Raw genomic sequence first — 56,374 nt, forward strand, 5'->3', positions numbered from 1 at the left:
AATTGTGTTGATTTCCCCTCGATGAAGGCTTGGAATAGTAAGGAAAAAAATGGTTTCCCCTTGGCAATGCAATCCAATTTTACCTCTGCCTCCGACACACTGCTGTATGCCTACTAAGAAATGGATGGCCATTAAGAAATGGAGGTCTTTCAGTTTATGAATATACATATTCCAAGACACCACTCATCATTTAAGTGAATTTCATAATGCAATCAATACTTTACGGTCACACCAACTGCATCAACACAATAGGAGCCCAGCCTCAAAAAATGCATTATAATTAAGGGTCTATAAATTGTGACCAGTGTGTTTCAGATGACTCCACAACTTAGGACTTTTTAATATATTGAGCTCATCCCCTGCTCTGAGGGAGGCCTGTTCTCAAAGGGCGGGTGCAACACAAAAGTGTAACAATGCCATCTAGTGGCAATATCCTACACAGTATACGGTAATGCTGTGCGGTGCATCTCAAGGAATCACGACAAGCCTGAACAGTGACATCTTTATTGGAAGTAACAGAAATGCATCATCTTTAAATGAGTCTGTTTCAGCAGGTAATACACAATGTTGTTTCATAATGCTGACAAGGCCCTTCATGTCCTGTCCTCATTTTAACACAGAGTAGAAATATGATCTATGTGGTTTTCACTGCAGCTCAGCACTGACGATCAGTTTTCCAGTAACTATTTTAAACCCTGCTGGCCACACACACAGGGCACAGACACCAGAACATGCCTCTGGCTTACGTCTGGTGCTGATAGATTGTAACTCTGCATGTTCAAGTGGCTGGGTTTGTTCTTGATCAAAGCAGTAATCCACTTTCTCAACATGAAGTGTAATATTTTTTGCTTCCATGAAATATCCATGGATAAATACTAACATATGAAACTCCATGTCTTTCTATCACTTCAGCAGCTTTGATCTCAGTTTATTTATGTACGTACATGATGGATGAGGCCACACGGGGACAAATGTTTCCCAGATGTAAGTCACAAGAGGTCATTTACAACCCACCAGGATGTGGTCACCCACATTCACAGCCATATCATTTCCATTGTTGGTGAGAAACTCAAGTTCAAAAACACTTTTCTAGTTAATCAGCAATGTTATGTACAATACATGAACATCCAATGACAGTACCACTACTTAATTGCTCCAGCCTATCATACAAATTAAAGAATAATATTTTTTCCTTGGAAAATATTTCTTTTTGTTTTTTATGGTTTTCCAGCTAACTGTCTATCTGTCTGTCTTGTCTACCTAATTAAGTCTACAAGGAAAAGAGAGCAGAACAAAGTGTGACATGTTCCGTAGCCATGGAGACTGAAAAGATTTAAAGAGAAGGACGTAATATAATAATCTTATTTCAGGGGTGAAATTCTGACTGTAAGCGTATATTGTCAAAGTCAAACACAGCAATCAAGTGTTGGTCACAAGAGAAATGAAGAGTACACTGTTTTTTGACTATGCAAATGCAAATATATTCACATAAACTATATATATGTATATATATATTCGCTATATATATAATTGAAGAGTTACTGGCTGTAGAGATGAAAAATAAGGATTTTGTGGACATAATCATCACAATAATGCTGGGTTTACAAATATTATTGATTTAAAAACAACTCTTAACAACAGCAGACAGCATTAATTACAGCTTTAGCTTTAGCTAGTTTTGTATTCTCATTGCTTGTGCCTGAAAACACATGGACTGTTTTGTTTACTGTTCAAAGAATAGCATGATGAGAAACACATAAATGCTATCTGAACATTTATAAGCAGGTCAGGCCTTCAGGCCTTTTCAAATTAATTGTAATTCAAATATTACATAAACAAACAACTGATAACTGATCTTTGCTGTCGTGTTTCACACAGCACTTCCAAGAGAAAATAATCACTATGAGGCCAGAACTGTTATTTCTTTCTCCATTGATTTTCTGTTGATGAATTTTCATAGGTGGTGCCTTTTTATTTGTCTTTTCATCTAAACTGGATATGTGTTGAGAAGCTAATGTTAAAACTTTCATGACCTGAATAGATTGCATATCTACTTTGTAATCTCATCCAGCAGAATGTGCATTTATTTAAAGAAAAATGTTGAGGATGATCATTTTAACTCAGAGGCATTCTGGACACACTGTCACAGCATCTTATAGAAATACCGGAGCTACAGAAAAATGGAGGCTGTTTATGTGAGAAAGTGCCGGTGGCTCAAATGTCAAAAGGCGCCTCTGTTTACTGTTGCAAAGGAGTCAGATTGAAACGGGTCAGACGCTTTGGACCAGCATATCATCCATCATCTGCCGGGCAAGCTGGGACAGGGGGAAACTGGTGACAGTTCAGCTATTTCAGCTGATGATAAAAAATCATCAAGATGCCAAAAGATTAATCAATCCATAACTGATTGTTTAAAAATTGCAGGTCATTGCAGGGAATATGAAGAATTTAACGATACTCATAGTATGTGGGCTAATTAGTTCCAGCAAGAGCTGAAAAAGTGCTTTCAAAGGTGCTACTATTCCTGCAACAGTCAGTAGCCAGCAGTCTGCCAGGTTTGACAGTCCTTCCTGGCAGGCTGAGTTTACTCTTCCAGCAATGTAAGAAATGGTTAAGTTAACATATAAGGTTAGACGTGTTGACCTAATTCAATTTTGTATGGCTTTTTGGGGAAGGAAAGTCCTTCACACATGAATGTATCTGGAGGGGAGTTGGCATATGTTCAGTTTTATTTGATAACAGCAGGTCAAAGATGGTTCATTTTATGTGGAAGGAGGTGGGATATATTTCGCAAGCATTCCTCTGTGTTCTTTTTTGGGAAATCTTACAATTGTGTAAAATTGTAATCTCTAGCAAATAATGAAAGATGGATGAAGGTCTAATGGCACTATGATAAAGTATCTAGATTTGTTTGATGTTTGTGTGTAAAGGTTTCATGTCATAACAAACAGGCCAATTGACAGAATGTACTGTATTAGGGATGATAATCTCTTTTCACGCCACCAAAATGTTAAAAGGAAGCCCTTATAGGTGTTAATTTGTCTAGTTATATGACCAGGGAGTAACTTGATTCTTCTGAACATCTTTTAGTAGCAGCCATAAGCCACTGGGAGCAAATGATATCACAGCTGTGTGATGAATTACCAAAGAGCGTTTGGGCATTATTAAACAGTAGGCTCTTAGCTTTTTCAGAGGAAAAGCTTGTATGACTAGCTTTTATGTGTCAGTGGATTTCAGATATATAATTACAACCAAATGTCCTGCAATTATCACTGAGGCTGGGCAACAGAGCTTACAATCAAGGCTGGGTTCAAGACTTAAGTTTAAGATTTCATGCGTAATTACCCTTTAGTATTTCATGACAAGTGCACTTTGTAAGCCTGCCCAATGTGACAGAAACAGAACAAGGGGGCAAATTGTAAGAGTCATTTCAGATCCTTCTTGATTTGTAAACATATTTTCTACTTAGGAAATTACTTGAGATAATTATAATAACTTCACAACAGCTGTGAAATAAAAATTCAACTCCTAACACACTTTTAAAAATATATTTCCCCTCTTTACAAAGACAAATAGCTTGTGCAAACTAAATTAGCAGAAACTATCCATGTTAAGTTCAGTTTACCTGCTGAGCATTAAAAACATTACACCACTAAATTACAACAGCATCATCTGTACAGCCTGTAAGACGGAGCTGTTATATGAGATACATTATGAAGACTGAGCTGAATAAATGGGCAAGTCAGACACAACAGGGAAGCACATACTGTGTGTGTGTATGTGTGTTTGTGTGTGTGATTGCCTGTGTGTGGTGTGTGTGTGTTAAACGGACAAGCACAAAAACAAGTGTTACAATTACATTTATCAGTTTAAGTTGACAACCTCTATTAATCACTTCTTTGGCCCTTTTTTTTTAAAAAAAAAAAAAATATTATTAAAGGTGTGTAGATGATTATATCATGTATTTAGTGATATCCATGTTTTCTACCATGAAAGAATATGTACTGTTTATCTCAGGTGTCAATAAGAAAACATTAGTTGGTATGGTGGACATATTTTGCACGTTTTCTCATCACTTGTGTATATAACATGCTTTTAAAATTTGAAGTTGATTGTCAGCATGGAGTACAACAAGTTGACCAAAATAAACAGCTATTTACATTGTTTATCACTGTGTTCCAAAATGACGCATATAAACGTTTTCTGATCTGATGTCCCTATGAGCAGAACAACGTTGTGTGTCCTTTAACAATTGCTACACGACTGACATAAAAATTAATAATTACATTACCATACAAAAATTAACTGCTAACTTTGAGCTTAAGGTTTGGTTTGTTTGGGCACAAAAACTACTTGGTTCAGGTTTGACCATCATTTAAAGAAACAAATTCTGATTGTTGGTTGAAAACAACAAACTAAAAGTGGTCTGTGTTCAGCATTTGTTTAAAAAGAAATGTATTTGCCCTGCCTATTTAAATAAAGTCTTATTGAAGCAGAAAAAATGGACATACGTGTCAGTGTTAAGGCATAGCACCTATCAACATAAAACTCAAAAAGTACATTTTGGATGGATGTCATGGAGCAATATTATCAGGGAGATTTTGTGGATACAAAACCAAAACTACAACGACAAAGAAAAAAGTGGAAGAGTCAGGGATCATCTAGAATTTCTGGGTGATATCGAATTTTTGAAAAAACAACATATTTTCTATACTGTTTGACATTTGACAGCCTATTTTCAAAGTGGGATGCATTAGGAAAGCCATGTTGTTGTTGTTGTTGTTGTTGTTGTTGTTGTTGTCTATTTTAAGCTTTGAATGCAATCTACAGCATAGCTCTGAGCTTAAACAACATGATGGTGCTGACCCACCACTTTCCTGTTTTTCAGAATTGTACTTACCTGTTAACAGTGGATTGAGAAGGATTAATTGACATGTGTCACCAGTAAATGGATACTGGGGTGGGGGGGGGTGGGGGGTTGGGGGCAGGGGAGTAAGTGACTGAGTGGTGCCAAGTTTGCAGTATTCCAAGTAAAGCGTCCTGGCATGCACCAGCAACAGGTGGCACCTTTATGAGTGTCCTGAGTGTTGCATGACAGCGACAGCTATTGGTTTATCACCACGGTCAAGGGGAGAGACGGGTGAGGGGAAAGGGAACAGGAGTTGAATGTCAGTGGATGAGACAGTAAAAGTGTGACAAGCCATGGTGTGAGAAATATGGAGAGGGAAATGGTATCTGAGAAAAAAAACCCCAGATGATGATGAGAGAGAGTTTGAGACAGTACTTTCTCTTTTTTTCACTATGGTGTGAGGAAATGAGGCAGATCGTTCCTTGGCTGGAAATTGAGACATCTCAGTTATCTTGAACCCTCCCTCAGCAGACGAAGCACATGATGAACAGAGAATTCCAGGGAAGCCACGCTAACCTCGACCTCTGACTCTGTTGCAGCTAAAAGAACCTCAGATCGTGACTCAAGCCGATCGGACGACCCTAAAGAATCTCAGCCAATCACGATTCTAAAACCTTGTGACCTGCAATTTCCTAAATCTTGTCAAAGCACGTCAACGACACATACGCCTGTGCCAGCAAATATTATATAAAGAAGCACTGAGTGTAAAATTCATTTCAAATAGCTGAAACGTACCGTTATTCTAACAGCTCAACAGCTCTGATCCTGTTTGTAATGGATGAGACTGTAGGGACAGTGGGAGTGTTTCCCAAATGTAGGACACAACCGTAACATGTCAGAAGAGGTCAAATTTAATTACCAGTGACTCAGTAGGAAGAGCTGAACCATATCCACAATTTCATCCATTTCAATCCATATCCAGTTGTTCCTAAGTGACTCACGTGCCAAACACTTAATCAACGCTGTCATGATGAAAAATATATAAACATCCACTGATATCGCATGTATACAAAGCCTGGGAGGGGGCCACGGAGAAAAAAATATAATTAATAATTTGTGCTCTCAATTTATTTATTTTTCCTGTTCCCCCCTTGTAGAGGGCACCAAATGCATTCAGTCAGCCGGAAGTTTGAAGAAAGCGAAGACATTTCCCCTGTAACGTCAGTTACTTTTTAATGTGGTGATGCCTGGTGAATGAAGAGCAGGTAAAACTTGTTTGATTTACTTCAGCTTTGCGAGCAATCCTGAACCCTGAAGCAGAGTTTTTATGATGACTTTGACAGGAGCATGACAGTTTTTATGGCAAAAAAGTCTGTTATCCTATAGAATATGATTAAGGGATCTCAGAGACAGCACAGTGTTGTGCTTACAAGCCAAAACCTGAAGTATATCCACACATCTTAGTCCAAGAAAAAAATAAAACTTTATTAAATCCAAGCCACCCATAGTGAGGGTGTACGCAAGGCAAGGGAATGACACGAGGGTGAATTCTGTTGAATCAAAAGCACACATTTTTAAACTGAGAGCACAACTTACTAAATGAAGAGTACAAAATCATAAATTCTAAACAGATGATCTTTCTAAATAGTTAAAAGTGTTTAAGAATTGATGTATGGTGGGGGATAGTCTTATTAGCCATCTGATGCACGCTGATGAGTTAGTTATCCTGTCTCCTTATAGTGTGGGCTTACAGCAACTGCTCAGAGTCTGCTCAAGCTACGGTGGCCAGTATGACATTAAATTTAAGTCTAAAAAGAGTGTTGTCATGATTGCTAAAACCAAGGAAGATCAGAAGCAAAATTCCTTCATTCCATATGGCAGAACAAGCGCTAAATGTGGTGAACAAAGTAAGATATTTGGTTCACGTCATCAGGAATGATGATGTGATGATGTGATGATGACAATGTACAGCCCCGGTGTTGCAAACTGTATGCACGAGCCAATATGCTGGCACACAAATATCATATGTGATGTTAAAACAGCCCTGTTTTGGGCCTGCTGTACTCCACTCTATACAGCCCATTGTGGTGCAGTTATAGTAAAGCAAAAATGAAAAAGCTTCAGGTTGCATTTAATGATGCATACAGAATCTTGCTCAAGCTCTCAAGATGGACAAGTGAAAGTTATATGTTTGTGACTAGTAATGTTTTCATTACATTCATGCTGTGTTGAGAAATTTTATGTACAAATTTATGTGTCGATTAATTGATTCAAAAAATGTATGGCTCCTCTTGGGCTATATATACAGTACTGTGCAAAAGTTTTAGGCACCATCAGGGAGGAGTCTGATCGGTCCCAAATTTATTCATGACATAACAATGACCCCAAGCATACAGCTAGAGTCATAAAGAACTATTTTCAGCAACAAGAAGAATGATGGTCCTGCAACAGATGGTATGGTACGGCCCCCACAGAGCCTTGATCTCAACATCATGGAGTCAATCTGGGATTACATAAAGAAGTACCTGAGACGGCCTAAATAATAAATCCACAGAAGAACATTCTTTCTCCAGGATGGTTACAACAACCTACCTGCAAGTTACCATGAAAAACTGTGTTAAAGTGTACCGAGGAGATCTGCTGCTGTTTTAAAGGCAAAGCTGCTCACAGCAAATATTGATTTGATTTGTGTAAGACGTTAATTGATAAATTAAAACAATTTATTGCATATATTTAAGTAAGCATTCTCACTTTAGTTTTAGTGACCAAAACTTTTGCATAGTACTGTGTATATATATATACATATATATATATATATATATATATATATGTGTGTGTGTGTGTGTGTGTGTGTGTGTGTATATATATTAACTCTGATTCTGATTCAAAGTCTACAGGCATAACACAGTCAACATAATGATTGCTATTTTAAGGAATATCTAATTACCATAACCTTCCTTACACCCATCTAATTACTACCTAATTTTGACTATGTTAAAATTCATCTTTGAGGCACGTGGAAAGCAATTTAACTCAATGTGCTGTGTTGACAGGTTGACACCAGCTCCCACTCTTGTAATGGCAACTTGCCAAGATGTGACCATTTCACATTCCTGCTAAATTGTCAATTAACATGTATGAAGACGGTATCATGTATCATATCAAGTACTACACACGTCTGTTCAACCATCTGTTAACTGCATCGTGCAGAGCATGTTCCTCACTGCATGAACAGCATGTTCCTCACTGCACCACTGATCACAGTGATAATACAATTTAAGGCTGACTGCTCTTAGAGTTATGATATTAAGATGGAGACTGAAATCTGCCCCACTAACTTGCTGAGTTTATTTGTCTTACTGACACAGTCACATGGAGAAAATACCACCTGCACTGCGCATTTGTCCCCTCTTGATTCACATAAGATGACTGGTTTCCTGGGTGTGATAAGCATTTTCCTATGAGGGCGACTCTGGTCAATGTCTCTTACAACATGTTCAGTAAAGTATTCCTTTTGAAAGTATAATTCAGGCAAAATTGAGTTTTCCATGCTGTTGAGTCCATGACGGGAACATGATGAACGCCACTTTAGAGTCAGACAAGTGTGAAAAGCAAGCATTCAATTACTCTGGAGGTAAAGTAAGAAGTTTAGCTGCATCTTCTTCCTCATTGGGTGAATATGTGAGCTTTAAAGTAGCTGGAAAGTGTGAAAAGCTTTTATTTACGCAAGCTTCCTGGATTAGAGGTCAGATAGAGGCCAAATCTCCACAGCAGCCGAAGATGAAACCATTTTTATTCTTATGTGACTGTTGCCATTAGACTTGAAAATAACACATCACTTCTGCGTATGCACCAAAAATAGAGGAGGTAATGTTTGGTGAGGACAATCCCTGACAGGTCTGTGCAAAGTTATGAAGTCAGTACTCAGTATGAACTCAGTAAAAAGACAGCAAACCTGAAACACCCTTTCATTTATACAACTACTTTTCTAACCGAAGGTATCAAAAATGTCTCCTGATTTATATATGCTGCTGGGGGCTGAGTTCTGACCAGGGTGTATCAGCATAGCAAAGCTAGCAGAGCAGTAAATCAGACACATGGTGTGACCTCATCAGCTACTCGTCTCTCAGAGGGATTGGGGGCATTACCTCTCCCCCGATCACATGGTGCACTCCCTAAAGTTCCAAAACATTATCCACGGTTGATAAAAACATCTTTCTGATTCTGACACTATTAAAATGATCCAGATAAAAATAGTGCAGATGCGGACACCTGAGGAGGAGAGTCGGTGGCCTGCACTGTTGCCTAGGAAAATGTAACCTTTGAAGTCTAGCTCAGAAGATTTTACGCAGTCATTTCTAAAAATGCTGGAATTACATTTGGCAACTTTTAAAGCAATTTTCATGTCAACATTATGCAAATTAGCAAGCCAATGAATGGTACACAGACAAATATCAAACACAACTAACCATCTGTGGCTGGCAGTAATGTGGCGGCAAAATACTATATTGACCGAGACGGATCAAAATGAAAGAATGAGATAAGACATTGCTTGAGGGAGCAGACTCAAAGGAAGATATGGAATATCAAAGAATAGGTAGATATGTACGGCAAATGAAGTGGAAGGGAGGCAACGGGGAACCAGAGGAGGTGGAGTGTGAATTATGAGACAGACCATTAGAAACATATGCAGACAGTTGTAAGGAGCCAGTTGACAGGCAGGTCAAGGAATTTCGAGAATACTAAGCCATGACTGTGTATGTGCTACACCTGAAAGCAAACAGCAATATGAAGATGCAAGGAACAGCGTATGAGGGAGAACTTGGACAAGCATGTAATCTCTCATTATTCAATTGTATGTGTTTTACGCAATGTAGAATCAAAACTGGAGCTTGACCTCTGATTCTGTGGCCAGAGTATGATGAGAGCATCCATCATCGGGGATGAAATGGACTTGACACAAGATTTGCTGATACTGAGTGTCAAAGGCCGGGAAAACAGGTAGAAACCACAAGGTAAGATAAACTTCCAGATTTTAAGAGTTACATCAATTTATGTAAGAGTTTAAGTGAAAAATGTACTAAATCTACCTCTGTATGTATCATTTTATGCTTTCAAGTCTTTTTTCAACCTTTTCTATAACCAAAACACATTAATGATGTTTCTTTCAGATTCTCAAAGTGTAAAAAATTCGGCCACTTTAGATTTGATGACACGTACATTCTGTCATTCTTGCTTTAATATAAAATCAGTAGTAGTAGTTGAAAATAAAAGTCAATAATAAAATACAAACAGTTTATCTATTCATTTATGTATCTGTGTATACTGTATACTCTACCTGTGTGTATGAATTAATAAATGAAGATTTTATTATTGTGTCATAACTATGCTAAGTTCATATTAAGCTGATCCAGACGGTTGTGTATACATTTAATACAATACAACAAAAAGTCCAAAGATAAAGAAAAAAAATATTTGAATTGTATTTTTAGATCTGCATGTCTACAAAAATCATAAATCACTGACAAACTGTGTCCTTTTTTAACACTTAATGAATACAAATAAATACTAATTAAATACCCTATCTTTTGAGACAAAATTGAACAACCAGTGCAATTTTTGATCATCTGTAAACCAGAATATTTCAGGATTTTCTTCAAGCTTTTCTACTGAAATTTGAAGAATTCTTCATTCATCATAGTATGTTCAATATAAAAGAAAATGGGACTTACACTAAACTTCTCCCAAATCAGACAGCTCACTTTTTTTTTCTGAATATTTTTGAAGAGGATGTGCAACTAGATATCTTTGGCTTCTAGAAAAGTGACATGTAACATGTGGTCATAAATTGGTTTAAAATGCATGTATGTCCTTACTGTGGTATGTATGTGCATGTATGTATCAGTTAATAAAGTTGTTTGAAATTAACAAAGTGCAGACAGGAAGACAGGACTGAGACTGTAGTTTTACAAAAATTAAAAAAGAAATAATGCAAATAAATCAAATAAGTTATCAAGTTTCATATTTGCATTAAATTATTATACAATATAATGATACAATATAATAATTCACTCTTTAACAGATAAGTCAGGCATCGCAGTAAAAATAAAGCGTGGAACAGTTTTTACGTTCTCCATCAACGCTCCCCAGACCCTGACCTAACTAGATGACATGGCTAAACCTCCAGCCATTAAACCAGTACGTGCCTTTGGTGTCATCTTTCCATGTGAGTGACCCAGTAAGCCAGATAAGTAGCTGGCGAAAATGTATGTAATCTTACGCATTAAGTGCTTATGCTTTTATGACATCAAGAAACATGTACGCTACTGTATACTACTGCATTAGACACTGAAACCCCATATAATCCCCATAGTTTTGATATTTAAAAATCTGAATCAGTACAAACCACTTTCATTTTTATTTCGTCGTCTCAAAATAAAACTTGAAAGCAGAAATTTGTAATAACTTACACATTGACAATGCATGTGAGTTAAATAGTCCCAGACCTAAGACCACCTCTGACCTAAGACCAGAAAATTATACCTGGAGGCATATTTCTTAAAGTGCGACAGATTTATGGTTGTTGTTGTTTGCTAAAGGCAAAGTTCACTGGTTTTACTGTCAGGGCAAGAAAAGTCTCAGCAGTTGGGAGGACTGACATGTAGTTAAAAAAAAAAAAAAAACAGGAGAGGGAGGTCTGTCATGCCTGTCCCTTTAAGATGTAAATTTGTTGTGCATAAATTTGGGTTGTTCTGCTATCACAGATAAAAAAAACATGTCAAATTTAGAGGCCAAACGCTAATCCAAGCCAAAACTGATTTTCAAACAAGGGGAAAATGAAGAACAACACATTCTGTATGTATACTTCACACAGTACAGTACTACTTCAGTAAATTTAAGTTTATCATCATATTTAATACATGAAAACATTTGTATCTATCAGTTTGCATTTTGATATGATCATCTACTGTATGTGTACTTCTGGTTAGGATGTTTTGTTTTGTTGGAGATATAAACACTTGTTGATACTCTTGATCATGTTTCAGATGTTCATAGGAACATAAACTCTCAACAGCTGCCCCATGTTTGGCTTGACATCCAGCCAGGAGGGGACAATGTAGCACGCCTACACATCACTTCTTAATATAAGCCTCTATGGACAGTGGCTGGCAAAGTTTACCGTGTCTTAAAATAATACAACTCTGAACATGACATGCAATTGGAATACCAGAGTGTGTAATGAAAGACGAGAGACAAAAGATTTCAAGGGCTTATGTTGAAGCCTTGAACTTTCATTTAGATGTAGCTGTGGCCAATACAGAGTGATCAGAGCCAGCCTATTGTTATAACTCTAAATCCATCCTAGTGTTTCTGATATGAACGTTTTCATAGATTGCCTTGAAGAGGACACTGTGCTCTGGATATTAAATGATTCATAAAATAAACCCCATCATTTTTCCACTTAAGTTTGTCAAGTCAATATTGACCATTTATAAATTTCTTATTTTGTTAATTAAGCTTGGCAGGAGTTTTTGGATGTACAAAAGCACTGCACACAGCGTTCTGATATTATCTGAGCACACAGAGAACTATTGATTTAAATAAAAAATATCCACCAAACTGTTTTGATGTGTTTGATGTTAATGCACTTCCCTTTTTTCAGATTTAATTTCAGGTATGTGGTTTGTAATAAAAGTGTCAACTACTGTCTTATATGTTGCACTTCATGTGTATGTATTATGAACATCCTTTAAAAATGTAAAAAAAAAAAAAACAACAACAACAACAACATGTGTTTGGTTCTTCTAAGAGTCTTGCCTCCTTTATTTTCATAAAGAACTGTTCAAATAACAATCTATAAATCAGGACATTAAATTTTAAGAGTTACAGGGTCATATTACCATTTCATAGCACACATAGTATACATAGTATACCCAATCTACTCCTTAACACGTGAACTCAGATATTTTTAGAATTCATGCTAGTGAGCAAACAAATTTCATCTTCATTTGTGTGGAAGCATCTGGTTCATGAGTACAAATGATTCTTTAAAAAGTATTTAACCTGCTCTTTGACCCACCCTTCATGGTGCCCCTCTGTTTCACCGCCCACTCAACCTCCAATGTCTTTGGAGTGACCACAAATACTAAAAAGCCTAAACAGCTTTTGGCAGTCACTGAGTCTAGGCAGTAGAGGAGCATCAAGCACAGACTCGGACGCTGCTGGAAGGATCTATTACATTGAAAAATTGGGAGAAGGCACAGTGTGACTAGACTGCTGCCTGAAAGGGAACAGAGCTGAGAGCACTGAGGACTGTGAAGAGGTAGGTGGCCCTCAAAACAAAGGCTGGATGAGTAAATGTACTGAGCAGAGAGAAGAAAGGGATTACAGTCAATGTCATTGTTTGCATCAGAAAGAACATCAGCATTTTGTGAGCAGGTGCAGCAAATTATACAAACACGTGTACTGTAATGCTTCTGTTTACTTCTACATAGAGCTGAACTTGCTGTGCTTAAAGAGCAATAAAGTGACTTACGGTAAATTTAAGTGTTTTATGTGCTATCTAGTTTCAGTTACTCAAGTTACAGATTATGTTGCCATATTAATAATTTAGATATTCGTTAAACATTATGCAGGATTTAGTTACACACAGATTTGATGTTGGTGCATGAAATCACTTTAGTGAGGCATGCAGGCTTCTCAGTTTGAATTTCATGTTTTTAAAATTGGGAGGCTGAATCATAGCAGTGAGGTCAGAGCTGTGAGTTTGTTGGTTGATGACTAACTTTAGATGGAGGCATCAAATCGATACGTAGCCTGAGATTCAGAGTGCTGCATGGAAGATGTGGGTTGTATTTTGGCAGAAAATAGGATATGTTTTTCACATTAAAAAGACCTGCAGAAGATTGTGGCTGATACTGTTCACTCTGTAGTCTCCCCTCCTCTCATAATTCTGTCTCAAATTGTGCACATGCAAGCATGTCTTGTTCTGTTGATAAAAATAAGAAAAGCTATTACGGTCAATGCAATTACACTTCACAGACCTGTAAGGAGACAATCAATTTGTAAGATAAGACATAAAAATAAAGGATAATAAAGACAGCCTGCAGTACATGACATACTATAGGTTAAGCATTTGTTTTGTATGGTGTATATGTATCAACTGTCAGCTCTCCTACAGCGATTGAACAAATGAGGAGATCCACTGGGAAGTTCAAATAACACCATTAGCGCTCATTTGACACCGAAAGGCCTTGTCATCAGGCTCAGTTTTGTTTGAGTTACACAGCTGAAGCCACTTTCTGCCTTGTACACTCAGCAGCAGTCAATGACGTGTAGTGAAATGCAGTGAGGGATATTTGAGAGGCTACCAGATGCCATTTTGAGAGTATGTGGTCAGTGGTGCAGTCATCTGCGGTGGGTGGCTGAATCACTGAGACGTGTCACGTATTACTGAGACATTAGGAGTAATTCCTTTGTCTGCCATTGAGCATCTTGAAGCGTTGTTTCCACAAACTTCAAAGAACTTCAAAGACCGTTCATGATGTTTAATATGAGGTGAGGTCAACTTTAAGTAATGTCAAAGGAGGCAGTGTTCTGCATATGTCACAAACAGCTAAGGAATCACAAAATCACTGACTGTAATGATAATTCTGGTACAGTCAGTGATGAATGAAGCAGAATTAATTATGAGATAGACATTGAAAATACAATGGCAGCAAATAATTGTCACACAAATCTTTTCAATTTCAGTATTTTCATCACATAAAGAAAATAAACTCATCATATTTACATCAATGCTATTTTCTCCTTCAGGGCTGTGTGTACACAAAATAATAGTGTGAGTCATATAAACAGAAATCAATAGTAAAGCACAAAGGAAAAACATGGGACAGCAAGTACTGCAGTGACAGCCAGCCAGGCTACATACATTACATGTAATGATGTTTTGAAGCATAGCTCTTATTTATAAAGCAACAGTAATATTGACTGAAATGCGGCCTCCAGCACAAATCTTTGAGATCTCAGGAATAATGACTGGCACAGGATCTCAGGATGTATTGACAGCTATTTTGCCTGCAATGTCTCCTCCCACTTAAGTCAGAATTCATTAAAAGAGATGAGAGCCTCAGCCAAATATTTAACTATAAATGTAATGAGCTAAAATGGCGAAACTATTCAGTGGGAGGGAAGAGGAGTGGGTTTCCTTTAATGCAAAGGGCTTTCTGCCAAGATGTCTCCTGTTGCAGGCAGTTTTGCTTTTACCATATGTGTTGTGTAGTTCATTTTCGAGACCCACCAAGAGCCAAGATCACTGCTGAAGCCCAAAACCTTTCTGAACATATGCTGGAGCACGTCTGCAACTAAAAATAAAATGCTACTACTTTCCAAGATGGCGGGTTGTATTTGCAGTGGGACATCAGGACAGACTGTTAAAATTTTAAAAATGAGGTGAAATATTGAAGTTTCGGTATTAAGTAAAATTGTGGCGCAAGTCAAAAAGAGTCAGACTTGTGTCGAATAGAGTTGTTAGACAATTTCATATTTGTTTAAAGGTCCTGAAAACCTATTTTCTCAATCATCTTACTATGAGCAATGGGATCTTACATGATCTGCAGAGTATTTGATTAGCAGAGTATTTGAGTCTTAATCTCTTTATAAATAATAAACAATCAGATTTCAAGGAGTTGGAGTACACATGCTGTTTGAACACCTTAAAACCTTTTGGTAAAGCGGGTTGCATAATAATGTGTGTACTACAGTAGAAAGTATTAAGATGCAATCTAGGGCTGCAACTAACGATTATTTTCATTATTGATTAATCTGTCAATTAATGAAATAGTTGTTTGTTGTATAAAATGTCAGAAAATGGTGAAAAATGTTGATCACTCACATCCTCAAATGTCTTGTTTTGTCACTGTTCACAACCCAAAGATATTTGGTTTACTATCATAGAAGACTAAAAAAAACAGAAAATATTCACATTTAAGAAGGAATTTTAGTATTTTATCTTAAAAAAAAGACTTCAAACGATGAGTTGATTATCAAAATAGTTGGCAATTAATTTTCTGTTGATTGACTAGAGCTGCAACCGCAGCTTTAATGCAATCAATAGTGACTGGTGTCTATAAAAGCAAGCATTTTGGTTATGGCTGTTCTTTGCATTATTAAGTTCATAAAGATAGGGCAGGATGAAATCACCCAAGATCTTAATAGTAATCAGAAAATCCTAAGTATTTTAAGGTAACGGGCAAAACAGAAAAGAAGACATTGTCAAAATAAATTTAAAAAAATAAAACAAAATCATGTTATGTCATCCAAGTAAACACAAAAACACCAACAGCAGAACTCAAACAGGACTCACCTCTTCATGCCAACTACATTTTCTGAAAATCTATGTTCAGCTACAAAGTAATAATGACAATAATATAAATTGCCCATATATAACCACACCTACTTTAAGCCCCTATCCAATGAGAAGATTACGGCCTCTCAACTTGAGGTCGAATTTTACATGAACAAAAAATAGTATCAGCATAAAGTAATGCATGTGACCTTTCATAACAGAGAGGACATGACCTAACAGTTAAAATGAGTCACATGAGATACTCGTGATCCTCGTGTCATATTACACATGATGTTTTTTATATAAAACACTTGTGGCATCTTCAATGAAAATTCAAACCAAGTAAAGCCTGTGACTATACATGCCTGACAGTCACATGCTGAAAATATTTTCATAAATAATGTATATCTCAGGGTGATATAATTTATTCAACTTTATCAATTCAATGATAATATATACATGTTATATTATCTTAATGCTTAAATGTGTGTTTCTAAATTGTACCATAATTTTTTTTCAAGCCCGTCTTAAAATAACAGTTAGGTGCCCGAATGAACATTGATGTTTTTCTTGCTGTAATCATTCCTGCTGTTCATACTGACAATTAGTAGATCCTCTCCAAATGCACTTACAATGTAAGTGAAGGGGGACATAATCCACAGTCCTCATTTTGAACAAAGATGTATTTAAAAGTTTAGCTGAAGATAATATGCGGCTCCAGCCATCTGAGTTAGTCACATAAAGTGGATATTTTCCACAATTATAGTCTTTTCAGTAAAAATGTCCCTCTTTGCGTCTCAACAGACACAAGTGTTTTCCTGTTCAGCTCCAGTGGATGAAAGAGGGATTTTGGCACTAAAAAGACTGTTGAAAGTTGAAAGATATCTATTTGATTTGACTTCTTTGGACAGCTGAAGCTTCATATCAGCTTCAAGTAAACATTTAAATTCTTTTTTTGCATGGGAGGAGGACTGTGGATTTTGTCCCCCATCACTTACATTGAAAGTGCATTGTATAGGAATCTCTTAATGGCCGGTATGAATAGGAGGAATAATAACAGCAAGAAAAACACAAGTTAGTGGTCATTTGGGCACCTGACAGTTGTTTTAGAACAGACATGAAAAAATGAAACTGAAACTGTCCTTTAACTAATATGATCTGAACAGGGAGGCTTTAACAGTAGCGGTCTGTGTAATATTTTAAAATTTAGCCTAACTCTTCACACTGTTTATTTAAGGCTTTAACAAGTTCCGTGGTTAATTAACACATGTCTGCTAAGGATTCCCGAGATAGGCATTCATGTTCCCATGTTGAGGTCAACAAGTACTCTAAATGACACTGGTTGCTGCCTCTTACTGACTGGTCAGAGAAACTGCACTAGTGGAGAAATCCAGTGTGCCTCAGGAAATAAGTTTTAAATAAATCTATGGCAACCTCTGAGTGGTGTCTGCTTAAATTTTCAAAAAGAGAATGAGCAACTAAAAGCACAAACCAATCCCAAAGTTAAAAAGTCAGACACCTCAAGCTCTGAAGAGAATGTCAGTCAGTTTCATGATTTCCCTTTGAGCCATGCATGTACATTGTACTAAAGATTTCCTCTTTGTTCTTCCTTTTTGCTACAGAGCTTTCTGAATCGGCAGAGCTCAAGAGGATATCAAGATGTGGAAGAGGTCAAAGGTGACCGATCAATCTGCCGCTGGGCAGACGGGTAAGTGCAGAATGATGGACGCCTGCCCTCTCTGGTTAGGTCAATCAAGGTATTTGTATTGCAGCTTTCTGCACCTCTTACCTGAGCAATGATGATGAGCAGGATCCATTTGACTTGTACAACTAATTTTGCACAAAATTAAAATTAATGTGACATTTTATTCAAGAAACACCAAACCACAAGACAAGAAAACACCTGGGAAAGTTTGCAGCGTCAAAGATTACCTAAGGTTGGTGCCTGCATCTTTTTTGAAGACATGGAATACCCAAGGCATCTGAATAATGTTGTATTATGCTGAGTGCTGACCATTTCTGCCGAGAAAACGAAGATAATCACCACAGCTATTTCTAAGTCGAAGCAGTCAAATAATATTCATGGTTTTTCAAATCCCTGCACAGTATATCCTCCATGATGTCAAGAGAACTCTCCAGCAACAAGCATTTCTTTTTATCTGACAAGGGCACAGATGCTGTTTTTCAATGGAATTTTTTTTTTCCTTTTGCTAAGTGAAAAGAAGAACCAGCAGCTTTTAAAATGTGGCGCTGACCGTATCATTCATCAACTTCTCCCCCCTTCCAAGGATGTGATTAGGAAGTTGTCAGTCAAATAAATGGTCACAGTTGCCACAAGATGAGATGCATATAAGATGCAATCACTGAAGAGCCATGTTGTGAAAAAAAATCTCAATAAACATCAAGAAAAAAGAATTGTGTGAGTACATCTGAAGAGCAATACTGACATGCCGTTAATCGTAACACGGATGATCAACAATACCATCATGCAAGATCAATGCAACAGTCACTAGCAGCCAGCAGCTGCCACATTTGAAGAGAAAATTGAAAATGAAATGGGGTCCTTGTTTGATAGACGACAGAGTGAAGGCTTATTTGAAAATAAATTTCCTACAAATTGCTGTTTCCCAAAGTAATTGCACATAATTTCTCTCAAGCACTGCGCAGGAATCATCCTGAGACATCAGCCTCGAGCGACTCCATGGGTGATCTTGAAGTTAAGTCTAATCAGCAGTTTTACAGCACAACTGTTTACATACTGCACGATACGGCTACTAACACCTTGTATATTATTTTTGTCTATGACTAACAATTTTTCGTTGTGTGATGTGTCTATGGTCTCTGAATATTTTGTTCACCTCAAGTTGTATCCGTGTCTGTGCTTCCCATCCCTGGGTTCTACAGTATTGTTTATGTTGGTGTTTTATGTGTCCGTAATCCTGTCGAAGTTCCAACCTGCCATGGTGCTTTTGTCAGGATTCATATTTACCTGTCCTGTTCCTTCTCCTGCTGTCACGTTGCGTGTTTAGTCGACGGTTCTGAGGGAGTTCACCCAGACGACAAAGGTATGCAAGCGAGAAAGAAAACAAATTTCACAAACGATTCACCTGTATGTAAGTGCATGACTCCATGTTGGATGACTTGCATGTATGACATGGTCTTCATCACTCATTGAAAGATGTCATCCAAAGTGGATGATTCAGCTTTCAGCGTCACAACAGATGCATTTCATTGTGACATTTCAAACAACGTCCGAAGGAATACCACCTAAAGGCTGTTGCTTGAGGACACTGCGGTTGATTGCCATATGTCTATTTATCTGCAATTTAAAGGGAAAATGCCACTTTTTAAACTCACACCCACATGCTGATTAGTCCTGCACAGAATGTTGGCACAGTTCAGTCTCAATAGGTGAACTTAGTGAGCTCTACAGGGACATCTCCAAGAGGTGGCATGATCACTCCTAAAATATGTGTGCCCCCTTTAAATCATATAACATAAAACTTCAAGCTAAACTAAACATAATTACACTTGTAAATCTGGGTAAATATTGACAAACAGAAAACAGCATGTATTTTGTATCAGTGAAAAGATTACCAATGATCACCTATTTAAGGCTAGAGTTTTACATAAAGAAGACCAAGGCAAGCTGAGTAACCCCTTTAAGTTACCCTTTCTGTATTCCCTTGAGATTTCTGGCCTTTTCATGCCGGACCCACGTGTTCTCCTTGGGTTCACTGTGAGGACTGGCACTGTCACAGATACAAAACTGCAATTTTTTTGATCCTAGCAGTTCAAAGAAGGTCTAAGGGAATCATGTGCTGTCAAGTTAACACAGACCATTGAGGTCTCGAGGAAACAAGCCGGAGTGACACCCATGACCTCTGTGAGCCCTTAAGCTTCACCCAACTCTCAATACAGTATCGTTTGATGTCTAGTGCTCCCTTGACAATTACTGTGAAGGAATTTTGAGCAACACAAGTGCACCACAATGCTTTGAGGTATCATATATGCTTAATATAATCATAGATACCACTTGTCTATCCCTGTTCACTTGGTCATCAAGTTAAAAATGGAAATTAGCAGTTGTAGCCAACCAGTTCTAAACAAGACTAGGTCAAAACCTAGTATATGGCTGAACCATGTATGAAACGCTAGAGGGCTTTTAATTCATAACAGATACAGGAAGTGGCAGCATTTGGCCGACCAATGGTGTAATTTCATCACTCAGTCAGTGAGTCAGTCACTCAGGGACAGATATTAGTGTTTATACGACTGGCCCCGCTGTTGAGGTCAAGAATCTCATCACACTGGGACATAAACAAATAAAAGCAAATGGTTCACCATTACTTATTGTACATGCTTTTCAGCTACATATTGGACAGCTGAGCCCAAATGACAACTAAAGTTGCACTGACGAGTATAAACACAACATCACAGAACAATAACAGTGGGAACATGTTGGAGAGTCAGCAGGTTGTGAAAAGTGCTCTGAATATATTCTTTATCATTCATTCATTCATTCATTCATTCATTCATTCATTCATTCATTATTTCATTCATTCATTTATAGTATTATTTGGCAAGCCAGGCATATTTATAAAGCACAACTTTCAATTTTCATACACAATGGCATTTCAAAGTGCTTTACAAGGCAGAAAAGATGCAAAATAAGGAAAAAAAAAACATTTAAAAAGCTAATAGAAATTTAAAAAAGAGCAATAAAGAGAGGAGCGTGCAACATGCAAGTACAGTATGTATAAGTGTTTAATATTTAGTTTAAATTATTCTGTATACAGAATAATTTAAACAAATAAGTTTAAATTAATTTAATTAATTAATTTAAAAAAATAAGTTTGTTTGAACTATGTGTAGCTGTGTGCTAAACACTGTGAAATGTAAGGGTACAAAATGCATGGATAACAAGAGAAAGGATAAAACTTTGTATCTGCTGCTTTTAATTCTGATTAACTCAATTAGAGTTAACTTCAGTTAGTATTTTGGAAATACTTTTCTAGTAACAATTCATCCTCAATACAGGAAGGAGTTCTTTCAACGTGATGCAAAAGCAATATAAAATAAGAAAAGTAATTTTGGAAAATGAAAAGAGAAAAGTAAAATAAAGCAGGGGCATTAAAAATAGTCTTCAATAACAACTTGGCTGGATAGATGACTCTAAAACAGAACAAACAATGAAACTGTATTAGAAATATGATGAGATCGTTATTTGAGTTATTTTCACACACATGCATTTCAGATGAGGACTGAATAATAAAACCTTCAATTATCTTAGTGATAGCAGCCCATGGACATGCTTATCCATCTGACAGCCAAGATCAAGAGCCAAGATCTCTTGAAAAGTAAGATATAAAGAGTCTGGTGACGATTACAAATGTATATCTAATATGTCATATATATATAAAAGATATACATTTTACGCAGTGTTTATCTGTAACATAAGCCATGTTAAACCTGCTCAGGAATAGCAGGATTGTCATGAATCTTTTTTAGTCAAATTTATGCCAACTACACTCCATGATTTTATGTGTTGTGACTGACCCATAAAATCAATGCCTGGCTTAAACATTCAGCTTTATATGCTGGTTTATATTAATAGGCTGATCAATATTTCCATATTGCTTTTAATGATGTTCACGTCACCCTTGTAAGTCCACAACATTAACGTTAAGCTTGTTAACAGCTGCAAGACCAATGTAACGTTACCAGTGCTCTGCTACATATAGTACATACACCTCAGTAACACCTGCCACAAGCAATTTACCTCCATTGCGCTTCAGACTGCAAAATACCGCTGGGGCACCCTGCTCATTTCTCCTACTATATAATCTATAGTTTATATTCTGCCTATTGCAGGTCTTTCACACCAGGTGAAAATTATTAAAGCCCAGGGATCCCTGGACCAGCTGAACCCCCGTGATCAGCGTTCAGTGATGTCCCTCTCAAGATTACTGTGGGTTAGTGGGACTTTTACAATTAAACTTGCATCAATGCCTAATTCCAAAGACACTGGTGGACTCAGTGGACAAAAAATACCACAAAAGTGCCCTCTAAGGTGCCCACACAGTATTATAAGGTGCCCTGTAAGGTGCCTCCATTGTATGATAAAGTGCCCCCTAAGGTGCCCACACAGTATTATAAAGTGCCCTGTAAGGTGCCTCCACTGTATGATAAAGTGTCCTCTAAGGTGCCTGCACAAAGGATAAAAACATATCAAAGTTCTGTACTGACTGTCTAGTGGGTAAATCAGGATGAAATGCCCTATAGAGTACCTCTACATGTGACAATCTGAAATGAAATGCCCTCATGGTGCCCTTTCAGTGGAGTAAAATGTGATAGTGTCCTGTGAAGAACCCCCCAAAAATGAGAAAACATGATGTGCCTTTAAATGAAGAGGATGTAATGTAGTGTCCTATGATGCTGTTGTAATGGGGTGAGCTGGGGGTTCTGTATGGGTGCCCTTCTAGTGACAAAAAATAAATAAATAAATAAAAGTAAAAAATAAAAAACATACTGAAGTGCAGAATTGGGTGCCCTTTCAATGAAAAAAGGTGCCCTATAGGGTCAGTGTATGAGAGAAAAACATTGTGAAAGGGGGGTCCATTGAATGTATCAGGTGCCCTTTATATTCTTTCGCTCCTGCCCCTGAGACAGCCTGAGTCCACCACTGTCCAAAGACAAAAATGTAAATCACTCAAAACATAAGCTACAATAAGTTGGACCCATATTGTTTAGACCCTGTGGGTCTCTATAAACTGTAGAGGGCAAATCATTTTTAATTCCTCCAAACATGACATATTTGTCCAATTTTCCCTGTTTTGAACGCTCACAAATTTAGACTGAACTGTGCTAAGAAATAAGAATATTATGTACAGAACTATCAATGAATATAGGAGTTTAAAGTAATTATATATGTCCTTTCATGACCATGCAATGCTACAGACTCTTTGCAGGACAGTTTATCACAAGCAAATTACCTTCTTTCTATCATATCTCTATATAGCATATAACAAGCTGCATACAGTTTAGCAAATTTAGGCCAGTCAGAAATGCTATATAATCATTTGCAATTAAACCACAATGAATTTAGTTGAATAAGAAATATTCCAATAAATATTAACTCATGTTTTCAACATGACATAAACATTCATGTTTATGGCAAGAATACTGAATTTATCATAACACTGTTAGCTTTTGGGGTCTTTGACTTACATAAAGGATTATACAGTCACTTCAGGGTGCATGATTATACACTCAGGATGAAAAACTCACCACTAATATCACCAGGCTTGTGAGGTGGGAGAGTCCAAAGTACATTATTACAGAAAACTCGGTTAGGTCTTATTTTACAAAGCTACTACTAAACTTGTCTTAATGTATAAAAAAGTTTTTTTTTTTTTTTTCTATAATCATTGAATTCATAGCATTTTCTCTCTGGAAAGGTTTCAGATGTTTGTACTGCTCATCACGATGGCTGTTAATCCAATGGGAGATCTCAATATTCTCCCTGTCGTGAGGGTGTAATGTCAGACTAAAGCCAACAAACTGGAGATGTAGAGTAGGTGGAGATCTAAATTAACATACTAGCATTCTGTTTTTGCAAAAATAGCAACAGAGTTTCTACTGAGATATTAGTACAAAAAACCTTTGGCTCGGTCAAATAATCCTAATGGAAAACTATTTTACAGTAAGGTTGAGCTGGAAGACAGTCATGCTAGTTAGATTCAGAAATTTTGCAGTTGCTTCTATTATCAGTTTATTATACAGTATTTAGGAAAAAACATAAAGAGGATTAAGCTGATATGAAAATACTTATGCCAGCTACTTGGTTGCATTCACCATTAGGTGTTCATTTTATCTTTTCTTAGCCCAGATAGTCATTATTGTGGCATTCTCATCCCAGAACATGTCACCTCCTTCAGGTGAACACTTGACACGCACGTTTGTACAGTATGTGTCTATGTGTGAAGTTTACACTGGCAAATGTTTACTGGGTAACTTGTCTGGGTTTTAGATATGTACTGTATCTATCACCCACTTAGAGTCTTAGTAAGCTCTGCTTAAAAATGTATTTTTTCGTCAAACATATAACACTTCTGTTCACTGAATTACAGAGGTGCCTCCTCAAAATATCATAATTGTAGTTTATCTTTACCTGGTTCCCTCTATACATTAAGCTTGTCTAATTGTTAATATTTTTTTTATTTGATTAGGCATCAAGATTAAGTCGAAAGTGCCCGGTGTCATGATAACGCAGTTTATGGAGGAACTTCCAGAGGGAAAGACAACTCCAGATTTCACCCGCAAACCCATTGCTCTGACTATTCAAGAGGGTAAGGGTAAACAAACAAACAAATAAGGATATTAATCATCATACTTTTTCATAGTGCCAATTCATTTTCTTCTACTCTGTAATCCCAATATCAAGACAAACATACGAAAGACACTATTTCAGAAATATTTAATTGTATTATTAGAATATCAGTAAGAAAATGTGGCCTTAATCTGAAGAATACTAAAGAATTACTAAATATATTACAACAAATAATCTGTCCCTTTTTCCTTCAGGTAAATTTGCCATCTTTAAAGCCAAAATAGTGGGCAATCCAACACCTACTGTAACATGGAGCAGAGCTAATGGAGAAATGAAGTTTGATGGTCACACGTGCCTGCAGAAGTTTGACAACGCATCTCATGAGCATACCCTTGAGGTAAGCTTTGTAGTAGCAGTTAAAAGGTATAAATTATGACCATCTGCAAAAACAATCCTAACAATCAACCTGCTTTCAGTGATGGTAAAAATGCAATTAACTTTGGCATTGCGTTTCGGTAGTTTCCAAAGGTGACTCCAGAGGATGCTGACACCTACAAGTGTTATGCATCAAATGAATATGGAAGGGCTGTTTGCACTGTTGTCTTGAATGTTATTGCAGGTAAGACCCTTAACACTCTTTGAATCACTGTTTCTCTCAAGTATGGTACATAACAATGGTATTATGTATATTCTTGGCATATTAAATTGTGTCAACCAGATGATGAAAATGAAATTTATTGTTTGTTTACAGTTGGATTCTCTAAAGCCAAGGAACTTCAAAAGGTAGAAGTAGAAGGTGAGGCTTCAAATACATTTTGGCCTTCATGGTTTTAGATGTGGTAAGCTTCATATTTATTTTCTTTGGCAAGGCAACTTGGGTTTATTGGCTGTTGGGTCAGGGCACACCATCTTAAGGTTAAACATTATCATAAAAAGTGAGCTAATATAAACTGTCCCTGCTCCTGTCAGACAAAACAAGGACCCAGTAATAGACAAACTAGCAATGCAATTAAAAACACATTTATCACATTTTTACAAAAGGGAATTGAGCAACCAGCTGTATACATTAATACAGGTTGATGGTTTGCATTTAAGCTATCAATACTACCAGCAGTTCAATTTCTCTGTGCTACAACCTAGCCCATAAATTTCCATAGCAACATGACATTTTATTAATTAACTGGAAATATTTGGAAACAAATCTGCCTGTCATGGTTCATCTGTCACATCAGCACAGTGTCACTGTGACACCTGACACATTAATGGCTCTCTAAGACACTGATTTTTTGAACAGCAGCACCAAAATGTGTTAGGCTGTATAAACCAAACACAACGTGCTCTGGTTCACCAACATGGACGGTCGGCAATCAGCCATCTTTATTTTTGTTACAGTTTCCTTTTTGCCAAAAAAACATCAAAGGGGCAGCAGAGATTAGAAAGATCAGAATGTCAGTCATTCCAGCTTTCTCTGGCCTGAGCACTGTTAAAGACGGAGCTTAACGTAATGTTTGATCATTCAGATAATGTGTGTGAGGAGCAGAATTTTATTTGGGCATGAAGGGATACTCTTTAGGGTGTCAACTAGATACAATTGTCTCCTTTCTTCTCTATTACCTATTAAGCTGAAAACAAAGCTTTAATCAATGCATTATAGGTTTAGTACAGTTAAATGGAAGCTGCTCTTTTTGAATACCTTTGTACAAGATAACGCATGACATAAATATTCAGTGATGGACTGATATTTCTGGCTATGGTTCCTCAGATGTAGCGGAGATGAGAAGCAGACTTAAAAAACGGTGAGTAAATTATTGTAAACTTAACTCTTTGTTGTTCAAATAAACTGTTTTATGACAGTGATCCATACAGTGATTCTTCTATGACAGTATGAGAGAAATTGTTTCAGTGGAAACATGATTTTTTTTAATTTTTATTTTATTTTACTCTACAGTAATCCTGATGGAACACGTGAACAAAAGCCAATGTTGCTAGAGGACAAGATCTGGGAAATTCTTCTTAGTGCAGACAAGAAAGACTACGAGCGCATCTGTGCTGAGTATGGTATCACCGACTTCCGCGGCATGCTGAAGAAACTTAATGATATGAAGAGAGAGAGAGAGGAGGAGATTGCGGCGGTACGGGGCCTTTAAATTAAGCTTTCATTATATTAGAAGACTCTCCAACAAAACATCTCTCAGTGCAGATCTGTTTTGTTGTTTGTTAGTGTTTGCTGTCTTTTTATACAGGCAGCCTCGTTCATTTTAATAATTCATTGTTCTTTTAAAATCTAGTTTGTATCACACCTCAGTACACTGAAACATATTGAGGTCAAGGACAATGACTGTGCAACATTTGAGCTGGACATGGACCTCAAGGATCCTTCCAGCAAAATCTACCTGTACAAGGTGAGGCATTAAGTCCTACGTCCAGTATTGTCTTGCTGATTTTTTAATGATCTGATTATCAACACGTTCCTTAATACTGCAGGATGGTGTCATGGTTCCATTCGCAAAAGAAGAAACCGATGGGGTAAAGCACTGTCTGAAACAAATTGGCAAGAAATTTGTATTCACAATTAAAAAACTAGGCAAAGATGATGCTGGACTCTACTCAGTGGACGTTGAGGGCGTCAATGTATTTTCCACAGAATTTAAAGGTAAATCTTCAAGGATGTGATAAATTAGATTAGAATAGATTAGATGAAGTTACTTTTCAAGGACTAACTGATACACAATGATACAATCAGACTACAGCAAAAGTGAAAATCTCTTTCAATCCTGCACATTTTTACTTCTACAACTGAGCCTGATGAAATGTACAAAACTGACCTTTTCTTTTGATACTGCTGTTAACTTTGCTTGTAATTAAATGCAAAATAAGTAGTTTATAAGATAAGATATAAAAGTATTAAAAGTCTGTTTCTTTTTTGTGTGTTTTGTGTCTTTATAATCCTGCAGTACCTGACGTTGACTTTGCTGTCAAAATACGAGAGGTTAAGGCACAAGAGCGAGAGGACGCCCTCTTTCAGTGTGTCCTTACGTCACCTATGAATGAGATCAAGTGGTTTGGCAAAAACGCTCCTTTGTTAAAGAATGAAAAACATGAATTCATTGTATCTGACGATAAACTTATCCACAAGTTGATTGTGAAGGATTGTATGCCATTGGATGCCGGTATCTACGCTGCTGTGGCAGGAATCAAATCTTGTAATGCCTGGCTTGTAGTTGAAGGTGAGAAAATAATTCTTCTCCCACTTTTTTTTTCATCTTTGTGGATTCTCATTGTACAATAAATGCCAACTCCATGCATACATAGAGGATATCTAACCAAAACCTCCCTTCCATGAATTAAAAATGTAATTTCTGAATGTAACCTTCAGCTAGAATTTATCAATATATTTGTTTGTTTTGTTTTGTTTTTCATAGCTGACAAAGATCCTGCTAACAAAGGAAAGAAGGCAGCTCGCAAAACTACAGTGGCTGGAGGTGGTGATGATGAAGATCTTTTGAGAATAGCTAAAGAACAGCAGGAAAAGTATTTGAAAGAAATGGAGGAAAAAATGGCACTTGCCAAGAAGGCTCAGGCAGAGAAGGATGCTGCAGATGCACTTGCCTGGGACGAGGCAGAAGCAGCTACAAAGGCAGCTGCTGAAGCCAAAGCTGCGGCTGCAGCTGCAGCTGCAGCTGCCAAGGCGGAGAAAGCAGTAGCTAGCAAGGAAGCAGCTAGCAAGGACATAGCTGCAAGGAAAACCAAGAAAGGAGCAGATGGTGCTGGACATGCTGGAGGTGCTGGACATGCTGCAGGTGCTGGACATGCTGGAGGTGCTGGACATGCTGCAGGCGCTGGACATGCTGGAGCTGGAGGTGCTGGACATGCTGGAGCTGAAGGTGCTGGACATGCTGGAGGTGCTGGACATGCCGGAGCTGGAGGTGCTGGACATGCTGGAGCTGGAGGTGCTGGTGGTGCTGGAGGTGCTGGAGTTGCTGGAGGTGATGTAACTGCAGGTGCTGGTAAAGGCACTGGGACTGGTGCTGGTGCTGGTGCTGGTTCTGGAGCTGGTGCTGGTGCTGGTGCTGGTGCAGGTGCTGGTGCTGGTGCTGGTGCTGGTGCTGGTGCGGATGCGGGTGCTGGTGCTGGTGCTCGTACTGGTGCTGGTGCTGGTGCTGGTGCTGGTGCTGGTGCTGGTGCTGGTTCTGGTGCTGGTGCTGGTGCTGGATCTGGTGCTGGTGCTGGTGCTGGCGCAGGTCAATAAATCAATCAGACTTTATTTGTAAAGCACTTTTCATACAAATACAATGTAAAACAAAGTGCTTTCCACAAACTTTCAGAATTATCTTAAAAGTTAATCTATAATCAATATCTTTAAATAGGTGCAGGTGGTGAAGGTGGAGGTGCAGCTGGAGCCGGCACTAAGAGCGGAGCTGGGGTTGGAGCTGGTGGAAGTGCTGAATTGGGAGATGACTCTGAGGGAGAAGGAGAAGAAGGGAAACGTGCAAAGCGTGTGAGAGATGGTCCACTTGTTCCAGATACAGTGACAGGTAAGAAATCTACTCATGCTGTATTGTATGCTGAAAGACTTAACAGCAAAAAATGCTTCCAAATGTGGAATTATTATTATCTATACTATGTATCAGTAATAGTAGCAATAAAAGGGTTTTGTATTGTGTTGATGTTTTTGTCTGTTGATATCCTCTTTCTTTCACTTCATTTCTTTTGTCTACATTTGACAATACTCTTGATGCTTACTGTATTGTGGCTGTTTGTCTTTTCCACAAACTTTCAGAATTTTCTTAAAAGCCATTCTTTATCTTTGATATATCTTTGATCTCTTCAAATATCCTTAATCAAAAGAAGAAAAATAAATTTAGAGCAGAATTTAAAAAAAAAATGGAACTGATGATGGTTTTGCTCAGAGTAAGCAGAAAGTATTCAGTAAGTGTTTCACACTGATGTTAGTCAAGGTCATGTCTTTATTAGGTCAACATTAATATAATGATAATAATATGTTGCATTTGGGTATGTGTAACATTCTGTATAAAGTTGCTATCTATTATTACTAATAGGAGATAAAATTGATGAGGATGATGAAACTGGAGATGGAGAAGGTGAAAAATCTGGGAAAAAAGGAAAACGTCCCAAAAAGAAAAGTGTGGATGGTGAAGAAGCTGTTGTTGGTAAGAGATGTCAAAGGTTGCATGTTGTAGACGATCTACTGACTTATAAAGTCATTTGGGAATGAAAATGACTTTGGCATCACGACTGTAGGAAATTCTAAACACTTCCTAACTTAGATGCAGCTGCATTAACACTAAACGTACTGTAGTATAACACTGAAAAATTTACAAGGCTCTAAAGTGTTCTGCCTTGCTAATCGAGCAATCAACTAAAAGCTCCATTTGGCCTGGATAAATCATATCATCAGGAAGGTCCTGTCAAGCATCAGTGACAGAACTTGCTTTATCCAGGATGTGTAAGATTATAGCATGGGTTTAGCCATATGTTAATTAATTCTTGAAAACCCTTGCAGTTGAAGAGCCTGCATTAAAACGTACAGTTTTTAATGTGCAGTGTTCATGAGTTCATGAGGGAATTGAATTTCTCACATGGTTTTCAGTCCAAAAACAATTGAAAACCCTGGGCTGAAAGTATTAACTTATTAAAAATAAGTTAATATTAAATAATTATCTGCTAAATTAATCTTAATTTAGCCAACACCAATTAGTAAAAGATAATTTTATATGTCTCTATATATGTTTATTTTTGTACCTCTCTTGAGAAACAGGAAGTAGAATAGCATAATAAATATGCAATGCTAAATTCTGTATTCTCCTATATGTAATCCTTTACTTAAAAGAAATATAGATATGATCTATATTTGTGTTTTGTGCATACTACATGTGCTTTTATGTTTGTAGAAATGTTTGTCTTCGTGTTGTTTTAAATGCTTTTATTCATGTTTGTTAAGTTTTACTGAATGCTACTTAAATTAGAACAAAGTAGCAGCACTTTGTCTACTTTGTCTTTCTGGTGAAAGTGATACTTCCAAATGTGGAATTATCATTATCTATATTACATATCAGTAATAGTAGCAGTAAAAGGATTTTGTATTGTGTTGATGTTTTTGTCTGTTTTGATATCCTCTTTCTTTCACTTCATTTCTTTTGTCTACATTTGACAATCCTCTTGATGCTTACTATGTTATTGCTGTTTGTCTTTTCCTCAGACTTTCTGAATTTTCTTAAAAGTCAATCTTTAATCAATATCTTCAAACTCTTCAAAGATAATAATGTGTTGCATATGGATATGTGTAACATTCTGTATAAAGTTACTGTTTATTATTACTAATAGGAGATAAAATTGATGAGGATGATGAAACTGGAGATGGAGAAGGTGAAAAATCTGGGAAAAAAGGAAAACGTCACAAAAAGAAAAGTGTGGAGGGTGAAGAAGCTGTTGTTGGTAAGAGATGTCAAAGGTTGCATGCTGTAGACGATCTACTGACTTATTAAGTCATTTGGGAATGAAAATGACTTTGGCATCACGACTGTAGGAAATTCTAAACATTTCCTAATTTAGATGCAGCTGCATTAACACTTAACGTACTGGGTACTGTTTTTATACCTCTCCTGAGAAACAGTAAGTAGTATAGCACAATAAATATGCTATGCTAAATTCTGCATTCTCCTATATGTAATCCTTTACTTAAAAGAAATATAGATATGATCTATATTTGTGTTTTGTGCATACTACGTGTGCTTTTATGTTTGTAGAAATGTTTGTCTTCATGTTGTTTTAAATGTTTTAATTCATGTTTGCTATGTAGAGGGTGCAAAAATGGAAAAAGTGACTAACCAGCAACTGATATCCTCTTTCTTTCACTTCATTTCTTTTGTCTACATTTGACAATCCTCTTGATGCTTATTATGTTATTGCTGTTTGTCTTTTCCTCAGACTTTCTGAATTTTCTTAAAAGTCAATCTTTAATCAATATCTTTAATCTCTTCAATGATAATAATGTGTTGCATTTGGATATGTGTAACATTCTGTATAAAGCTCCTATTTATTATTAATAATAGGAGATAAAATTGATGAGGATGATGAAACTGGAAATGAAGAAGGTGAAAAATCTGGGAAAAAAGGAAAACGTCACAAAAAGAAAAGTGTGGAGGGTGAAGAAGCTGTTGTTGGTAAGAGATATCAAAGGTTGCATGTTGTAGATGATCTACTGACTTTTAAAGTAATTTGGGAATGAAAATGACTTTGGCATCACGACTGTAGGAAATTCTAAACATTTCCTAATTTAGATGCAGCTGCATTAACACTTAACGTACTGGGTACTGTTTTTATACCTCTCCTGAGAAACAGTAAGTAGTATAGCACAATAAATATGCTATGCTAAATTCTGTATTCTCCTATATGTAATCCTTTACTTAAAAGAAATATAGATATGATCTATATTTGTGTTTTGTGCGTATTACATGTGCTTTTATGTTTGTAGAAATGTTTGTGTTCATGTTGTTTTAAATGTTTTAATTCATGTTTGTTATGTAGAGGGTAAAAAATGGAAAAGGTGACTAACCAGCAATTGATATCCTCTTTCTTTCACTTCATTTCTTTTGTCTACATTTGACAATCCTCTTGATGCTTACTATGTTATTGCTGTTTGTCTTTTCTGCAGACTTTCTGAATTTTCTTAAAAGTCAATCTTTAATCAATATCTTTTATCTCTTCAGTGATAATAATGTGTTGCATATGGATATGTGTAACATCCTGTATAAAGCTCCTATTTATTATTAATAATAGGAGATAAAATTGATGAGGATGAGGAAACTGGAGATGGAGAAGGTGAAAAATCTGGGAAAAAAGGAAAACGTCACAAAAAGAAAAGTGTGGAGGGTGAAGAAGCTGTTGTTGGTAAGAGATGTCAAAGGTTGCATGCTGTAGACGATCTACTGACTTTTAAAGTAATTTGGGAATGAAAATGACTTTGGCATCACGACTGTAGGAAATTCTAAACATTTCCTAATTTAGATGCAGCTGCATTAACACTTAACGTACTGGGTACTGTTTTTATACCTCTCCTGAGAAACAGTAAGTAGTATAGCACAATAAATATGCTATGCTAAATTCTGTATTCTCCTATATGTAATCCTTTACTTAAAAGAAATATAGATATGATCTATATTTGTGTTTTGTGCGTATTACGTGTGCTTTTATGTTTGTAGAAATGTTTGTCTTCATGTTGTTGTAAATGTTTTAATTCATGTTTGCTATGTAGAGGGTAAAAAATGGAAAAGGTGACTAACCAGCAACTGATATCCTCTTTCTTTCACTTCATTTCTTTTGTCTACATTTGACAATCCTCTTGATGCTTACTATGTTATTGCTGTTTGTCTTTTCCTCAGACTTTCTGAATTTTCTTAAAAGTCAATCTTTAATCAATATCTTTTATCTCTTCGATGATAATAATGTGTTGCATATGGATATGTGTAACATTCTGTATAAAGTTGCTATTTATTATTAATAATAGGAGATAAAATTGATGAGGATGATGAAACTGGAAATGGAGGAGGTGAAAAATCTGGGAAAAAAGGAAAACGTCACAAAAAGAAAAGTGTGGAGGGTGAAGAAGCTGTTGTTGGTAAGAGATATCAAAGGTTGCATGTTGTAGATGATCTAAATATTTCCTAATTTAGATGCAGCTGTATTAACTCTGAACGTACTGGGTACTGTTTTTGTACCTCTCCTGAGAAACAATAAGTAGTATAGCATAATAAATATGCTATGCTAAATTCTGTATTCTCCTATATGTGATTCTTTGCTTAAAAAAAATATAGATATGATCTATATTTGTGTTTTGTGCGTATTACGTGTGCTTTTATGTTTGTAGAAACGTTTGTCTTTCTGTTGTTTTAAATGCTTTTATTCATGTAAAAGTTTGTTATGTAGAGGGTAAAAAATGGAAAAGGTGACTAGCCAGCAGCAGAAGTGTTAAGAACATCAAAAAGTGCCAGGTCCTAAATGATTTTGAGGTTAATCGTGTCATGAATTCCTGTCAATTTTGCCGAATGCTACTTAAATTAGAATGAAGTAGCAGCACTTTGTTTACATCTACTTTGTCTTTGTGGTAAAAGTATTACTTATTAGCAAAATAGTCTAACCTGCAATCCATCAGGCTTGTTTTTCCTTTCTGCCACAATCATCTAGGCACTTCAGTTAAACCTGCAGTGCGAAACTTTTACATAGAAATGAACGTCTGTTACATTCAAGCCCTTGCCAGACGAGTTCACACAATGCTGATTAAGCCTATTACCGCCAGATAAATCTCTGTATTTCACAGTATATGGAGTTTTTAAATCTCATGTCGGGGCAACATTCCCGCGCTAGCCATTTGGCCATTAATTGTGCAGCTCTTCTAGACTTTCCAAATGTTATCGGACCAAATGGATCAAATTCTGATAATGAAATGAATTATTTTGTGAGGGTTGAGTGATGCTCAAAACAGCCTCAACAGTAGGTTACGGCCAGTATATACTGGCGTACTGGGACAAATCCCGGTGGGCCATGAAAAAATAAGTTTTTGGGTTAGGGGACGAGCCCTCTCTGTGTGCCTGTCATTCATGGTGCGCATGAGAGTGTGCTGCCTGCTCTGCCGTAGGGTAGAGTGGAGGTGTGTCAGGGGATGAGGCATGTTTATTTGTGCTCTAGAACGCAACCGCTGTGAAACAATCAGAAAATAGCATTATATTGATCTGATTCACCGACTTTCTTGCTACCACCGCTCCCTCTCTTCATTCACTCTCTAACTTGTTCCAGCACAGCGGCTCTCTCTCTTGCTCGCTGGTGCTCTCAGCTCTTTCTCTCTCTCTCTCATCTTTTTCTTGTCTTTTTTAAAATGAGTTGGGAATCCAACAAAAAAGTCTAACTTTACTTTTAACATTATCCTACAATAAGAAATGTTCTCCCCTTGTCCTGGTAACGTCTTTGTACTCAGGCAATCACAGCCGAGCACCCCCCTTTTACTCTCACTGCCAAAAGGAGGAGACAAAAGTCCAGCACTTCAGCTTTAATCAAGTTACTTCACAATGATGCCAATATGCAACCGCTCTTGAATAGCCAGTTGAATATCACCTTTTCCAACACTCTCTGCAACTTCTGCATTGAAGTTAATGTTTGTTATCTTTGTTGTTGCTGCTGATCTTGTTTTTATGCTCCATGTTGACATTTTAATTGTTATTGTTACTGTTTTCATCAATGTTATTTGTAAGGCATATCCAACAGCAAATGAGAAACATTGGATTGATGGTAATTACGATGATATCCCCTAAAACTGAAAAGAAAAAAACAGAAAAGCCAGTGGTCCCAGGGGTGAAAATGGCAGCGGGCCAGCAAGCAGTGATGAATCTGCTGAAAATGGTGAGGGTGCAGACGGCAAACAGCCTGCAGCAGCTGGCAAGCGTTCAGGCCGTGCAAGGCAAGGCCCATTGATCGTGGAGAAAGTTAGGGGTAAGATGACGGGCGCTACATTAACTGCTGCATGTGAAGCACTATCACTGAATGAAGTCATTTGATGATCAGATGACTTTCCAGTGGTTTGAGGGTTAACATCCAAAGTGTGTGACCTCCAGGTAGAAGGCTACATTTGACCTCTGATTGGTTAAATGGCCTTTTAGATGATCAGAGAGTTAAACAAGAGTGGGTTTAACCTTGAGTGCCTTTAGAAAATGCTAATCAAATATTATGCACTAATAATTTTTGCCTATAAGACATAGCATAATTACTCCTTCAGTTGCCCTATTAGTGAAATTAATGAAAACATACATAAGTCTTATGTTTTGTAGTGAATAGATAATCATTTTATTTCTGTGATTTACAGAATGGATGAAAGCGAGCAATTTATTGTTCAATATTTATGTTTCAACTTCTGTCTCATGTGTATTGTTTGCAGACTGTGAGTGCGTATGTACAGTATGTCCATGTGTAAGTAATGTTTAAATGCATCTGTGCTCTGTGTGCTTCTGTGTTAACAATCTTGCTTGCTTTTTAAATGTTACTTCAGGATGAGTCGGTGCATTGAGGTTAATTATTCAAATGAGCAACTGCAGAACCAATTGATTTCTTGAGACGACAACTGCAGCACTTGTGTGCAGACACACTCTTGCATAATTCGAAGATCGAAGACAACCTTCAAGACTTTGGAGGATGACCATGCTCTAAAACAACTTCTTCACATTGAACTCTTTCACATCAAATAGACAAAATGCTTTTTTCTTCCACTTACTGCGGAACTGTCAGTCTTGAGTTGAACATTACGTGAGCTCGTATTACAAGAGCACATATTTCTTTCTTGAGTAACTATTGAAGAGAGGCAAATGAATGCCTCGGTGATGTCTTTCTTATCTTATGAGCTGTGCCAAGATTTCAACTCTGCAAACTTTGAAGTTGAAGAAGGCCACTCCCAAACCAGACAATCAAGCTACACGTAAACCAAGAAAACATCTTCATCAAGATTCAAATAAAGGAATATTTGCTCTTCTTATGAACCTGGATTATATATTCTCTTCAAATATTATATTTTCAGACATCAAATCTGCATTTTAACGTGCATTTTATGATCAAAAGGCAATAAAATACATGACGTCAACAGAAAGGCAGAAAGAAAATGCTAATTTGTGTTTTTTTGATTGTGAGGTAAGTGTGTACACACTTGAATCACATACAAGTACGTACACCATGCATTCATCCATACACAGATGCATGAATTCAATATAATGTAATTGTAGATGATCAAGTACAAAAACTTGAAACTAAACAATTTGTATGCAGGTGTACGCTGTAGAATCTTTGCATTCACTAACTTACTGGTTGATGAATCCTCAGACCCAGGAGTTCACTTTCATGCGGGGCTTTCTGACTGCAAAGCCATTGTTGGACAACCAGCAGAGCTGGAGTGTAAACTGAGCAGTGAAGACTGTGAGGGAATCTGGTACAAAGATGGACAGGAGGTAATCCCTAGTTTTAAATGTGCTCATTATGTAGCATATTCTTGGATGTTATTGCAATAATATAGCCCAGTGGAAACTGGTGATTATCATGTATTAATATGCTTCAGATGAGACTTTATTTATATTTGTCCAGTTATAGTAGTGTGTTTTAATGTGTTTTCCAGATTAAATCATCTGAGAGTATAACCATTTCAAAAGAAGGAAGTTTCCACAGGCTGAAAATTCAGAAAGTCACAGAGGAAGATGCTGGAAAATACAAATTTGAAGCAGATGGACGGAAGACAGAGTCCTTGATTGTTGTTGAAGGTAGAAAAATGTCCTTTCAAAATCACTTCCTTGCATGGTTCATTAGAGAAAGCCAACAAGTCATAGCAATAATGAAAATGTCTTTTTAATAATACTTACTCAAAGGTTTATCTAAAATAAATAACCAGATAGCATGAAACTGCTTCAAATATCTGTATGTATGTTTTACCAATCCTTTTAGATCCACCCAGATTTGATGCTGCAGACCTGGACGCATTTAAAACTCCTATAACTGTGAAGAAAGGACAGAAAGCTACCTTCAAATTACCTTATGCTGGACGGGAACCTATAAAAGTTCAGTGGTTCCTTGAAGGTGAAGAGCTATCGGATGAAACAAATATCAAGATAGAGAACTCAGAGGGTTACAGCCGTCTCCTTCTAAGCAAGCTGCAGCGCAAGGACAGTGGTGAAGTCAAGATAAAACTCAAAAATGAGTTTGGCATCACTGAGGCCTTCAGCGAGCTTATTGTACTTGGTGTGTATTGGAACCGACAAACTACAAACATTTTTCATACAGTATTTTGTCATACTGAAAAATTTTACATTTTAGGTAATGTGTTCATCACAGATTAATATTCCATATGCCAATTTGTTTTTGGACAGATAAACCCACTCCTCCAATGGGACCTCTGGAGATTGTTGAAGCTTCCTCCTCTGCAGTTGAATTCAAGTGGAGACTCCCAAAAGACAGCGGTGGCTGCAAGATCAAAAACTATATCCTTGAAAGAAATCAAGTTGGCCGTAACACCTGGAAGAAGTTGGGGCCAATTGGTCCAGAGGCCAAATACAGGGACGTGGATGTAGACCATGGCAGGAGATACTGCTATCGCATCAGAGTGGAGACTGAAATGGGCATCAGTGAGCAAATGGAAACGGAGGACATTCAAGCTGGAACAAAAGGTAAACTCAGACCAATATTATGTTAAATACACCACTGTTTAGCAAAAGCACGGTCGCACCTGTATTAAAATGGCAATATTTCACAGTGAAACTAATTCATTTTAATAGAATCACTACAAATGATGAGTGAACACATCTTTCAAATCGAGTTCAATTTTGTAAACTTTGACACATAAATTTGCAGCGCTGACCAATAACAAAGCTGCCTTGAGAGTGTTGACCTTTGAGGGAACATAGAGTCGTTGCCATCGTAGTGATTTCATTTGTGTTGCACCATCCAGTTATATTTAACCCTCCTCCATTGGAGTATAAACTGTTCCACAAAAGAGGAATAGTTATGAAACAGGACTCGATGCCACAAAAACATCTGTTGAATACACCATGTGAACTTAGTGTGCTGTTAGCGACCAAACTAATAAGCTTGCTCTGGGAGCCTTTTTCCTCTGTTCAATAACTCTTTATTGTATGAAATTATGTGAAATCCTGAGAACAGAATGCCAGTGGGAGTAAATGGCAGTAATGGCAGTAGAGAAAGAAACTCTGAGAGCTTTTGTCAAAATGTTCTCTGCTTGCTACTGTGTTACTGTAGGTGTTAACAAGCCAGTTACAGTAGCCCACCAACTAGCCCAGCGAGTAGTACTTTCTGACCCTTTTAGAGTGAGTAATAATTACAGATCCCGATCTTTCATGTATACAGCCTACCCTGGACCTCCATCAGCACCAAAGATTGTCAGCGCCTTCAAGGACTGCATCAACCTCTCATGGGCTCCTCCTGCAGACACTGGAGGAACCAATATTCATGGATACCACCTTGAAAAACGGAAGAAGGGCAGCAATCTGTGGAGCCAAGTCAACCAACCAAATGAGTTTATCAAAGGTTATTCTATATTAATACATTATTTCTGTTTGATCATTTTACGACAGGCTGTTGCAATACAATTATGGTGTGATGATTTGTTGCTGTCATTCCTGTATTACATATGGATGATGTGTAATATATAGCATGTTTTTTTTTTCTTATACAGGTAAAGGATTTGCTGTTAAAGATGTGGTTGAAGGCATTGAGTATGAATTCCGCGTGTCAGCAATCAATAACTCTGGAGCGGGTGAATTCAGTACACCATCTGAGTTTGTGTATGCCAGAGACCCTAAAAGTAAGTGGCTATTTAGAAATATTTATGACAGCCATTATTTTATCATACTAATACTTCATACAGCCTACAAATTGCAGCACTGAATATGAATCATGTCTTACAGAGCCTCCTGGTAAAGTCATAGACTTTAAAGTGACAGATTCCACCTACACAACCCTGTCCCTGTCTTGGACCAAACCCAAGGACATTAAGGGGGTTGAGGATGAAGCCAAGGGATATTTTGTGGAGATCAGGCCTGCAGAAAACACAGAATGGGATCGCTGCAATGCACTTGCAATAACCATGACTTTCTATACTGTGAAAGGCATGAAGTCCATGGCCATGTACTGGGTGAGAGTCATTGCTGTCAATGATGGAGGAGAGGGAGAGCCACAGGAGCTGGAAAATTACATCCTCGCTATGCCTCCTCCTGGTAGGAAAATTCACTTCAAAGTTGCTTCTGTCAAAAACTTTATCTAATATTGAACTGCTATCTGACTCAACTGTAACAATACAAAATAGTTAAAGAACTAATTTATCATTTTTGACCGTAAAAAATAAAGTTTATATTCAAATTTATATTCATATAAACAAAGAGTTTGGGTTACAAGTGAAAAAATAATTATGCTTATAGTGTGCTGATTTGATATTTGGAACATTTGAATCAGGAAAACAAAAGATGAATGAATGAATGAACATGATGATGAAATGCAGTACCGCAGTACTGTGGTAATGTGTACTGCACTATAAAATAATATATAATACAAAATTAATATATTATCTGTAGTTTTGCAGTGAAGTTTTAATTTCTGTGTTTTGTCCTTTATCCTACAAAAGCAATTGTTAACATTAAAATCTGTGACGAGCATTAACTTTCAACATATGTTCTTCACCTAGTGAGACCACGATTCACAGATACCAAAAAAATCAAGAGTTTCATGGTGGTGAGAGCAGGAAATTCTGCACGATTCAACATTAATTTTGAGGTAAAATTACCACTCCTTATTAATAAAACAATGCATAAATAATGGACCTATTTTGTCCTCCAAAAAGTCTGTCAGGAGATTATAATTGTATATTGTCTTATAGGCCTCTCCTTGGCCAGAGGTCACCTGGTTGAAAGATGGGGTGCCAGTGTCTAAAAAGGTGACCATCAGCAATGCAGAGGGTGCATCCCAGCTTCTGATTGCTTCTTCTGAGCGTTCAGACACAGGAATCTATACTATTATTGTCAAGAACATTGTCGGCCAAGAAACATTCAGCATTGAAATTAGAGTCACAGGTGAGTTAGCCAAAACTACTTCTTGTTTTAAAAATAATTGACTCCTATGCCATATACAGTAAATAAAATGAAAGAAAAACGTTTTTGTATTTGAACTCTAGATGAGCCCAAGCCGCCAGGTCCTGTGGAGATTGATGAAAATGTGCCTGGCACAGTGACCATTTCCTGGACCCCATCTCCAGATGAGAAACGTGACGACAGGCTGCACTACATGGTGACTAAGCGCGATTCAAGCAAAAGATCATGGCACCCTATTGCAGATCGCATCTTCAACAATAAATTTACAGCCTGCAACATCATGCCAGACAGAGAATACCAGTTCCGTGTCTATGCAAAAAATGACATGGGCTCCTCCGATCCCGTTGAATCACCAAAGTGGCTGATTACTAGCAAAAAAGGTATGTTAATACTTGAAACTTGAACTTGAAACTTCCATTTTCCAGGTTCATCTACAACAGACCAATATCTGTATTTGAGACAAGCTTATGCTGATACAGTACTTACAAACACATGAACCATATATTCCTTCTACAAAAGGACTGAGGCTACAAACAAAGTTGAATTGACTGTGTCCTTTCTTCCCTCGTGCATCTTCCATAAGAATGTTCAAATATTATACCAATGCTTTTACATGCTTTAGCCACTTAACTATAGTTGATTTAAAAAGACTGATGCTATGGGGCCATAAATGTACCATGCCATCACCGCACCATGTACTGTGCCAACACACCCACAATATCAATTCTGTATGCTTTTCTGTCTTTATCTTTTGTGCAATGTGTGTCTGTGACAGCCCACAGTACTAAACACTCTTGAAAGTTAAGTCTTTTTTTTTTTTTTTTTGAAAAAAATGCACATAGAGGCAACTACAACCCTTTCATGCATCAACACACATTTCTTTTTCTCAAAGTTTCTTGCAACAAAGAGAGAGACAAAGGAGACAAACTACAATAGTCTGGTGACACACAGCCAATGCATTTTGGGTTTTGTGAAAAACAGAAATTTTCCGTTAAATTTGAGCCAATTTCCACCACGTCGAATGAAGTATTGTTTGGATCTTTTTCATGACTTGTCCTTACAATTTGGCCAGAACATTTTGTATCAGGAACAGAAAGTGAGTATTATTTCTACATTGCTCTGCCTGATCATCAAAAAATTTTAGTACAGGTACAGGACCTAAAAGTACTGCACCTGTAAATTCCCAATCATACCTATAGCACAACCATCACCAAACATGCTCTCCTGTTAGACAAATGCAATTCAGTATTAATACTTAAAACTAATTTATTATAATGCATATCTACTTTTTTCCAGAAAAGTTCCATGTGAACATGCCAGAAAGAAAGGTCTGTGATCTACAGTGTGCTCCCAAGTTCCTTGTCCCATTGAAAATGCACGCTGCTCCTCAAGGCTATGAATGCTACATGAGCTGTGCTATAAAAGGAGATCCCACACCTCATGTGACATGGCTCCGCAACAATATCAGTCTGAATACCAACACTAACTATTACATCTCCAACACCTGTGGAGTCTGCTCTCTGCTCATATTGCGGGTTGGACCTAAAGATGTCGGGGAATACAAGGTTGTTGCAGAAAACCCAGTGGGGAGGGCAGAGTGCTCCACCAAATTGGCTGTCAGAGGTAAATCTTTACCAAAATGTGCCTGTATTTTTAAGACACTGTCACTATGTTTTGCATTGACATGCATGTTATACAGTGTTGACCTTTGAAATCTGAAACTAATCACTGCTTTTTTTTTTCTTTCCAGAATAAATAAACATGATGAAGACGGTAGACTTCCTCTAAAACCCTGAGAGAAGTCAAGTTGTTGGTAATTCAGAGATGATGCATACTGTATCTTTAGACATAAGCCAACCCTGTCAAATGCACAATGTAGTATTAAAAAATATTGCTTGTTACATCTTCCTTTTATTCTTTTTTGATTAACAAATTCCTACAAAGAATGACATTTATTCAAGGCAATAGTCAGAATAAAGGCCTAGGCAAACGTTAGTGAAATAAAAGCCACAAACATGTTTTGTTTGATTCTACTATTCAATCCTAATAAAAGAGAAGCTTGAAATAATAATGTGCAATCTTGCATATTTTACATCTTGAAACAGAAACAGCAAAAAGTTGTGTAACTATAATAATATGCATGTTGAGCAGCAAAAATATTACAGCACAGAACTGAAAACTGTGTAGTTGCATTTTATGGGTTTTTACAGTATAATTTAAAGAAAATGTTTTTTGCCTAAAGCTTATGCAACTATGTGCTGGTGTCTTTCAGTTCATTTTTAGGTGTTTTTAGGTTTCTATTAATGTTTTTAGGGACTGGTTGCAATCATTATTTTTCCCCAATTATGGATTTGCAATCTTTCATTGGAAAGACAATCACAAAAGAAAACATACTGACATGAAAAATTGATATGACTGTTTGTTATAGTATGATATTCTTATGAAATTGTGTGTGGGTTTGGTGTAAATAAATATTTCATACTCCATTTATGATGTGGAATTTTTGGTTTGATGTGCATGTCACTTTGAAAAACAGGTAGTACTACTTAACAGAAAGTACATATATGTTTATAAATGTTAACAAAAAATACTTGCATAAACATGTATGAATATAGACTTATATTGCAGCACATGTTCATGCCTTAACATAGCAAGCACGTATCAAAATTCATGTCACTTGTTCACCTCCACGAAGGTTTATGTGAATAATTTATGTCCAGTCTTCTTGTATTACCTCTCAGAGCATATTTTTTGTGGGGTCAGACATTAGTCCAAGTTTAGAGTCACTGAAGAAGAGCGGGTCAACAGTTGCACCCAGGGCTTCAACATGAGTGACCAGTGCAGGATGACACTTCTTGGGTTCAAAGAGAAGTGCGTCTCACAATGCTAAAATAAATTCTACTGTGTAACTTGTTTCTGTTCTGTTTCAATTAGACAAGATAGAAAAAAAAAATTGTGGCTCATTAGTATCAGAATAAGGCTTAGCTTGTTTTGCTTGTTTTGTGTCTGATATTTCCAGAACAGCGTCAGAGTAAATGAGAACATTTGTGAAAATGGTAATATTTTAGGAATAGACTTGCAATATTTTAAGATTATGGTTCATTAATTTTGACATTTCTAAACATGCAAACAAAACTATTGTAAGGAGCTCAAAAAGTCAGAATTGAATTGACGCTTACCTCTTGACTGTTAAATGTTGTAAGGAAGATCAGACCGCCTATACGTACAGTTAATGCCGAGGCAGTTCAACCATGTTACTGTGTCTCTTCCCATGAGACTCTCCTTTTTAATAAGAGCAGCCAAAAGCACCCTGCTGCAGTGCTAAAGCTTAGATTCCAGGTTTGAGGGAGGGATTTCAAAACTCACAGCTGCATTTCCTGTGGTGTCCCCTTTTCAAGAACCTATAGAACTTTAGGGCCAAAGAGCGTGTCAGTAAACCTATCCCTAAGAGCCACAGTGAAAAAGCACTGGGTTAGGTTGCCCTGGGTGTCTCTGAAAGGCTTTATTGCCTCTCAAAACTGAGAGCCCACACTCAAGAATCAGCTGCCAGGTGGCTGGCAACACACAGCGGAGAACAGCAATTTACCTAAAAAAATAGTAAGTACATTTAAGAGATACTGGGAAAGATTCTTTGATATTTCACCATAAGCTCTTTAATCTGTAATCCAGTTTAAGTATGTGTCTATATGTGTTTGCATGTTACTGTACACTACTTGGTAATGAGATCTAGGTAGTTATCCTAAGTCAGAATTCTAATTAAAACTGCATGCTGACAGTAATTTATATGATTCCAGTTTCTCTCAAGTTCAATATGATGAAATACCAGAAATGTTTTACTTTAATAGTGTGTTCATATTTTGAAGAAAGCAGAATTGTGAGAGACTGATGAGAAATATAAAAAGAGGAAAATGTCAGGCTACAATGATGATTGTGGAGGTGCAAGAGAGTAGTGGCAACTGTGTGCAAAGAGTCAGTTTCTATAGTTTGACTATCAAAAAACTAAATCTTATTCATGTATTCATATGGAAATTACTCCTACACTTTCCCGCTGCAAAGATCTAAGGGCTAAACTATGCTGTTAAGCTTTAAAGTGATGTTTTATTTAGCTTTTTAATGCACAAAGAATATGTCAAATTAAATAATATGTTCTTCTATTAAATGGAGTTCAGAGATATAGGACACAGACCTGACAAGTTATTCATAAATCAGTTCACTCATAACACCCTTGGCAAAGCTATTTTTTGTCTCAGACAAATATAGCTGCACAGCAGTGCACTGAGTGTACAAAACTGCTAAATATGCTGGTGACTGACAGAACTCTGCAAAAATCATTTAAATGTATTCAATGTTTATAGTTTAAGTGGCTATCAAATATAATCCATGAACAAAAGGTTCCTGTCATTAGACTAATGAGATAATAAAAATCAGGGAAAGCAAAGTGGATAGAGGCACTAACATTAGTTTATACTTGTGCACTCAAGTTACAGTAAGATATTTTGATCACATATAAGTGATATTTGCATATATAAAATTGAATCTTTATTGAGAAAACAACTTTAATTATGAGTACATGCTGTTCTGAATTAAACATTTTGTCAGTCTTAAAAATGATACTGTCCTAAAGTCATATCAGTATGCTAATGCGACCCTTTTTTGGCATTTGTGATTAAATGTTTTGTAATGGAAATGAATAAATTACAACATAACTAGTATCCATGTGTAGAAATATACATTTTCCATACTTCATACTATTTTTTCAAATGCACAGTATATGGCTTGTCAGGTACACTGTTATTAAAGCAAAACTGGCAATACAGGCTGGCTATACCTGACTAATTATACACGTTCTTGATCATCAAAATGTCCTTTTTTTGTCCTAGTTTCAGGACAACTTTGATTTAATAACTCATCTATAGAAAAAAGAAAAGAGGCTATCTTTAACTGCACAACATTGGCCTGTGGTACCTTTTATTTTATTATCTTTTCACCCATTTCTTTCAATAATTCAGGGCTTAAAAGAAAGCAAAACCTAAGTGTTAAGATAGTTATGAGTCTTGTAGCATTTGTCAGCCACTTCACGTCACTTCCTGAGTCATGATGGATAGTTTTATGAGGTATGTGACCTACTGCCGTCAAACTTAGGCTGGGCACTTGCAGGAATCTACGCAGGGCATGCTAAGTATTTTGTTACCACAGGAATTCTTCATTTATGATACAGATAGGGTTACCAATTCAGGGATCCTTGTATCAGTTTCTTGAAATATAGATCTTTCCCTCATTCTTCAATCCTGAAGAATATTATTTCACCTACTTTTTGTAATTGGAGGGGTGAATAAATTATGTCCAATTACATCTATTGTCTGTCCAAGGAGGGCTTTACTTAAAAATCTATGAACATCATGTTGTAAAATCAGACATGCAACATAATGCCACTGAGTAGAAAAATGATAAATGATACACCCTGCAGATTCAGACCATCTGGAAGAGATTAACTATATGTTGAACAGATGGGGATTCTGATGGTTACCAACAGTGGTCAAGCCATGTCTACGTCTCCAGAATACAGGATATGTTATGCACTGATATATTTTCTTTCAATCGACTAAACGATTAATCGACTAATCATTGCAGCTCTAATCCAGTCCAGCAACCCTCAAAGCGAAGACCAAAGTGACATGCACAAGTTTGGGTTAAAATGTTGTTTATTGTTTGTGTTTTCAAAGCAGCTGTTGTCTAAATCAAGATGTTTAAGATACGTAAATCTAAGGATGAGGAGCCAACTGCTCCAGGGCAGGGTAAGTAACTATAAAATGTGATGACTCACCTTTTATTTTTAATTACTGCCGAAAAAACGAATTAGGTAATCAACACTAATTGAATACACTACAGCATTTTCTGAGACATAGTATGAAGTTAAAATAATATATCAAACCTCAATTAAATCAGTTCTTCACAAGTTCTTCATGAAATTGTAAATCATGCACTTTATCTCATTTAATCACAGTGAAAATTAAAAAGAAGTCAAGGGTGCCTGGAGTTATGATCACCCAGTATGTGGAAGAACTACCTGAAGGAATGAGCACCCCAGATTTCACTCGGAAACCTATTGCTCTGACTATCCAAGAAGGTAAAATACCACCTTTAACCACATAATAATGTTTTCAAAGATATACAATAACTGCTCTCTGTCCTTTCTGAAGGAAAACTGGCTATTTTCAGAGCAATAGTTACCGGCAAACCAGAACCAACTGTGACCTGGGTGAGAAATGAGGGAGAAATTGATGAAGAAATGTACAAAATTACCCACGATACAAGTTCTGGTGAATACCAGCTACAGGTGAGGCCATTGACCATATCATATGAGGAAAGCTTATTCAGATAACTAAAATCTAAACAAGACTGATAAATCAATGAATCAGTCAGAGTAATGAATTTAAAAAAAATCTTGCAAAAATATTGATAATCATGTATTCCCATAGATACCAGATGTATCGGTGGATCAAGCTGACACCTACAAGTGTTATGCCAGAAATGAATATGGAAAAGCGGTTGTAACAGCTGTGCTCAATGTTATTGAAGGTGAGTTACTTACTTCTTGCCATTAAATATTCAGAACTGATTCTTAAAAAAGTAAATTTGTCTGACTTAACTTTAATTGCTTCCATTTTAGTTGGCTATAAAAAGAGCAGAGCCTTGAAAGAATCAAGAACAGGTACACAACCTAAATTTCATTTATAACAATGCAGTATCAATCATTGAATGAAAATTGTAACCATGCTACCGGTTGTGTTGTAGCTATCCGAGAAACACCTGAGGATTTCAAAAAGGCCTTAAAAAACACGTAAGTAGGAAGCTAGTTTACAAATGGACAAAGGTACATGACAATGCGTTCATTTGTTTTGTTTTGTTTTGTTTTATGCCTATCCATGTACAGTGTGTCCTGAGTGTGTTTCATAATTGATAATTTTGTTTCTTTTTGGAGGGTTGACATTGAGTCTAAAGAAGAAGAAAAACCAGAAATTGATGACAAGTTTTGGGAACTGTTGTTGAGTGCCGACAAAAAAGATTACGAGAGCATCTGTGCTCAGTATGGTGTCACTGATTTTCGTGGGATTCTAAAGAAACTAAATGAAAAGAAGATTGAAAGGGAGCAAGAGCAAGAAAAGGTATTTTTCAACTTCATCTGTGTTTCAATATGAAGCAACTACACCGTCAAATATCTAAAATACAGTAATATAATGGAATACCAGATATAGAGGAAATACAAACTACATACAGGAAAACTCAACATTTTCACTGTGTCAAAAGTATTTTTTTCCTGATTCTGATTACTACAGGTTGTTGAGAGACTATGCAACCTAAAGCCTATTGAAATGAGAGAAAATGGTGCTGCAGAGTTTGAACTTGAAATGTCACTGAAAGACATTACTAGCAAAATCTTCCTATACAAGGTGAGACATTTCATTTTAACTGAGTAAAGTACATGAAATCACTGAAAGTCATATTACAAATCTACTGCATGTGCATGTGCACACAATCAATCAAATACTGTAAATGCTACATATTTAACATTCACAACTACTTGTGTTTGAACAGGATGGAGTTATGGTTCCATTTGATTGTGACACAGAGGTAAAACACGGATTGAGACAAGTGGGGAAGAAGTTTGTGTTCAGCATCAATGGTGTTAGTCCAGAGGATGCAGGATTATACCAAGTGGAAGTTGATGGAGTTAAGATCTTCTCAACAGACTTAAAACGTAAGATGATGCAGCAAATTAATTGTCTACATACTTTACTGTAACGTGTAAATAATGCAATACAACATACAAGAGAGCTTTGGTTGCCACATGAGTTGTCCTGTGACAGAAAATACCAGATCCTGAGCTAACACAGTAATGATGTGCTACATGTTATATTTCATGCAGTTCCACCTGTAGACTTCCTGGTCAAGATTCAAGACGTGAAAGCAGAGGAAAGAGAAGATGCTGTGTTTGAGTGTGTCATCTCACATCCCATGCATAAGATAAATTGGGTTGGAAAGAATACTCCATTGGAGCAAGGGGACAAATATGACATCATTGTGTCAGAGGACAAGCTGATTCATACATTGGTGGTGAAGGACTGCATGCCATTGGACAAAGGAATTTATGCAGCTATGACTGGACAGAAATCCTGCAATGCCTGGCTTATAGTGGAAGGTACCATTTAAATGTTTCAAATTGTACAGTATTTTTTCAGCTTTATAACACAAGCTAGGCAAATATTCAAAAATTCCCTTAAAGCATTAAAAATAACCTGGTACTGTGTATTTTTTATTAGCTGACAATGATCCAAACTCACACGGAAAGAAGAAAGCTCGCAAAACAACCCGAGCTGGTGGTGGTGGAGCCGATCTTTTGAAAATTGCTCAGGAGCAACAGGCTAAGATACAGCTGGAGAGAGATGAGATGATTGCAAGGGCAAAGGAAAGGGCTGAGGCTGAAGCAGCGGCGGCAGCCGCAGCGGCAGCTGAGAAGGCAGAAGCAGATGCTAAAGCTAAAGCAGAAGCAGAAGCTAAAGCTAAAGCAAAAGCGAAGACCAAGGGGAAGACAAAGGCAAAGGGACAGACAAAGACAAAAGTAAAGGGGCAGACAAAGGCTGGAGATGGCACAGATAAGGCAGGGGAAACCCTTGACTCAAGTGTGACAGAAGATGTAGAAGAGGAAGACGATGAGGAAGAGGATGAGCAGGAAGGAGAAGTACCAACTGAGGGTAAATCATCAAAAGCTAAGCAGGAGCTACAAGCAAAGGAAGAAGGGGCTCCTGATACTGAAGAAGAGGAGCCTGTTCAAGAGAAAAGAAAGAGAGTGAGAGCAGGCCCACTTGTCCCTGATACCATCATTGGTGAGACGCTCTCAGAACATAGCAATGCTACGCTATTCATATATTTCTGTTTCTAGGTAACAATAAGCTTGTATTTTCTTTAGACCCAGGAGTATACTTCACTAGTGGACTTTCAGATGTAACTGCTATTATTGGTACTGATGCCGAACTGGTCTGCAGACTGAGCAGTGAGGACTGCGATGGAGTCTGGTACAAAGATGGCAAAGAGGTGAGAAACGTAAGAGTTGATAGAATAATAGCTTCTACCTTTAACCGTCAGAGATTTAGATGTGCTTGTGTGTGTGCATTTCAGATAACAACCACAGATGATATCTGTATTGTCAAAGATGGGACTTATCGCAAACTAATTGTCAAAAACTGCAAAGAAGACGATACTGCAAAGTACCGATTTGAAGCTGATGGGCGTAAAACAGAAGCAGTGCTAAAGATTGAAGGTAATTAAATCAAAATCGATTCGAGACACTTCAACTCAAACAAAACAAAAGGCCAATCACTGTGAAAATGTGTAAAACAATATCCTTTTGAGCTCAGCGATTAAGTGCCAATATGAAAAGATGTGTGTTCTTCAACTAGATCCTCCAAGAATCAACCCCGATGACCTCGCTGACTTCATGAAACCTGTTACAATCAAAACTGGCAAAGATGCAGCCTTCAAGCTGTCTTTTGTTGGACGGGAACCCATGAAGATACAGTGGTACCATGAAGGCGAAGAGTTGTTGGAGGACAGCCATACCAAGATTGAGAAGTCTTCCTCACACAGCCGTCTGCTGTTGACAAAGTGCCCGCGCAAAATCACAGGAGAAATTAAGATTAAGATTAAAAATGAATGTGGAATAACTGAGGCCATCTCCCAGCTCATTGTATTAGGTAAGCTGTGTTAAGGACTGGATGTTCTGAATTTGAAAAAATATATATGTAACACATGGATATGAGCATGGTTGTTCTTTATTCTTTTGTCTGACTACAGATAAACCAACACCACCACTAGGCCCTGTGGATATTATCGAAAGTTCTTCTTCTTGCATCGAGTTCAAATGGAGGCCTCCTAAAGACAATGGAGGGTCCCCTATCACTGACTACATCCTGGAGCGCCAGCAAATTGGCCGAAACAGCTGGAAGAAACTGGGCAAAATTGGCCCAGAGGCTAAATACAGGGACACTGATGTGGATCATGGCAGAAAGTACTGCTATCACATCAGGGCTGAAACTGATCAAGGCATCAGTGAAATGATGGAGACTGATGACATTCAGGCAGGAACAAAGGGTGAGTTGTCTTAGAAGCAAATCAAAATCTATTTGTGACAGCGTCTCAAGTATAGGAGGTGTTGTAGAAAAAGGCTTTAAGTGAGCCCATTAAAGAGATGTTTTTTCTATTTTAACTTTCTTTTAGCATACCCTGGACCTCCTTCTACACCAAAAATTGTTAGTGCTTTCAAGGATTGTATCAATCTTGCTTGGTCTGCACCTTCCAATACTGGAGGAACCAACATTTTGGGATACAACGTGGAGAAACGCAAGAAAGGCAGTAATCTGTGGAGCTTTGTCAACCCACCAGATCAGCCCATTAAAGGTAGGGCCATTTTGATGATATCCACAATGACATGGATACGGTAAAAGTTTTCCTTCAGATGTGAACTTGTCAAGTGAAATGTGATTCCTTTTTCGAAGCTACAGAACTTATGAAGTTATGTTTTAAAGTCTTATACACAATGATTGACATGCCAACAGAGAAAAAGTATGCAGTGAAGGATGTTGTTGAAGGCATCGAGTACGAGTTCCGTGTATCAGCTATCAACATCTCTGGTGCCGGAGAGCCAAGTTCCCCATCTGAATTTGTGATTGCGAGAGATCCAAAGAGTGAGTAATAGGCCAAACTCAAATATTTTGTATGTTAATGCTGAGTAAAATCACAGTACAGTGTTCTGATCTACATAAATTTTCAGAGCCCCCTGGAAAAGTTATCGACTTGAAGGTGACTGACTCTACATACACCACCTTATCGCTGGGGTGGACCAAACCCAGGGAGGAGGAGGGGGTCCAAGATGAGGCCAAAGGATACTTTGTGGAGCTCAGACCAGCAGAAAATCCAGAGTGGGATCGTTGTAACACCAATGCTATCATTATGACCTCCTATACTATTATGGGTCTGAAGTCTATGGCCATGTACTGGGTAAGAGTCATAGCCACCAATGAGGGTGGAGACAGTGAGCCTCAAGAGTTGGACAACTACATCATTGCAATGCCTCCTCCAGGTGAGTCATTTGTCTACACTCAGAATCTGATACATTTTACTTTCAATTGGTCACTTTTTCTCATTAATTTTATCTAAAACTCAGCAGAGAGGGGAATGCTGGGGGATTAAGGGAAGATAATGGGGGGGTATTACTGTCCAAAAAGAAAAGTATGTATCTATAATACTGTATCATCATATGTGCAGATTGTTGAATAAAATTTGGTAAAAAAAAAAATAATCTAAAACTCTTCCCACATTGTCACAGTGAGACCCCATTTCACTGACAGAAAAATAAAGAACTTCATCGTAATGAGAGCTGGGAACTCTGCGCGGGTCAACTTCAACTTTCAGGTTCAGTATAATAGTCATACAAAAACGTGTGAGTGTAAAAACACAAAGTTGTTTTGTCCCATTTCAAGTGGCAGATAATTAGACATTCTACAGAAGTATAAACCCACATCATCTTAGATCTGCATCTTCTGCTGTTGACAGGCCTCTCCAATACCAGATATTACATGGCTCAAGGATGGCCTGCCTGTAGCTAAGCATGTGACAGTGAGCAACTCAGACACATCATCACAGTTAATGATCCCCTCAGCAGAGCGTCATGACACTGGGATCTACACAATCATTGTGAAGAATATTGTTGGTCAAGAGACCTCCAGTGTTGAGATAAGAGTCACAGGTACAGTGAAAGAAAATCTTACCTCATCCATATAAAATAAAAGAGAAATAATAACCAAAGGCTGCATGGATTTGAAATGTGATATGCATAATTCGTAAGATTATTACAAAGTTGATCTAGATTTTAGAAAAGGCAAAAAAGGGCTGTCATATTTCTAGAATTAACAATTGAGGGTTTTGAAATATTTTATGTTCTTTCTTGTTTACTAAGGCATTTACAAGTGTATACTATGTTCTTTGTATACTTTGGACTCAAAAACTGATTTGGGAAAGTTTAAAGAGAGCCAGATTCAGTGTGCATAAACATAAAACATGAAGACAATAATAATCTTGTCCTACCTGTTTCTAGACGACCCCAAGCCTCCAGGCCCTGTGGAGCTGGAGGAAAATGTGTCAGGAACAGTGACCGTCTCCTGGACTCCATCTCCTGATGAGAAAAAAGACGACAGGCTTCACTACATGATCACCAAGCGCGATTCGGTTAAGCGCACTTGGCACACTGTGGCTGACCATCTTTTCAATAACAAGTTCACTGCCATCAATATCATGCCAGGACGGCAGTATCAGTTCCGGGTCTATGCCAAGAATGACATGGGGCTTTCCGAACCCTCTGAGTCACCAACCTGGGAAGTGAGGAGGAAGAAAGGCAGGTTTAAAAACAGTCATTTGAAAGTCTCTCATTTAGAGCTGAAACAATTAGTTGATAATCGACAGAAATTTTAAGTCCTCCTCCACTCAAAATGTGTCTTTCTTATTGTAACTTCACTTGGATGTTGTAGCTTCACTGTGCAGAATGATGTTTGTGCAGAGTTCACATTCATCTGCTCAAGGAGGAAAGTTTCTCTGTGATCACCTTAAATCTGAGTTTAAGGTGTATACCCTACAAGCATGATTTATGACATCACAACTAGTTTGGAGCCAACTGTGGTCCAGTATGCAACTTTAATGCAACTGCAATTAGTGAAGTAGGAGACATCTTACATAGATTGTTCTTAGATTGTGGATTTTTCAATGAGGGAGGAGTATATGTAAATCTAATGGTGTGTTCAGTTGAAAATATTCAATTTGAGCAAAAAATTTGCATGTATTGCAGGGTTTTATGATCACAAGGCGAAAATTTGCTTTGCATTCTGTACGAACAGAGCTTAGGGATTGTACCAAGGTAATTGATGTTTTTTGTGGAAAAAACATAGCAGCCACAAATTATTAGTACAAGAAGATTGCTTTTATGTATCTTAGATCATGTCTGGAGGGGATCTTTAATCAAAAATAATTTGATAGTCAATTAATCGTTTCAGTCAATTATTAAGAATAAAGGACAAACATTTGCTGGTTTGAGCTTTTTTAGTCAAAGTTTTTTGTATATGTTTTCTAAAATTTTAAATTGAATATCTTTGGGTTTTGGACTGTCAGACAAAACAAGACGTGAAGATATCACAGAACTTGTGTTGGTTGTTGATTTTTTTTTGTTGGTTTGTTTGTTTTGTTTTTATAGACTAAATTAATTGCATAATCAAAATAATAATAATAATCAAGAGATTAATCAACAAGTGAAATAATAGTGGGTATCAGTCCTAATGTATTTTAAAAGGCATTAACAAGATCTAAACAGATGTAGCTGTGTACAACTCAGTCAGCAAAAGAAGTTAATAGATGTAAGTACTTAGCATAATAAGAATGATCATTTGAAAGTACAATAATACAACTGAATTAATCTCAAAGGACAAATAAAGAATATGAATTGGCTTGCTGAGAGATGTCAACTTTAGTAGTTTTTGTACATTTGGTGAGCATACTGTACATCAAACTGCAAGGTCTGACAGAGAAGTGTTGCTAATTAATGTTTGTCTTATTTTCATGAAATGCACCATGAAAGGCAGAGCATTTTATATAAATGCTTCCAATATGGACATTGAGGGCAGATAAATGATTCAATTAACAGACAGCTAAAGAGAATATAGCATTGAAAAATGTACCCATCATTATATATTACACCCTTTTAACATTTCTGCCCTTTTTCTTGTATCCTTCCAGAAACATTTTCTGTGACTCTCCCAGCCTCAAAGGACTGCAGCTTTGAGGCGCCTCCTTCTTTCACTGTTCCGCTAAAAATGCGCAACAGTCCAGAAAGCTATGAATGCTACATGAGTTGTGCTGTGACAGGAAACCCCAAACCCCATGTTACTTGGTACAGAAATAACGTCAGCCTTAACACCAACACTAACTACTACATCACTAACACATGTGGGGTCTGCTCCATGGTGATACTCAAAGTTGGGCCCAAGGACAGTGGGGATTACACAGTCATTGCAGAAAACCCTCTGGGTAGAGTGGAGTGTTCAACTAAACTTGTCGTTAAAGGTAAAAACTCCTTCTCAGTTATTTGTTACATTTTAAAATCTGTTCCTATGGCTATACTTTGTTTTAACAGCTCTCTTTTCTTCCTTCTTCTCCCTCAGATTAGGATGACGCAGTGGTCCTTAACTCCCAAAGACACCTGCCCCATTAAAATGAATGGCATGTAAATGGTTTACCAATCTGAACAGTGCTGTCATTTTTGGGTTTTTTGTGAATTACTATATTCATGTGTTTAAACAAACTGTGATGGAAAGAAAGAAAGAAAGAAAGAAACAAACAAACAAAGAAACAAACAAACAAACAAACAAACAAACAAATGTTATAAAGCACTAAGGACAAATTTGAGCGATTCAAACAGATTTGGTTGTATTTGAGTGCAAATTATCACAGTTTATCTGTTGGGTGCCAATTAGACATTTGAGATTCAACATGAGTGATATGCAAGAGCTTGCATCCACACATGTTCATTTTTTTTTACATTCATTCAACTCAGCTGTGATTATAGTTAGTTTTCTTTGCTGTTTTCTGAATAAGATATACAATTTGCTGGCTTTTCTGAAGATACGACCTCATGGAAAATTGACAATATGACAATATGGCTATAACTGAGTATGTTTTAGTGTGTGTTTGATTAATCCTTATGCCAAAATGTAAATAAATCATTTCTGTTCAACAGTCTATCTTTAATCTAAATTCATTCATGAGCCTGATTTATACAGTAACAGCCATACTGGCAGCTCTGTGAGACTGTACTTGTTTGGAAGGTATTGTTTTCCAGGTTCACCATCGTAGTTTAGTGCGTTAACAAAAGGTACAGCTAAGGCTGATGGGAGTGTCATTATGAACCAAAGTATTTGACAAATAGTATTTGACCTGATGATGCTGCTAGAGAAAAAGTTATCACTGTATATTCTGAGGGAAACATAAATGACTGTATCAGATTCCACTGCAATTCATTCATTAGTTGTCTGGACATCTTCAGTCAAATCTACAAATGCCAACCTCATGGTGGTGCTAGAGGAAAAAGTCAGGGGATCAACAAAGTCATGAGGGTCCATCATCTAGGAACCATGAATATCTGTACAAAATGTGTGTCAATTTGTCTAGTAGATGTATAAATATTTAATTGAATATTAAATAATATTAAACTTATATAATATTAAACTTTGACCTGCTAATGACAAGTCAAGGATCATCAAAGTCATTAGGATACATCATCTGGGCATCATGGACTTCTGTTGACATTTCATGGCATTACATCCTACAGTTGTCAAGAGATATCAAAACCAAAAATGTCAACGTCATACTGGAGCTAGTGGAAAAGTCTGGGGAAGTCAGTAGGTTTAATCCTCTGGGAAATACAGTATGAATCTCTGTAGAAAATTTGGCAATCCATCCAATAATTGTCGAGATATTTCAGTCTGGACCACAGTGATGGACCAACAGACCGACCGATAACATGTTCTGGCCACAATTTCTGTCTATACACAGACTCAGGCACTGGCCTTGCCTCTACCTTTATCTATTACATGCAGGTAAAATCAAACCATTCATTATTCTATTATAATTATTATATTATATTTATATCTGTATACTATAAACCCATGCGCAACTATGAAGTATCTTTGCTGCGATCACATTCAGTTTAGTCCTGGCATACAGTACTCTGAGGCATTTATTGAGGTGGTCCATTTTCAACTTCACATGCACTGTTTCCGCTTTGCCAACTGTCACATGGCTTCAAATTTCTCTTTTACTGCGAGCATGTGGTTGGAGGCTTTCAGAAGATATTGCATGTCTATTATAGAAAGTCATAAATGATAAAATTTCATGTGCATGACAAAGTGCAACCTTACAAAACAACTGTCTATGTCCCTGTGTAAAGTTCTCGGGCGCCCTAATATCATCAGTAGCCATATGGCATCCTGTTATTATTGACACAAGTCTTTACAGGGAGTTTATTGTACTAGGCTTTGAAATTTAAAAGCCTCTAAACAATCCAAACAAGCAAATAGTGTTTGACAATTCTGAGTGAGATGCTATGA

The 56,374-nt window shown here is 37.2% G+C and overlaps 2 protein-coding genes and 1 long non-coding RNA gene across 4 annotated transcripts; all 3 read left to right on the forward strand.

The window, feature by feature from the left end:
* The first annotated feature begins 12,947 nt into the window (after positions 1-12,947).
* LOC122980250 (immunoglobulin-like and fibronectin type III domain-containing protein 1) lies at positions 12,948-42,655 on the forward strand. Its single transcript, XM_044348062.1, is given in 34 exon segments — positions 12,948-13,172; positions 17,819-17,904; positions 18,854-18,913; positions 19,226-19,261; positions 24,428-24,547; positions 24,783-24,925; positions 25,048-25,147; positions 25,280-25,324; positions 26,291-26,324; positions 26,477-26,660; positions 26,817-26,930; positions 27,013-27,181; positions 27,483-27,755; positions 27,951-28,607; positions 28,896-29,063; positions 29,589-29,699; positions 30,874-30,984; positions 31,602-31,712; positions 32,329-32,439; positions 33,056-33,166; positions 34,864-35,031; positions 36,406-36,530; positions 36,695-36,836; positions 37,018-37,311; positions 37,440-37,736; positions 38,434-38,613; positions 38,762-38,890; positions 38,994-39,302; positions 39,767-39,855; positions 39,959-40,151; positions 40,253-40,549; positions 41,466-41,747; positions 41,750-41,792; positions 41,920-42,655. Coding segments are annotated over 33 exon segments (5,301 nt in total). The 5' UTR covers positions 12,948-13,172; positions 17,819-17,855; the 3' UTR covers positions 41,966-42,655.
* Positions 22,218-23,467, forward strand: LOC122980252. The gene is made up of 2 exons (XR_006403013.1): positions 22,218-22,269; positions 22,336-23,467. It is a non-coding gene; the product is annotated as an uncharacterized LOC122980252 (long non-coding RNA).
* An 88-nt stretch (positions 42,656-42,743) lies between the features above and the next one.
* igfn1.3 (immunoglobulin like and fibronectin type III domain containing 1, tandem duplicate 3) lies at positions 42,744-55,007 on the forward strand. 2 transcript variants are annotated; one of them, XM_044348064.1, is made up of 24 exons: positions 42,744-43,766; positions 45,893-45,964; positions 46,174-46,296; positions 46,370-46,506; positions 46,649-46,748; positions 46,840-46,881; positions 46,965-47,010; positions 47,152-47,335; positions 47,507-47,620; positions 47,766-47,928; positions 48,097-48,369; positions 48,491-49,054; positions 49,138-49,262; positions 49,347-49,488; positions 49,628-49,921; positions 50,022-50,318; positions 50,445-50,624; positions 50,783-50,911; positions 50,998-51,306; positions 51,553-51,638; positions 51,780-51,972; positions 52,321-52,617; positions 54,006-54,332; positions 54,431-55,007. In XM_044348064.1, exons 2-24 carry the CDS (start codon positions 45,913-45,915, stop codon positions 54,433-54,435), a joined length of 4,182 nt encoding a protein of 1,393 aa, XP_044203999.1. In that variant the 5' UTR covers positions 42,744-43,766; positions 45,893-45,912; the 3' UTR covers positions 54,436-55,007. The 2 variants fall into 2 exon arrangements, with proteins under 2 accessions (XP_044203999.1, XP_044204000.1); XM_044348065.1 differs by having other exon boundaries at positions 45,896-45,964.
* Positions 55,008-56,374: the final 1,367 nt, after the last annotated feature.

The sequence above is a fragment of the Thunnus albacares genome, chromosome 4 (assembly GCF_914725855.1).
Source record: "Thunnus albacares chromosome 4, fThuAlb1.1, whole genome shotgun sequence".
Lineage (NCBI taxonomy): Eukaryota > Metazoa > Chordata > Actinopteri > Scombriformes > Scombridae > Thunnus > Thunnus albacares.

What these genes read in the sequence shown, in the direction of transcription:
- igfn1.3 (XM_044348064.1), top strand. Translation starts at nt 45,913, where the DNA reads ATGTTTAAGATACGTAAATCTAAGGATGAGGAGCCAACTGCTCCAGGG. An exon ending in GCCAACTGCTCCAGGGCAGG is followed by an intron (nt 45,965 to 46,173) that starts GTAAGTAACTAT and finishes ATTTAATCACAG; the next exon opens with TGAAAATTAAAAAGAAGTCA. An exon ending in GCAAAATCTTCCTATACAAG is followed by an intron (nt 47,621 to 47,765) that starts GTGAGACATTTC and finishes GTGTTTGAACAG; the next exon opens with GATGGAGTTATGGTTCCATT.